At 36.3% G+C, this 67,933-nt stretch overlaps 3 protein-coding genes and 2 long non-coding RNA genes across 7 annotated transcripts; 3 read left to right on the top strand and 2 right to left on the bottom strand.

Annotated features, from left to right (window-relative positions):
• Positions 1-12,536: 12,536 nt before the first annotated feature.
• Positions 12,537-13,483, top strand: LOC109171675 (nudix hydrolase 1-like). The gene is made up of 2 exons (XM_019320748.1): positions 12,537-12,756; positions 12,975-13,483. Exons 1-2 carry the CDS (start codon positions 12,624-12,626, stop codon positions 13,280-13,282), a joined length of 441 nt encoding a protein of 146 aa, XP_019176293.1. The 5' UTR covers positions 12,537-12,623; the 3' UTR covers positions 13,283-13,483.
• Positions 13,484-15,706: 2,223 nt separating this feature from the next.
• Positions 15,707-34,350, bottom strand: LOC109171695. Of its 2 annotated transcripts, XR_002052643.1 has the most exons (6): positions 27,453-27,713; positions 27,151-27,261; positions 26,902-27,007; positions 26,600-26,769; positions 25,784-25,875; positions 15,707-15,721 (listed from the first exon to the last, which is right to left on the bottom strand). It is a non-coding gene; the product is annotated as an uncharacterized LOC109171695 (long non-coding RNA). The 2 variants fall into 2 exon arrangements; XR_002052644.1 differs by lacking the exons at positions 15,707-15,721; positions 27,453-27,713 and adding an exon at positions 34,340-34,350 and having other exon boundaries at positions 27,151-27,282.
• Positions 30,493-31,408, top strand: LOC109171687 (nudix hydrolase 1-like). Its single transcript, XM_019320756.1, has 2 exons — positions 30,493-30,706; positions 30,937-31,408. Exons 1-2 carry the CDS (start codon positions 30,574-30,576, stop codon positions 31,242-31,244), a joined length of 441 nt encoding a protein of 146 aa, XP_019176301.1. The 5' UTR covers positions 30,493-30,573; the 3' UTR covers positions 31,245-31,408.
• An 8,881-nt stretch (positions 34,351-43,231) lies between the features above and the next one.
• LOC109171659 (nudix hydrolase 1-like) lies at positions 43,232-56,023 on the top strand. Of its 2 annotated transcripts, XM_019320734.1 has the most exons (3): positions 43,232-43,364; positions 53,835-53,994; positions 55,544-56,023. In XM_019320734.1, exons 1-3 carry the CDS (start codon positions 43,290-43,292, stop codon positions 55,825-55,827), a joined length of 519 nt encoding a protein of 172 aa, XP_019176279.1. In that variant the 5' UTR covers positions 43,232-43,289; the 3' UTR covers positions 55,828-56,023. The 2 variants fall into 2 exon arrangements, with proteins under 2 accessions (XP_019176279.1, XP_019176282.1); XM_019320737.1 differs by lacking the exons at positions 53,835-53,994; positions 55,544-56,023 and adding an exon at positions 45,110-45,709 and having other exon boundaries at positions 43,244-43,458.
• On the bottom strand, positions 52,325-61,603 carry LOC109171670. Its single transcript, XR_002052634.1, has 3 exons — positions 61,541-61,603; positions 61,370-61,448; positions 52,325-52,366 (listed from the first exon to the last, which is right to left on the bottom strand). It is a non-coding gene; the product is annotated as an uncharacterized LOC109171670 (long non-coding RNA).
• Positions 61,604-67,933: the final 6,330 nt, after the last annotated feature.

Here is a 67,933-nt window from a genome sequence, read left to right as displayed (position 1 = left end):
CAAATGAATGGTTCATATTGTTCAGGTTTTAATTTTTTTCTTTTAAGATTTTCTAATTTATCCTTAATTATATGATTATCCATTTAACTTTTCCGTTAATTCACCGTTTGTCTAATTCTAATATTAAAGTTTAATATAGAATTATAACTACACCATTAATCTAATTCTAATATTAAAGTCTTAATAGAACTTAACCACAAATCCTAATGTCGGAATCTCCTCAAACAATATTAGTATATATTTAATATTTTATGCCCTAATTTTTATTTGTTCACCCTTATGTCCCGTATTTGGTTTCGACTATACCTATACAATCATTTTATTGACAATTATAATCAATCTTGACTATATTATCTTGCATTTGTAAACTTAAAATTACCTATTTAACTCGCACGGGCTTAGCTCAATGGTTTAGTGGGTAGTATTTGGGAGAAGAGACCAAGGTTTGAACCTCGGCGGCGGCAGTGCGGGAATTATGTCCAAAGTGGGCAGATTCCTTGTGCGTATCAGCATTTGGCCCTATCTGCTGAACCATTGAGTCACCGTGATTTACAACTTCCCACAATGCTCTATCGGGTCGGAGTGTGGGGGGCCCTTGGGATTGGGGACTCAACCTTTGGGAGAATAATTACCTATTTAAATATGCAAATTCAACCTTCAATTATCTATGCATGAACAATTTCAATATAATCCTGCCTTAATATACTTTAAAAGTACTTATTTAACAAAAAAGCATTGGGCATTATCCTAATCGCACAATGCGCGTAAAAAACTAGTATATATATATATACATATATATGTGTGTGTGTGTGTGTGTATACACACACACACACACACATATATATATGTGTGTGTATACACACACACACACACACACATATATGTGTATATATACATATGTATATATATATATATATATATATATATATATATATATATATATATATATATATATATATATATATATACATTGATGGGGATATGGGATCCCAGGGGTTCATTTTATTGGAAACTATGAACCCATGTTGGGGTGGTGAAAAAAGAGGTTGGCCCAAGTCTTATTGGGCTAAGGGGACATGGTGGCCCAAAGGAGGAGAGAGAAGGGGTTTCCGGGGCTCTACCGTCGAAGACGGGAGACGGGAGGGCGGTGAGCGAGCCCACGTTATCCACGCTGGGCAACCCCCATTGGGCCCGCTCGTGGTGCCACGTGGTCAGGAGTCACGAAGGGGTGGCGCCCACGACGAACATCTAGATGAAGCCGAGAGCGAAAGCGCATATCGCCCCCCAGGGACGGCGGTCCGGGTCAACCTCCCCACGGAGTGGCTGAATGCGATGAACAACAAGATAGATGAATTGGTGCGGTGGAAGGAGTACGGTGCTAACGCCATGGTACCCAAGATTCCTTTCACCCCGCCTTTCACCACCAATATCATGAACGAACCCCTCCTCCCCAACTTTAAAGCCCCCAACATTAGGAGGTATGACGGGACAAGCGACCCCCAGGAGCACGTCTTGACATACCAAGCGGCCATGATGCTCATAGGGTCGTCGGACGCCCTGATGTGTCGCGCATTTTTCTCCACGCTGTCGGGAGGGGCGCAGCGATGGTTCACAAGCTTGAAGGGAGGCTCGTTAAATTCATTCCAGGACCTGGCCGCTAGGTTTATCAACCATTTCATGAGGGGAAGAAGGTGCAGGAAGCACTTCACGTACATTGCCAGCGTCAAGCAGGGAAGAGATGAAACTCTTACTGAATTCCTTTCGTGGTGGAGGGAGGACGAGGCCGAGGTCGAAGATCTGGACGACGGATCGGCGATGGCCATGTTCGTTGCGGCGCTCCGCGCCGGGGATTTATACAAGAACCTACGACGCAAAACTCCGAGGTCGTACTCGGCATTGATGATGAAAGCAGATCGGTATGCCGAGGCGGAGGAGGATTATCAACTGAAGTATCTAGAGGAGGATGAGGGTGATAAGATGCCACGGCTCGAAGGGCCGCCAAAAACCTAAGAGAGGAGCCAACTGTCCGTCCGGAGGCTTGGATGGAATAATAAGGTAGCTTGCTTAGCTTTACCACTTTACAGTACATCATGCGAATAATAATATCAGTACCCTTTTCCTAAACATGCGCTCATATGTGCTCTACATGCTTGGCCCACGGCCACCTCAACTATGTGCTCCTATATGCTCTTACGTGCTATGCATGCTGGCCCTACGGCCATGGAGGATGGGGCATGTGAGTTATCGCAACCCACATGCGCGGACTAGTCCCCGGCAAGGCGCATGGCATTGGCGGATGGGGCATATGGGTTATCGCAACCCACATGCGCGGACTTGCCCCCGGCAAGCCGCATGGCGTTGGCAAATGGGGCATGTGGGTTATCGCAACCCACATGCGCAGACTTGCCCCCGGCAAGCCGCATAGCGTTGGCGGATGGGGCATGTGGGTTATCGCAACCCACATGCGCGGACTTGCCCCCAGCAAGCCGCATGGCGTTGTCGGATGGGGCATGTGGGTTATCGCAACCCACATGCGCGGACTTGCCCCCGGCAAGCCGCATGGCGTTGGCGGATGGGGCATGTGGGTTATCGCAACCCACATGCACGGACTTGCCCCCGGCAAGCCGCCTGGCGTTGGCGGATGGGGCATGTGGGTTATCGCAACCCACATGCGCGGACTTGCCCCCGGCAAGCCGCCTGCCGTTGGCGGATGGGGCATGTGGGTTATCGCAACCCACATGAGTGGACTTGCCCCCGGCAAGCCGCATGGCGTTGGCGGATGGGGCATGTGGGTTATCGCAACCCACGTGCGCGAACTTGCCCCCGGCAAGCCACATGGTGTTTGGCGGATGGGGCATGCGGGTTATCGCAACCCGCACTGCCCCTACAACCATCAGTTACCTTAGTTGACCAAAAAAAAAAAAAGAAGAAGGGAGCGAAAAAAAAAAAGAAAAAAAAGTGTCCCATACAGGTGCAGCATGGAGAAATTAACAGACTCAGGACAAAGCAGCAGGGGAGAAAAGTGTAAAACAACAAAACATCTAAAAGAAGTCGGGTACTGACTTGCAAGGACGATATCTAATGCAAGAAGTGTGTCCAGAAAACCGGATCCTGAAGGCGAGGAGATGAAGCAAGTAATAAGTCCATCGTCGTCAGGGCCGTGCGCGGTGGTGACACCGAATTCTACTTCCTTTAGGCATCAAGATACCTAAAAGAAGTGGGGGACTTACGGTGATGGGATATCATGAAAGCTTGGGAACTAGACGTTGAGATGGAGAAAGAGAGGAGGTGGTGATATCGAATTCTACTTCCTTTAGGAATCAAGATTCCTAAAAGAACTGGGGGACTTGTGATGGGGATATGGGACCCAGGGGTCTATTTTATTGGAAAGTATGGACCCCTGGGGTTGTGAAGAAAAGAGGTTGACCCAAGTCTTATTGGGCTAAGGGGACATGGTGGCCCAAAGGAGGAGAGAGAAAGGGTTTCCGGGGCTATACCGCCGGCGGTTGACCGGGGTGATGGCCCGGCGAATTTGCGGCAGCGGGGGCAGTGCGCTTACGGTCGTGCCGGCGACGCCCCACCACCGCGGCCAGTGAAGGCCACTGGCCAAGGGTAAAATAATACAACAAGGGAAAGCACTACTGCAAGTGGGATTTGAACCTCTACCCTCCCACATAGTAACGTGAGACCAATACCACCAACCCACTTCACCTCTTGTATACTAAGGCGCAACAACATATATTTGTTCCGATAATCTCGGGGGGGCAGCCTCCACCACCGACCATGGCCGGCGCGTCGGCCATCTCAGGCCGAGGCGCGGCCAACGGGGGCAGTGCGCCCCCGAGCTTGTCAACGGCACCCCCCCTTTCCGAGGGGGTGCTGGGTTGTGAGGGTCGCGGGGTTCGCGTGGTGCGGACGGTAAGGTGTGGCGCTATGGCGAACGTGTCCGCGTGCGTAGCAACTAATGGGGGAGTGGCAAGCAATTACGTAAGGCACGTGGACGGTAAGGTAGGAGAGGGGTATGCTATAAATAGGGGTCCTGGATCCTTAGCAAAGGGCAACTCAAACACGACAGGCACTACAGTCTAGTGGTCTTGATCTATACTCTCAATCCGGTCACCTGGGTTCGATTCTTACTAGTAGCATAGTTAGCTATAGCCCACCCCGTGGGCCTAGTTCTTTGTATTTGGGCCGCCATTCTGGGCCTGTACCTCGGGCTTTGTACGCATTACTTTGGGTCTGGCGCCCTGGGTGATAAAGTCATTATTTTTCTACCCCCGTCCTATGTTCCTATGCCCGGTTTAAGGTGGACCCGGTCCCAATAAAACCATCATTGGCACCGTCTGTGGGGACTGCTACGATTAGCCCGTGTTTGTAGTCTCTACCATCCTAGTAAGTTTCCGAGGTACGTTGAAATGGTCGGCCCATCAGGCGAGCACCCACCCGATCCCCCACGTAGTGGAGGTGGACGAAACACCGGCCGCGGTGTGTCGGAGGCGCCCGCCTCAGTTCGTGCCGAAGACGGGAGACGGGAGGGCGGGGAGCGAGCCCACGTTATCCACGCTGGGCAACCTCCATTGGGCCCGCTCGTGGTGCCACGTGGTCAGGAGTCACGAAGGGGTGGCTCCCGCGACGAACGTCTAAATGAAGCCAAGAGCGAAAGCGCATATCGCCCCCCAGGGACGGCGGTCCGGGTCAACCCCCCGACGGAGTGGCTGAACGCGATGAAAAACAAGATAGATGAATTGGTGCGGTGGAAGGAGTACGGTGCTAACGCCATGGTACCCAAGATTCCTATCACCCCGCCTTTCAACCCCAATATCATGAACGAACCCCTCCCCCCCCCCCAACTTTAAAGCCCCCAACATTAGGAGGTATGACGGGACAGGCGACCCCCAGGAGCACGTCTTGACATACCAGGCGGCCATGATGCTCATAGGGTCGTCGGACGCCCTGATGTGTCGCGCATTTTTCTCCACGCTGTTGGGAGGGGCGCAGCGATGGTTCCCAAGCTTGAAGGGAGGCTCGTTAAATTCATTCCAAGACCTGGCCGCTAGGTTTATCGCCCATTTCATGATGGGAAGAAGGTGCAGGAAGCACTTCACGTACATTTCCAGCGTCAAGCAGGGAAGAGATGAAACTCTTACTGAATTCCTTTCGCGGTGGAGGGAGGAAGAGGCCGAGGTCGAAGATCTGGACGACGGATCGGCGATGGCCATGTTCGTTGCGGCACTCCGCGCCGGGGACTTATACAAGAACCTACGGCGCAAAACTTCGAGGTCGTATTCGGCATTGATGATGAAAGCAGATCGGTACGCCGAGTCGGAGGAGGATTATCACCTGAAGTATCTAGAGGAAGTTGAGGGTGATAAGATGCCACGGCTCGAAGGGCCGCCAAAAACCTAAGAGAGGAGCCAACTGCCCGTCCGGAGGCTTGGATGGAATAATAAGGTAGCTTGCTTAGCTTTACCACTTTACAGTACATCATGCGAATAATAATATCAGTACTCTTTTCCTAAACATGCGCTCATATGTGTTTTGCATGCTTGGCCCACGGCCACCTCAACTATGTGCTCCTATGTGCTCTTACGTGCTATGCATGCTGGCCCTACGGCTATGGCGGATGGGGCATGTGGGTTATCGCAGCCCACATGCGCAGACTTGCCCCCGGCAAGGCGCATGGCATTGGCGGATGGGGCATGTGGTTTATCGCAACCCACATGCGCGGACTTGCCCCCGGCAAGCCGCCTGGCGTTGGCGGATGGGGCATGTGGGTTATCGCAACCCACATGCGCGGACTTTCCCCCGGCAAGCCGCATGGCATTGGCGGATGGGGCATGTGGGTATAGTATATATATATATATATATATATATATATATACTAGTTTTTTACGCGCATTGCGTTATTGGGATAATGCCCAATATTTTTCTTAAATAAGTATTTTAAAGTATATTAAAGCAAGATTATATTAGAATAGTTCATGCATATATAATTGAATGTTGAATTTGCGTATTTAAATTGGTAATTCTAAGTTTACAAATGCAAGATAATATAGTCAAGATTGATTATAATTGTCAATAAAATAATTGTATGGTTGAAACCAAATACACGACATAAGGCAAAGTAAATAAAAATAAAAGCATAAAATATTAAATATATACTAATATTGTTTGAAGAGATTCCGGCAGTAGGATTTGTGGTTAGAGTTCTATTAAGACTTTAATATTAGAATTAGATTAATGTTGTAGTTATAATTCTATATTAGACTTTAATATTATAATTAGACTAACGGTGAATTAATGGTACTTAATGAAAAAGTTACCGGATCGGACAATCATATAATTAAAGATAAATTAGGAAATTTCAAAGAAAAATTAAAATCTGAACTATTCATTTGATTTAATAATTTGACGTTCATTTTTTCTACCCAATGTTTATAATTAAATAAATATTTGAAAGTATATAAATGCAAGATTATATATGAGAAGTTCAACATAAGTAATTTAATGTCTAATTTATTTATTTAAATATGTAATTCATAGTATATGAATACAATGTAATATAGGAGATTCATTATAATTGTTAATTTGTTACTAAACTTTTTTTAAATAGTAACCAAGTATTTTTGTTACAAAGGGTTCTAATATATTTAATGAATGCACATATATACAAGATCAATGAATGAATCAACGGTACCAGTCCTTTAGGTGTTTTGCTCAGTGTTCATTTAGTTCAACCACTATTGTTGAATAAATTATTATGGATAAAGAAATTCCTAATTTAAGAAATTTAGATGTAGTAAAAATTTAAAATTTTTAATTATAATGTAACCCAAAGATATTGGATGATTGGTAAATATGATGTAACCCAAAGATCTAAATACTAAAGAAAGTATTTTGGTTATTCAACAGTTTGAAGCAACGATTTGTTCCAAACCACTGAAAATACAAACTTTACAATTTATAATATTTTCATAACGTTTTTGAGAATGATTTCCCCAAAACGCATCTATATTTAAAAAAAAAATTATTATTAAAATAATAATAATAATAATAATAATTATTATTATTATTATTATTATTAATTTAAATAGCTAATAATTTTTTCAAACATCTTTTTACCAACCGTTGATATAATTCGTTGGTCAAATCCACTAACACTAACCGCTAACTACTGATTGTCAAACAAGGACATTGCGAGATAGTTTCTCACTTCAATTTGTTGTGTGATCTGAATACTCTCTTTGTCAACAAATTCCTCAAGTAGTTAATATAATTGGCTCAAATAATTTAAATTTTTTATATTTTTTCATGGTATTAATAAAATACTTGGAAAAAAAATATATAGCATTATTTTGTATTATAACTTTGATATTTAATTAAAAAATAGTGCACAAAAAATATAATAGACAACGTAGTGAATATAATCAATTGATGAATTTGAATGTAAAGAATTTTACATTGGAGAAAAATAAAGACAATATAACTAATGAAATTATTTCTCTTAATTAATTTATTGATAATGAATAATTTTTTTTAATAAAGACATTGTAGGGACAATGTAGTGAATATAATCAATTGATGAATTTGAATTTTCAATGTAAAGAATTTTTAAATTGGAGAAAAATAAAGACAATATAACTAATGAAATTATTTCTCTTATTTAATTTATTGATAATGAATAATTTTTTTTTGAATAAAGGCATTGTAGACACATAATTCTAAATTAAAGAAATACATATGTATTATTTTTTGTTGTAGCTACTAAATTATTATTTCTATCCACAAATCTAATAAGAGCAAATAATATTAGGCCCTTAACTAGAACAAAAAAATGTCAGTACTAATTGTTTCTTAAAATGAATGGTTCATATTATTTTGATTTTAGTATCTTTTAATGATTTTCCTTATTTGCCCTCTATTATATTATTTTTTCCCTTAAATAATCCTAAATTCCGTTAGTTTAAACTTTTGTAACGGAATATTCCGTTAACTATTTATTATTCTTAACATACTCATAATTTATATAAGGTCTTAGGTTCGAACCTCATCCCAAATATAGTTGGCATAATTGTTAAACATATATTATGAATATGCTAAAATGTATTAAAAATATATATAATATAAAATTTAACATAAACTTTGGTCAAACAATTAGCTTGACTAAATACATAGCATTCAAAGTTGAGCATCAAAGATTATAAATCGGGAATTGCTTTAAAATCATTTTATTTTCTTGAATTTTTTATTTAAAAAAAAACAAATTTAGGTTAATTTTTTTTTTGTTTGTTTAATTAATCTTCTTCTGATTATTTAGAACAAAACTTAATATTTCAATTATGCTTTTGCATTATTGGAATGATTTAGGCCATTATGGTATTAATATTTTTTGTATTTTTTTTATAATGGTACAATTGTACATTACTTAAAAATATTATACTATTATTTTTTTTTATCGGACAAAATTGTTCTTACATCATTGTCAGATCTGCACCCTAAATTCCGTTAGTTTAAACTTTAGTAACGGCATATTCCGTTAACTATTTATTATTTTTAACATACTCATAATTTATATAAGGTCTTTGGTTCGAACCTCATCCCAAGTATAGTTGGCATAATTGTTAAACATATATTATGAATATGTTAAAATGTATTAAAAATATATATATAATATAAAATTTAACATAAACTTTGGTCAAATAATTAGCTCGACTAAATACATAGCATTCAAAGTTGAGCATCAAAGATTATAAATCAGGAATTACTTTAAAATAATTTGATTTTCTTGAATTTTTTTATTAAAAAAAGCAAATTTAGGTTAATTTTTTTTTTGTTTGTTTAATTAATCTTATTCTGATTATTTAGAACAAAACTTAATATTTCAATTATGCTTTTGCATTATTGGAATGATTTAGGCCATTATGGTATTAATATTTTTTATATTTTTTTTAGGAATAAGGGTCAAATAGGTCATCGAACTGCACACGATAATGCAATTAGGCCACTAAACCTAAAAAACCAACAATTGGGTCCCTAAACTAATCAATTTAAAACAATTCTTTCAATTTGTAGGTTTCCAACAGGTCAACAGGTCATCTTCCCAACTTAATTATTTTTTAAAAAATAAAATTTAAAAATTAATTATTTTAATTTAAAAAAAAAATAGAATCCTGCAGGAGATGAAGAAACTTCTTCGTCTCCGGCCGATTTCTTCGTCTCCACGGCCGGAGACGAAGAGTTTCTTCGTCTCCGGCCGTGGAGACGAAGAAACCGGCCTGAAACGAAGAAGGTTTCTTGTCTCCGGGCGGATTCTGTATTTTTTTTTAAAAAAAATTAATAATTAATTTTTAAACTTTATTTTTTAAAAAAAATAATTAATTTGGGAGGATGACCTGTTGGAAACCTTCCAATTTGACCCTTATTCCTTTTTTTTTTTTTATAATGGTACAATTGTACATTACTTTACAAATATTATACTATTATTTTTTTATCGGACAAAATTGTTCTTACATCATTGTCAGATCTGCGCGGCCTAACTACAATGTTGTTGATCATAAATACAATTACACATGGACTCTAAAACGGTAGGATCATTTTCCAAATAATTGACAATGTTAACATCCTACTAGCTCCAATTCAACAAGTTTACACATCAAAATTTTATCAATGCATGAAAACTTCTAAAAAATTTGTAAGTTAATTTTTACTATATCATTATATTAATATCTATTGTAACCATATATTTTGAATTATTTATTATCATCCTCTATTGACAGCAATTGTAGCAATTGTTATGGACAAACTCTCAAAACAATTTGTCTCAACAAGAAATGAAAATTTAAAAAAAAAAAAAATCATTGATTTCATTATTGTTGAAGAAAAGTATGTACGACACTTTATTATTCTTATTAATTAAATAAATTAGTAGCTACAACAAAAAATAATACATATGCATTTAATTAATTTAGAATTAGATGTCTATAATGCTTTATTTAAAAAAATTATTCATTATAAAAAAATTTAAAAGAAATATAATTTCATTAGTTATATTATCTTTATTTCCTACCATTCAAAGATTCCTTACCTTCAAATTTATTAATTTATTAATTTATTATATTCACTACATTGTTGATTGTCTTTTTTTTTTTTTTACATTATCTTGTAATTAAATATCAAAGTTATAATACAAAATATGTTATATATATATATATATATATATATATATATATATATATTTATTTATTTACCAAGTATTTTATACAAATATAATAAATATTAATATTTTGTTCAATACTTTCACATGATAACCTACGACACACATCTCACAACAAATGAAACATGTAGGGAAAAAATTACCACTACTAAATATCAATAGGTATTTGTACGCTAAAGAGTTCATATTACAACTAAAATCTCAGTCATATACAAATCAAGGCAAATCTAAAACTTCCTACACCATAATCTCATTGCATGATGAATCCCTCTATGAGTCTATGCTGCTACCAGTAACCTAATTGCACATGACATACTACCAATAAAAAAAAAAGAAAAAAAAAAAAGAGGACATGTACTGAAGATGAAAACAATAACAATGATACCCAAAAAAGAATTAGAGAAATTTAAACCAAAAGTAGTATTTATTTAGATCGACTATCGCTTTAAGACTAAGTATTTAGACTAGCGTTATTATAAAGTTGCAAATATTTATTTTAGTGACAATTATAATCAATCTCTCATATATTATCTTGCATTTATATACTTTAAATTACCGATTTAAATAAACAAATTCAACATTTATTTACCTATGCATGAACATCTTTGATATAATATTGCATTGATATACTTTGGAATACTTATTTAAAAATAATTATTGAGCATTATCCCATTCGCGCGTAAAAAAATTAGTAATTTAATAAGAGTAAAATAGAGTACTAATTATGCCAACTTTGATTGGGATGTGGTTTGAACCTAAGACCTTTCTTATTGAAATCAATGAGTAAGTTAACGGTGAACTAACAGAAATTAACGGAAAAGATAATATTTAACGGAAAAGTTAACGGATAACCATATTCATTAAGGATAAATTAGGAAATCTCAAAGAAAAATTAAAATCTGATCAATCTGAGCCATTTATTTGATGACTGTCATTTTTTTTTACTCATTATAGGCCTAAGTCTCTTGAGCTCTTATATATATTTATATATATATATATATATATATATATATATATATATATATATATATATATACCTTCATACTTTGAAGGACTTTGTCAAACATCTAGATAGATTCAATAATGCACGGTTTTCATACTAATTAAGACTATAACATCACATCTAGATAAATTCAATGCAAGGTTTTCATACTAATTAAGACTATAACATTGAAACCATCAACTTGTATTATATTCTTCCCAAAAGGTTGAATCCCCAATCTCGGCCTGAGAGAATATAAATCATGGTAACTCAACCACCTTTGCTTAGTGCGCACAAGGAGCCAAGCCTCCCTCACTTTTAGAGAATATAAATCATGGTAACTCAACCACCTTTTCCCTATGACTAGTTGAACTTCTAGTGACTCTATTACATTGTAATATCTCTTCAAACATACTTTTTCAACCTATGAAGCACAAAGAATCAATAACACCTCCATTGAGGCTCGATCTCATGACCTCCCACATGGAAGAGGTCACTACATGCTATCTGAACATAAAATGCTTGACACATTAAGTTATTTATAGTTAATCACAAATTGAGTTAATTAGTATTGCAGTATCATATCATTGGTGGAATTATATCTTATATTTCATCAAAGATGCAAAAAAAAAAAAAAAAAAAAAAAAAAAAAAACAATTTTACAGAAATACCGACAAGAAATTTTCAACCGCAAATCAACTATTGTGTTTTTGTTCGTAGTTATATTAACCTATTCATTAATTACTACACATGGTTAGGAGCAGTATATTCTTATAACCCAACTTTCCTGCCTTTATAGGAATATATACTCTAGACCCTGTGAACATGTCTTGTGGGTCCATGATGAGGTAAATTACTAAATTGTATCAATATAGTTTTAAGACTCAACACTAAATTATACACTTTTATATATAGAATCATATTTGTGTTTGACCATTTCTGGATTTTAATTTGTTAGACGAGTCAGATCTAGTATAATTGTTTGTTACTTAGGATAGAAATCATAATACTTATTACAAAAAATTTAATATCAATTTAAAATAAATAAACTTACTCAAAATAAATATTATAATATTAATATGTAAAATTGTGATACTATTTAGAGTCAAATGATTGTTATTAATAATAAATATTGTAATATTTATAATTGAAATTGTGATACTTTAAATATTGTAATTCATGTGAATTCTAGAAGTACAAAAAGTTGTGTATATGTATATACTATAATTAGTTTTCGGTTGACTCTGTATATAGTTCCAATAAGGTATGCTGATACCAGCAGCCCTTAGAACACTATAAAAGGACCCCCTCCATCATTGGAACTGAAACACACACAAAAAAAAAAAAAAACAATCTTTATACTTAGCTAAAATTCACAACCTTAAACACAGTATTATCATCTACTTGGTTTAGCCAAAACCCTAGAAAATGAACAGTGATAAGGTTCCCAAAGTAGCAGTGGCGGTTTTCATACTGAAAGGGGAGAAGGTGTTGGTCGGAAAGCGTCTCGCCGGTGCTGGCACTTCTTGTTTCTCCGTTCCCAGCGGCCACCTCGAATTTGGTACGTTCCTTAACATATTCATCATGGTTTTGAGTGAGGAGGAAATTAAACCCGCAGTTATTATTCCGGGCTTTTGACCCTAGTGATATAAACCAACTTATACTGGGCTCAAATCAAGAACGCCATGCCAAAAGGCTGTTCCCGCTAGGAGACGAACTAGTGTAGAGAAATATACTACATGCATGCAGTGAAATCTTAACCGCTTCATTTATTTGCAGGGGAGGTTTTTGAAGAATGTGCAGCGAGAGAGGTAATGGAAGAAGCAGGGTTAGAGCTGAAGAACATAGAGACTCTGAAGGTGATAAACCATGTGTTTCACAACGAAGCTAAACCATCCCACTACGTAGTACTCTTGATCCGAGCAGAACTGAGGGATCCTCATCAGATTCCAGAGAACGTTGAACCAGACTGTTGCGAGGGTTGGGATTGGTATGAGTGGAACCATATGCCAAAGCCTCTTACTCCTCCACTTGAAGTCATTCTCAATTCTGGGTTCAATCCCTTCTCTGCCAACGTCCAGAATTAATGTTGAAGATAGCTTAGCTTGCAGTCAACAATGGTGGTGGTCGCCGGCAACGTGACGTCATTTAATTTAATTTAATTTCCGAAATTTAAATATTACTCCGTATATTATTAGCTAGATTGAATGGTTTAAATAAATCGTATTATTATTGCTTTTGTTAAATAAAATGATGGTATGATTTATATAATGTGTTGGGATAGAAATAATATATTATTAGTAAACACATTGCGAAGTCAAAGGGGATATGACTCATATGAGTGGTAAGGTCATTTGTGTAGTATAATGATGATCTATGAGTAATGCCCGCATGGGTAGCTCAACTGGTTATAGAGGTGAAACTTTGGAATAATGATCAGGGATCGAGTCTCACCAGCCACTTTTGTGGGAGCAACCTCTCAAAGTGAGGGGGAGCATCGGTTTAGCCTCTGGTGTTCATTTCAGTTGAGTCACCATAATTTACATCCTCCCAAAATGCTCTGTCGGGCCCTTAAGGTTGGGGTTCAACCTTTTGGAATAATGATCTATGAGTAATTGAAAATTCTTAATTCCACTTATATTAATATATATACAAGGCAGCTGAACATCTCAAATAATATCATATATGATTCCATTCAAAATATACAAAAAATATCATATATGATTCCATTCAAAATATACAAAATTTTAATGTTCAAATTCTCGATACAGTATGTATAGCATCATAGCTCTTATGTTAATTATCCGATCAACTTGGATAGGAGTTAGTATCTATCTAACTTAGAAAATGCTAAATTATGCTTTCTAGTAAGAAAACACATCGATTATTCAACCTTCTTCATTTAGAATAGCAGAGGCAAATAGAGCTTTTGCGCATTTTCGTTAATCCATGAACAGGATCTATCCATCTCGATCGGAAAAGAATCAAGAGAAAAAGAAAGAATCAGAATGGATCGATAGATTTCTCGAAACAAACGAAAGATGAAACATAAATCATGGATCAACTAAGCCCTCTCGGGGACTTTCTTAAAGAGGAACCTCATGTAAATACCATGGAATAAGGTTTGATCCTATTCATGGAGATTCCGTAAATATTCTATTCCAAAAATGGAAAGTTCGACACAATTGGGATTTTTTTTTTTTTTAAATTGGAAGCAGTTACTAATTCATGAGCTGGCATGTACAGAATGAAAACTTCATTCTCGATTCTACGAGAATTTTTATGAAAGCCTTTCATTTGCTTCTCTTCAATGGAAGTTTGATTTTCCCAGAATGTATCCTAATTTTTGGCCTAATTCTTCTTCTGATGATCGATTCAACCTCTGATAAAAAAGATAGACCTTGGTTATATTTCATCTCTTCAACAAGTTTAGTAATGAGCATAACGGCCCTATTGTCGTGGTCTCTTTAACTTAGTAACATTTGTTAGAAATATTAGCAAAATTGTTATTTTGAATGGTTGACATTTTGTAGTATAAATAATTAAATATTTATGGGGTTCACTTTCAATTTGTGTTGGATTCAAGTAAATTCGAGTCATTCTAAATGAGATAAAGAAATTGATATATTGTACTTTTAAAATTGATAACTGAAGAATAAGAAATTAATTCTCAAAATGTACGTATGCAATTGGCAAAATGGAGTTGGGAAGATGGGTAAGAAGCCGTTGTCCCACAGTGAAAAGAGATATGGCGTTTGCACTATATATATATATATATATATATATATATATATATATATATATATATATATATAATTCCATTTTTTAAAGGAGTTTGAATTGTATAGCATAGAGGCTCTTGCGCATAGGATGGTGCAAATCAAATCTCAAAATGAGCATCAAAAGGCTCCACATTACAAGTTGAAGTAATCTTCAGACATTGTGTTCCACCAGAATGGTTCATATTATATATTCCGCTCACTATTTATTATTGTTAACTTATTGATTTTTATAAGGAAGGCCAGGTCTTAGGTTTGAACTACATCCCAATCAAAATTAATTGACATAATTGTTAAACATATACTATGAATATATTAGAGTACAATGTATTGAAAAAATACAAAATAAAATTTAACATGAAATTTGGTCAATTAATTAGAATCACGCATTGAGCATTGATGAAACGGTACACCTAATAATTTACCGTATATATTCAACATAGATGAGAAACTATGTGTATTATCAATGTCTTTTGGGAAATGGGGATTTGGTTCTGTTTTTGAAGATGTACTGCGTCAAGGCACTAAAATTACAGTGAAGCACACAAGTAGACTAGATCAAATAAAAAATTCATTTATGGCGGAAGTGGCAACAAGAGAAAGCATGGATCACACCAATTAATAGAGTTTTGTCTTGCAAAAACTATGCTTGGGTACTATCCAGTGAGTGTGCTTCCCTCTAAAACTGCTATTGCACCAGTTAATTCAACATTTTTGCCATATGCCATAGTTATACAATTTATATACCTGTAAATAAATTGAAGTCAAATAACATTTTAACTACAAACACATAAAATGATAACTACAAACAGAAACAATTAACTACAAGTACAAAATATGTTAACTACAGACACATAATATTTTTAGCAATATATTATGTGTTAGGGATGGGCGTTTTGGTTCGGTCTTAAACCGAAGTACCGATCGGTACTTGGTTTAGAGAAACCGACCGGTTCGGTTCGATTAACGAAAACAGATCAGGTTTTTTTATTGGTTCTATTCGGTTAACGAAAACCGATCAGTTTTTTTTTTTTTTAAATAATAAATATATACATGTTCCGAAACAAATAAATTGAAGTAGATGTCCAAGGTGAGGTTTGACCCCCGACCCTGACCATCAAGTTTGCAAAATAAGCACTTTACCCATTAAACTATAAGCACATTTATGTTAACACTTACATTCAGTACATATTGAACTAAATATTCAATACGAATGAATATATACAAATCCATCTCCTCTTCCTTCATTCAGCTCCATTTTGCATTCATGCATTATTATTATTATTATTATTATTATTATTATTATTATTATTATTATTATTATTATTATTATAACAATACATATATTATATATATATAATATAATAATTAATAACCCCAACTCCTCAAGTCCTCAGACCTCAACTCTAAGTTGTAAGTTCCAAATCAGTCAACTGTCTATGCTCACACAACCGACACTCATGCAGTTCACCACTCCGCCCTCCGCTCAACTCTCTGCCCCTCCATTGCAAAGATTAAAACCAAGGTATGTCTATTTCTTCATCCTTCTTTCCATTTATTAAACCTAATTTAATGTTTATATGTCTTATTCTACGATTATATGAACGTGAAATCCCTAATATGTAGTAATACACACACGCAATAGGTTCTTCTTCGCTTTTATTTTGTTATCTTTGGTGCTGCTATTTGTATTTTTAATTATGGATTTAGGGTTTATTGCTATTATGTTTTTCTTGTGTCTCTAGTAAACTAGAAAACTTGGTGTTTTGATAATTCTTATTTTTCAAATATTAACTCTGCATATGGATGATTCTTCGTCTTGTCATCAACAAAACACTTCATGTGGCACTCCAAGTGAGCCAACTGAATAATCAATCAGACAAAAAATGAAACCTTCAAAGAGTGGACTTCCACCAAAACCAAACCAAATTAAATCCAAACCACTGGGTGCCTGATCAATGGAAAATAGAGGTGTTTTTCTGAAAAACAACTTCTTCTCTCGAACCAAGTCTTCCAGAACATGGTTCGACGTCGTCGCCACGCCCAACGCCACCACCTTGCTGTCAGCCGCCGTCGTACCCCAAACTCGGTCAGGTTGTCGTCGTTGTTGGAATTTTTGGCTAAAAATGGCATTTTGAGTGATTATTTTGTGGTGCAAATATATGTGGGTCCACTTCCGATTTAGGTCGGGTCAAAGTGGATTCGGGTTCTTCGTAGTGAGACGAAGAATTAGATATAATGTACGCTCAAAATGGGTAATAGGTGAATGAGAAATTGTTTCTCAAGGTGAACCTATTTGAGAGAAGTCCAAATGACGAAAGGATAATTAAGCAAGTAGTTAATTAGCATTTTATGCTAATGAATCGTTAAGCACGAGATGTGCTTTTGTTAAGCTTTGAGCTTAAAACACGAAAGCTTAATTCAAGTAATGTGCTGCTAGCACATTACAAAGTGATATGCTTTGAAAAAGCTTATTTTGGAGAATTGGGAGTGGAACTCCTTTCGTGCTACACGAAAGTTGAGTAATTAAGCTTTGATAGCTTAATTTGAACATTGGAGAATTGGAGCTCCTTTCGTGTTCTTTAGTGAGCTCCTTTCGTGCTGCACCATTTCGGTGCGTGTGGACCACTCGAGTGTGGTTTCCGATCCCAATTCGTTAACCTTTCGGGTTTGTACGGATTCTCGGTCACTCAGATATTTTGAAACGGGTCGTTGTGGTCGGTACAAATTAATCGTGTATTAAGTTCGTGACCGTTGGTATTATTATGATAATAAGTACGACCATTTCAAACGTTATTATCCAATTATTAAATCTTGGATTTATGTTGGTTAATGGCCATTATAATGCTACTTAATTCCCCTATCCCTACAAATAGTTTGTTATGTTGGCAGAACGTTTTCACGCCATTTCTGAAAACTCAAAAACTATTGTTTTTCTCTCTAATCCCCTTGATTTCAAAAGAGAAAGATTGTTTGCCAACATAATTCCATAAAACATCGGAGTGCACAACTTGTGTTAAAACCTCAGGTTAGAAACCGGTTCTTGCTTTTATTTTGTTCTTGGTTTCGGACCAAGTGGTGGGATTAATCTCGGAAAGATTAAATCCTTGTACTAGTTTCGTACTAGTTGTGGTGGGATTAATTTCGTGGAAATTAAGTCCCGAGTACTAGTTTCGTACTAGCAGTAGTGGGATTATTTTGATAAAATAAATCCCTAGTTGGTTAATATATATACGCTATATATATTTGTAATTTTGGTTTTGAACCAAAATTGGTTGGAATTAATTTTCTATAAATTAAATTCCATTTTTCGGGACAAATATTATATATATATATATATATATATATATATATATATATATATATATATATCGTGTATCGATTTGTTCACCAATTTCTAACAATCTTAAAATCGATTCGTTTTTTGGTGATTTAAATCGATGGATTCCACGAGTGGTGGAACCGTGAATGCTGCTCGTGTTGCACATTCAAATGGTCGGATCGGCAATGTAGTTGCACATTCCGAAACCCCGGTGAACTTTGGATCGGAGACCGGTGATGGCATCAAAGGGTATATCCCTATGATGAAGGTACATGGGACGGTACCTTGTGGATTGGTCGAAAGACCATGGAAATTCAAGATGTTGAATTTCGAAGGGTTGCAACTTAAAATGTTGTACAACCTAGTGATTCTCGACGTGTCATGGTTTTTGACCGAGATGGTTCCTAGTGAAAAGGAACACGAGTCTAACGCTCAAACTGTTAGCATAGTACGGATTTGGAAATATTTGGTTTTCCTATGCCTAAACTATGTTTTGAATGGTTTGTGTGACTCGTTGTGGGAATCTTTGGACCTGAAGTATAATAGTGATGATGCTAAGGCAAAAATGTTTGTCGTAGCCAATTACTTGAATACAAGATGGTGGATTCCAGGATCGTCCTGAGTCAAGTAGACGAATGAATGATCGTGAGTGAAGCCTTTCAAGTGGAATCTGGTGTCCATTTGTTGCCTTTGGGCAGAAAGGACTTCAAGAAGCAATTCTACGGAAAATGCTTCAATTGTGGCATTATGGGCCACAAGTGGGCTGATTGTAAAGCACTTAAGAGGAAGAATTGTAATTCTGAATCTAACGTGGTGCGGGTCAATCAGAATAAGTCTGAAATCATCCTCTCGGCAATGGTGACCGAGGTAAACCTGGTTGGTTCGAACCAAACGGAATGGTTCATTGATACGGGTGCGATCCGACATATGAGTTCCAATCGTGAGTTGTTTACTACCTTCGAGACGACTAATAGTGGGAAGGTATGGATGGGAAACTCTGCTCAGTCTGTTGTGGTAGGCATGGGCAAAGTAGTTCTCGGAATGACCTCTGGGAAAGAGCTGACTCTGAACAACGTCTTGTACGTACCGGAGCTACGGAAGAACTTAGTTTCTGGTTCATTGTTGAACAAGAATGGCTTCCGGTTAGTATTTGAGTCAGATAAAGTCGTTTTGTCGAAATGGGGAATGTACGTAGGCAAGGGTCATGTGCTAGATGGGCTTTTCAAGCTCGATGCAATAACCGCCAATTAATAAAAGCGTTACTAATTCAGCCTACTTACTTGAGTCTTCGTGTTTGTGGCACGGTAGACTGGGTCATGTTAACTTTAATTCTATACGTAGATTAATTAACTTGGACCATATTCCTGCATTTCAAGTTGATAAGCACAAATGTGAGATTTGTGTTGAGGCAAAACCAACGAAAATTCCTTTTAAATCGATTGAAAGGAAAACAGAACCACTTGAGTTGGTTCACAGCGATGTATGTGATTTTAGATCAATACAATCGCGCGGTGGTAATAAATATTTTATCACGTTTATCGACGATAGCACACGATACTGCTATGTGTTTTTGCTTAAGAGCAAAGATGAAACCGTTGATAAATTCATTCTTTATAAGAATGAAGTGGAAAACCAACTTAATCGGAAGATTAAGAAGGTTAGAAGCGATCGAGGTGGTGAGTATGAAGCACCTATTGGTGACTTCTGTGCAAGTGTAGGTATCATACACGAGCGTACGGCACCTTACGCACCTCAATCGAACGGTGTTGCCGAATGGAAAAATCGCACATTGAAAGAGATGATGAATGCGATGTTGATAAGTTCGGGCCTACCTCAAAGCATGTGGGGTGAGGCGATTTTGACAAGTAACTACCTTTTAAATAAGGTCCCCGCAAGAAGCTCGATAAAACTCCTTATGAGCTGTGGAACGATAGGAAACCTTCCTACCAGTACCTGAAAGTGTGGGGGTGTCTTGCCAAAGTTTTGGTGCCAACACCTAATAAAATAAAGATAGGTCCTAAAACGGTGAACTGTATCTTTATTGGCTATGCACATAACAGTAGTGCGTATCGGTTCTTAATACACAAGTCCCATAATCCGGACGTACATAAGAACACGATTAAATTGAATCAAGGAATGCATCGTTCTTTGAAGATGTATTTCCATGTAGGTCCAGTGAGGGACCTAGTACGTCGAAACAAACATTCGACGAGGCTGTGGATAACGGCAGTGGAGGGTCTGAAATAGAACCCAAGCTCGAAGCTAGACGTAGCAAGCGAGTTAGGATTGAAAAATCCTTTGGTCCAGATTTTCGGACGTACATGTTAAAATTTGATATGCATATTCTAACTTGTTTACTAGAAAATGAACTGGATCTTCTGACATGTTTGTTAGAAAACGAGCCTCAAACGTATGTAGAAGCTGTGACTTCTACGGAAGGACCAATGTGGAAAGAGGCTATAAAGAGTGAAGTGGATTCTATCCTACAGAATCACACTTGGGAACTGGTTGATCTTCCTCCGGGTAGTAAGCCCTTGGAATCCAAGTGGGTCTTTAGACGGAAGTTGAAACCTGATGGTTCCATTGAGAAGTATAAGGCTAGACTTGTAATTAAGGGTTACAGGCAACACGAGGGCCTTGATTGCTTCGACATGTATTCTCCCGTAACGAGAATAAATTCCATAAGGATGATACTTGCCATAGCCGCACTACGGAATTTGGAAGTACATCAAATGGACGTGAAAACAGCTTTCTTGAATGGCGAGTTAGATGAAGAAATCTATATGGAGCAACCTGAGGGTTTTGCGGTTCCGGGCCAAGAAAAGAAAGTCTGTAAATTGGTTAAATCGTTATATGGTTTAAAACAAGCGCCCAAGCAGTGGCACGAGAAGTTTGACCATGCGATGTTAACCAATGGGTTCAATATAAACGAAAGTGACAAGTGTGCCTACGTTAAGGAAACGATAGACAGTTATGTCATTCTTTGTTTATATGTGGATGATATACTCATCGTGGGTAGTAACTATCGAATGATCAAATCTACCAAGGACATGTTAAATTCGAGATTTGACATGAAGGATATGGGTTTGGCAGATTTAATCCTTGGGATTAGAATCGTGAGAAGACCTGATGGTCTCGTGTTAAGCCAATCTCATTATGTTGATAAAATCCTTGCAAAGTTTAACAAGGATGATTATCAAGTGGCTAGGACTCCATTAGATACTAACGTTCATCTGTCCAAAAATCACGGAAAGTGTATCTCTCAAGTAGAATACGCTAGGATTATTGGAAGTTTGATGTATCTAATGAGCAGTACCAGGCCTGATATTGCCTTTGCGGTTAGCAAACTCAATAGATATACGAGCAACCCCAGTGATGCGCACTGGAAGGCAATAGTGAGAGTTATGAGATACTTGAGGTATACTCGTGACTGGGGACTGCACTATACACGATATCCTGCTGTACTCGAAGGGTATAGCGATGCTAACTGGATATCGGATATGAAGGACTCTAAGTCCACGAGTGGCTACGTGTTTACGTTAGCTGGTGCAGCCGTTTCTTGGAAATCCTCGAAACAAACCTTGATAGCTAGATCCACGATGGAATCTGAGCTGATAACCTTAGACAAATGTTGTGAAGAGGCTGAATGGCTATGCCATTTTGTGGAGGATATTCCTTGTTGGGATAGACCTGTACCTCCAATTAGTGTGCATTGTGATAATCAAGCAACAATTGGGAGAGTGCAAAGTCATATGTATAATGGTAAGTCTAGACATATACATCGAAGACATAATACCATTAAACAACTACTCACAACGGGTGTTGTCTCTGTTGACTATGTGAAGTCAAAGGACAATATAGCGGATCCGCTAACCAAAGGGTTGAGCAAAGATGTTGTTGAGAAGTTGGCACGAGGAATAGGTCTGAAGCCCATGGAATAAAAGTTCTATAGTGGACACCCAACCTAGCTGGCACCTAGGTTCAATGGGACAACTAAATTATGGAACGAAGCATGTCACTGTGGGGGTCTCGGACTCCCTACCATTCCTCGTTAGAACAGTGACTCCCGCACGAGGCTAGCATGTTGATGCTTTAATGATTCGAATGCCGGGTGACATGTGTGAGTATGCGGGATACTCGATAAAGAATCACCTATGTTAGAGAGAAGTGGGGTCGCTTCAAAGGAGAATTGATGGGCTCAATTCTTTAGAAACTCTCGCAGAACTAGGAAAGTGACCCATGACCAAAACGGGCACACCCATGAGAACAGAACAAAGGTTGGGAGGTTCCTGTGCGGGATATGTCATCGTCTACACAAACGGCAGTTGGTTCAAAGACATCAAGTACTACCATACAGCCAGTAGAGTAAACATATCTTCACAATGAAAGGTTCAAAGGGTAATACCTACCTATGCTATGCAGGGATCGACCGTTGAGCACGTTCATGTCGTTTTTCCTCGTCCCGAAAATCAATTTTCATTCATGTGGGGGATTGTTGGAATTTTTTTAGCTAAAAATGGCATTTTGAGTGATTATTTTGTGGTGAAAATATATGTGGGTCCACTACTTTCGATTTGGGTCGGGTCAAAGTGGATTCGAGTTCTTCGTAGTGAGACGGAAAATTAGATATAATGTACGCTCAAAATGGGTAATAGGTGAATGAGAAATTGATTCTCAAGGTGAACCTATTTGAGAGAAGTCCAAATGACGAAAGGATAATTAAGCGGTAGTTAATTAGCATTTTATGCTAATGAATCGTTAAGCACGAGATGTGCTTTTGTTAAGCTTTGAGCTTAAAACACGAAAGCTTAATTCAAGTAATGTGCTGCTAGCACATTACAAAGTGATAAGCTTTGAAAAAGCTTATTTTGGAGAATTGGGAGTGGAGCTCCTTTCGTGCTACACGAAAGTTGAGTAATTAAGCTTTGATAGCTTAATTTGAACATTGGAGAATTGGAGCTCCTTTCGTGTTCTTTAGTGAGCTCCTTTCGTGCTGCACCATTTCGGTGTGTGTGGACCACTCGGGTGTGGTTTCCGGTCCCAATTCGTTAACCTTTCGGGTTTGTATGGACTTCTCGGTCACTCAGATATTTTGAAACGGGTCGTTGTGGTCGGTACGAATTAATCGCGTTTTAAGTTCGTGACCGTTGGTATTATTACGATAATAAGTACGACCGTTTCAAACGTTATTATCCAATTATTAAATCTTGGATTTATGTTGGTTAATGGCCATTATAATGCTACTTAATTCCCCTTTCCCTACAAATAGTTTGTTATGTTGGCAGAATGTTTTCACGCCATTTCTGAAAACTCAAAAACTATTGTTTTTCTCTCTAATCTCCTTGATTTCAAAAGAGAAAGATTGTTTGCCAACATAATTCCATAAAACATCGGAGTGCTCAACTTGTGTTCTAGTTCGCCGGGCTTTGGGTTGGAGTGCTCGAACGCCAAAGTCGTAGTCCGTTTTATCCTGGGAGACTGACGCCACAACGATCTTAGCACCCTCAGGAGGTGGCAAATCCGTTTTAAGGAGAGTGTGTGTACACACGACTCGGGCTTCCTCTGCTTCTTCTTGTTTCTTCGCGTTTGGTTAAAACCTCAGGTTAGAAACCCGTTCTTGCTTTTATTTTGTTCTTGGTTTCGGACCAAGTGGTGGGATTAATCTCGGAAAGATTAAATCCTTGTACTAGTTTCGTACTAGTTGTGGTGGGATTAATTTCGTGGAAATTAAGTCCCGGGTACTTGTTTCGTACTAGCTGTAGTGGGATTATTTTGATAAAATAAATCTCTAGTTGGTTAATATATATACGCTGTATATATTTGTAATTTTGGTTTTGAACCAAAATTGGTTGGAATTAATTTTCTATAAATTTAATTCCAATTTTGGGACGAATATATATTATATATATTTCGTGTATCGATTTGTTCACCAATTTCCAACAGTCGTCGCCACGCCCAGCCCCACCACCTTGCTACTAGCCTTCGTCGCACCCCAAACTTGGTCAGGTCGTCATCGTCGCCTCGCCTAGTGCCACCACCTTGCTACCAGCCACCGTCGCACCTCAAACTCAACCAGGACGTTGTCGTCGCCATGCCCAGTACCACCATCTTGCTTCCAGTCTCCGTCACACCCCTCGCCAGGTCGTCGTCGTCGCCACACCCTGCGCCACCATCGATCGTGAAGCCGAGATCCCACCGTCGCAGCCCAACCAGCCGTCAATCTCCACACTGGGCTTCCACCGTCGCTACGCCGCCCTTTTATCCATCTTCTTCGCGAATCGCCATTTCAGATGCGAAAATATTGAGTAATGGTAGGGATTTGGAATACGGTTGTGGGTTTTAATAATAATAATAATAATAATAATAATAATAATAATAATAATAATAAATCATTGTATATTTTAAATATTTAAAATTAAAAATAATTCTACTTATTTTCTAAAAAATGAACTAAAAACACCAAGACAAATTTCTGGAATGCAACCAAACAATGGAAAGGAAAATATTTTTGGAAAAAAAAAGACTCTGATGGGGATTATTCCCTGACACTATGCCCATACGATGGTCGGTAACGGACCCTTGGGGTGGCCTGAGCCCAACTCGACCTAAAGGGCATGCGTACCCGACCTTCTAGGCTCACTGAGCTTAGATAATGCTGTGGAACCGTGTCCACCGTGCTATATATATATAGCTGGTGGTGTGAGAGTTTCCATTGCAGCGGAGTCGATGCAATGGAGTTCTCTGCATGTTATGACTATATAATCATTATAATTATAAATATGGTCTGAATTGTATTCACTGCTGGAAATCTTCGAATTTCCGACCACCGCAAAGTGGTCGAAAATCGACGATTTTCGGTCGAAAACCCCTCTGCCGACCACTATTACGATCACTTTAGGGATTCGGAAAACCCTCCGTCGCAATTCCGACCACCATATGAGGTTGTCGGAAATAGCGTCCACTATTACAATGTGGTCAGAATCTTGGTCGGGGAGAAAGTCCTGAGTTGCGTAATTTCCGACCACTGGTGGAGTGGTCGGAAAATTCCACCATTTTTTTTATAAAAAAAAAAAGTATTTTCCGACCACCAATTGCATTTGAACAATACCTAATAAAATTAAAAAAAAAAAAAAACATTTAATATCCACAGCTGCTTTTCATCAATTGCATTTGAACAGAAAAGAGCTGCATTTGACATCCACAAGTTGCTTCATCTTTGCATTCTTAAGAAAGTAGAGAGAACTTATTAGATTAATTAAATACAATAACATCTTTCTCTCACAATTCATTATAGAAGAAGCCATCACAATCAATATAATGCAAGTCATTAAGACTGAAATAAGACCTTTTTTTCATTTTACTGAATAAAAATATCTTAAAGTTACCACATTTTGTCTGTCTTTTTTCACTTCCGGTATAAATCATAAGACTTGTTAGTCATAAATTCATTGAGAACAAAATAATTAATGATAAACCTAAATTTTAACCTGGTCAAGAACAGAGATAAGCTCCATTGCAGTAGCTTTGGATTGACATGACAAGACAATGAATTCCTGGTCTTGCTCAACTTGCTCCATCTCTGATTAAGGACAGAAAAACACTAGTAACTCACATCTTGATGAAAGTGACAAAAGAGTATTATGAACTAATATTGGTATTATCATTAACATCAGGAGTATAGGATACAAGTAGATAGTAAATATACCCCTAATAAATATGCGCATGTGTAAAATGAAGAAAATAATTGTGTTAGTGCAATCTGTACCCTCCCTTCTATTATTAAGAGTTCATAATCTGTTCTTACACACACACAAAAAGCAAACTTCAATTCATGGTTAATAATATAATTAAAATTGTGCAACGGAAATTTAAGAGTAAAGAAGATATACACATTTAGCTCATGTAATCTATTTTAAGATATCCTAGCACTTCCACTAGTAAATAGGTGACGACTTGGCCAGTAAAACAATCCATGTCTTCTCATTAAACACTGAAGATATAATATTGTGCGTCCTATTCTCCTAATTGTTTCTACTATCTTAAAAGTAAGTAATACCCCACCGGATTTAATTAATCTACATCAATCATTCTTCTATACTCTAGATCACAGCTTGGACTAGTCCATTGAAAATCAGTAAAATCTAACAAGATTTAGTGATTTACTAAACCTGCAAACAAAGTTGCATGTTTAAGAACTGATAACTTAGGATAGCAATGCATCAAATTTCAAACCTAATTGCTGCTGTAGCCACAGAAATAGCCATCACCTACGTATATACATAAGGAAATAGCAGAAGCTTTACCGGCTTTAGTCAACTCAAGAGAAGTAATTCGTGTTGTGTAATAAGTCCCTTTGGTACTTATCTCCTGTACACGGAATCTGCAAAGTCCTTCTAGCACAACTGTGTAAGTCACTCTCCCACTTGGTCTCTCTACTCCTCTTGAGAGATGCAGAGCTCGATCAGCCACTCCCCTGCATTAAAAATTTAAAATCAGACATTGTATAACTTTGACCAATTCAGTTTCTAAATACAAATAACCTGACATTACATTAAATTATAAATCCCCAACACTTCAAACTCAAGGGGATATATGACAGATTTACCACTTATGCTAGTGAACTTGCTGCAGACTTTTTTCATCATGTTTGTTAAAATCTGATATGCTAGCTTGATTTTTCAAGGTACACTCTATAGAATCAGTTCCCATGCCTATAACAATTGCATATAATATTGTAATCAAAGAATGAACTAAAGTAACAAATAAACAAGTGAAACCCATAGGAAATCACTTGGAGACAAAGCAAGAATGAACTAAAGTAACAGATAAACAAGTGAAACTCATAGGAAATCACTTGGAGACAAAGCAGGATCCACAGTACTAGCCTCTGCAGAATCTTGAACAAGGAGAATCCCAATCACTCCATTATCTTCTTTCCCATAACTCTTGCTCCACAAATTTCACACTGCTCAATAATAAAACTATTCTAATCTTACCAATAATAAAATTCCACTTATTTGTGTAATTGAAGCGATTTCTCAAATACTTTTCTACGGAATTCTAGGGTTCAACACTTGTTTTATTTCTCAGATACTTCTCTACCAAACTCACAACAAAATATATAACCTAAACTGTTAATAAACACAACTATCTAACCTGGGATTAATGATCTAGCAGATCTGTTTCTACACCGGCGACGAGCGATGATGGCAGATCTGTTTCTCCACCGGCAACGAGCGATAGTGGCGGATCTGTTTCTCCATCCGTTTTTTGTGGCGTCGGATGACGGTGACAGAGTCCATTTGATGGTGAGACGGTGAAAAGGGTGAAGATGTGAGACGTGAAAATGGGTTTGAGGAAATGAGGATGGATTTGGGTGAGAGAGATGTCAGATGTGGGAGCTGTTCACACTTGATGGGTTTAGCAGATTTGTTCTACTGGAGGAGGGAGGAGGCAAGATGGATAAGAGAGAAATCGCGAAACGTCACTTAGTGAAATTTTGGGGCGAAAATTTGGATATGGCGCCCATTTATTAATTTTATTTTTTTTGTCCAAAGTATAATATAATTGTTTAAATGTATAATTTAATATTTAAAAACATAATAAGTGTAAATGATGATTATACCATTCATTTATGTTCGCTTTTTCGTTACATTTGTTTATTTATTATGCTATAAAAGTTGTACTATACAATATTCTGGACAAACATACCCATACTTTTTTTTTTTTGAAAATGACAAACATACCCATACAGTTATAACTTCCGTTATATTTTCCACTATTGTTACCATGCACATGCATCCACCATATATTTTATTATCTTCTTCAATAATAATAATTTATACACATTATATATTAGAGTGATATGTTAGTTAATTCCTAAATTATAAATATTAAATTTATTAAAATGTTTTAGATTATTATTATTATTTATAATAATTTAAATATCTAAAATCTAAATAAATTTAAAATTTTAATATAAATTACTATACTATTTATGAATGTTTGTATTATGTAATAAAAATAAAACACAGTACAATACACAATGATATATAATACATTATGTAGCAATAGAACTATGATTGTACAATCCTAACAAGAATAAATGTTTTAAAGAGTTGAAGTTAGAAAATAATTTCATGTATCAACATGGAAAGGGCAGCATAGTCTTATTTTTCATAACAAGAATGGTGAGATGGTATCTACTAGTAAACTCTCTGCATCATGGTCGGTTGGAATTGAAAAAAGAAAATGAATAAAATAATCAAGGATAAAAAGATAAAAAATATGCGGTTATCATACCATTGAACCAAAAAAAAAAAAAAAAAAAAAAAAAAAAAAGAGACTTTCCGACCACCTAGTAAAAGGTGGTCGGAAAATAGTTGTAAAATTTAAACTACCGTAAACATTCCGACCACTATTTAAAGGTGGTCGGAATTTCCGACCACTCTTGGAAAGTAGTCGGAAATTTCCGACCACTTTCCGACGACCATAGCACTTGACGGAAAAAAGAAAAAAATTTACTTTTTGCGACCATATTTTGAGGTGGCGGAAAATCGCTGATTTCCAGCCGTGATTTGGGAACTTAATAATAATAATAATAATAATAAAAAGCCAATAGAAATTGCTTCTTATATGATATCATCATTTGGGAACTTTGGGACAGTAAAAATACTTTGCTTCATTACTTTGACTTGTATAATGCTACTTATAATATGAACCTAATATGGCTTATATGAGTTTCTTTGAAGTGGTGACAAGGTGGGTGTGTTAGAGAACCATAGGATGATAAAATCTAATTAAAGTTATAATTTGTATCATGTTGTTATTTAAATAATGTATTTATGTATGTTTTATTTTCTCGTATAACAATTATTAAAATTTATATATATTATCATTGGACTTGACGTTTCGTGCAAAGCACGTGTCTGCAACTAAGTACATATATACTTTGAACTTTGTCAAACGTCTAGATAGATTCAATGGATGTAAAATTGAAACCATCAACTTGTATTGCCAGGTCATTTTCTTCGACAACATTATTGCATCAACTTGTTTGGTCTTTCCAAGCAAAGATGACTAGGTCGGCTAGTGGCCACTGGCCTCTTAGTACATACATTTTCGGAAGGCGTTTGTAAAAGAGTTGATTAAATGATAAAATTATGTACGCTCAAGTGAGAACGGTTGTTCAGAAGAGAAATAAGAACTATTTTTAGTTGTTTATGTATTCAGATCAACGAATAAGATATAATTTTAAAAAAATGACGCCGTGACATTTCTCGTAAATAATTTGAACTTTGGTGTAAGTAAATGTGTTATAAATGCAAGTAGGTGCACCTTTGCAAGTAAAATCACTTACAAGTGCACCTATTTTCACTTACAAGTGGAAGTAATTTTACTTTGTTAATATTCATGCACCTAGGTGCAACTACTTAGAGGTATAGGTGAACCTATGTATAATGTTAGATGCACTTAGTATTGCTGCTCAGTGTAAATTTTAATTGCACCTGTAATACGTTTTACCTGCACTTGTAATACATTTTACTTGCACTGAGGTTGCACTATATGAAACTGCTACTTGCACTTGTAATACATTTTACTTGCACTTGGATGTTCAATTATTTAAGGTCACAGCATTTTTTAAAAAAATCAGTGTTTCTCATCCGTTAGATCTGGACACGTGGACGTATGGTATGCATTCTCATTTCTCTCTCGGACAAGCAGTTCGCACCTGAACGCAGCCATATATATATATATATTATTGTAGGAGTAGTAGTTTTTGATAACTCAAAATTTTCAGCTTTGTCCGGCTATATCCTATACATACCTCATGCATGAATATGTCTCTCAGATTCATTAGAAAGATAAATCGAGTCAATCTAACTTCAAAATTCAATACAAAATTATACATTTTAAATTTGTTCACAAAAGTTCAAAGCAAATTTAAAATCTCAATGTTCGTGCATGACAGTAACCATTGGGAGCAGTACTAACATGTTGTGAACAGGATATCCTAATCATAACGTAATTATTACCTTAGAGTTGTAGAAATACAAACAGTTGTATACGTACTATAATTTGTTTTCTATTGACTCTTTATACAGTTCCAATATGGTATGCTGATACCAGCAGCCCTGATTACACTATAAAAGGAGCCCCTGCATCATTGGAGCTAAAACCAATCGTTATACTTAGCTAAAATCCACAACCAAGTTCAACCTTATACTATACACAGTATTATCATCCACTTGAATTGGTTTATCCAAAACCCTTGAAAATGAGCAGTGATAAGGTTCCCAAAGTTGCAGTGGCAGTGTTCATACTCAAAGGGGAGAAGGTGTTGGTCGGAAAGCGCCTCGCCGGTGCTGGCACTTCTTGTTTCTCCGTTCCCAGTGGCCACCTCGAATTTGGTACCTACCTTAATATATATATTCATGTTTTTGAGTGAAAAGAGAAACCCACAATCTGAGTATATGCTCTAAGTAAATTCTGTACTTGTGATTTAGTCAATCAAAGACTATAGAAAAGTAAATTAGCATAAGTTGTGATCAGCTCAAATCAAGAAGGCCATGCCAATAGGCTAGGAGACAAATTAAACTAGATAGTGTAGTGAAATCTTAACCACTTCATTTATTTGCAGGGGAGGTTTTTGAAGAATGTGCAGCGAGAGAAGTGAAGGAAGAAGCAGGGTTAGAGCTAAAGAACATAGAGACTCTGAAGGTGATAAACCATGTGTTTCACAATGAAGCTAAACCATCCCACTACGTAGTACTCTTGATCCGAGCAGAACTGAGCGATCCTGATCAGATCCCAGAAAACGTTGAACCAGAAAGGTGCGAGGGTTGGGATTGGTATGAGTGGAACCACATGCCAAAGCCTCTTACTCCTCCACTTGAACTCATTCTCAAATCTGGCTTCAATCCCTTCTCCGCCGACGTCCAGAATTAATGTTGAAGATCGCTTGGAGCCAACAATGGCGGTTGCTAGCAGCGTGACGTCATTTAATTTAATTTCCGATATTCAAATACTATTAGCTAGATTGAATAAATCCTATTGTTGTTGTAAACTAAAATGATAATATGATTTGAAAGATGTATTATGTATTTATGTTAGAAATCATATACTATTAGTCCAATTAAATATTGCAAAGTCGTCGTCTACTCGTCTATGGGAAATGATTAGTGTGCTCATTTGAGTATGTAATATCATTGATCTATGACTAATTGAAGTCACAACTTCACCCATTAGCGTGCATGACATCTCAGATCAAAATAAGTCTTTAGCCTTTTGTGATACGCAGTACATTATAATATTTTTTTACATAAAGATTTAGCACTATGATAAGGTTATGTTTGAGACGTCTAGCTGAAAAGCTAGTTGAAAGTTGAAAAGATAATAGTTAATAAGCTAACTATTTGAAATTAAAGTGTTTGGTAAAATTAATTGTTGAATTAGCCGATAAGTGTAGAAAGACAAAATGATAAACTAAGATATTCAGATTTTGATTATATTAATGAATAGATGATATCATTTTTATAAATTAATAAAGATAAAAATGAAAAAAAGTTAAAAATGAAAAAAAGTTAAAAAGTCAAAACCTTATTTTGAAATGCTATTTGGGATAACGTTTCACAATAAGCTATTATTTTAAGTTCTCCATGTTTTATCAAATAGATATTGCTTATATTGATAATAAGGGTAGAAATAATGTGCAAATAAGCGTCACGGGGACGAATATTGTATTAATTGGATGTATAATGCTATTACAGAGGTGCGAGACGTGTAATAACAAGACAACTATAGTGTAAAGGTAGTAGATGTCTAAACAAGACACTGAGGAGTGCTTTTATACTCCATGTGCTGCCAACAACTCCGGGATACGCGGGAGGAGCAGCAATTGTTATCGTGGGACTCACTCCACGCGAGGACCTAGCTCCTTGGACAAGCATGGAGCTTGGCCAAGGAGCCGGCCATGGGCTCGGCCGAGCCCATGGAGGCCGGCTCCACGATGGGCCGGTCTCGTGATGGACAGACCCCAGGGTGATTCGTCGTATGCCGTGGGTAGCTTGTTCGATGATGTTCCTTATCGGTTCGCCTTGGACTCGCCCGGTAATTATTCCATCATCAGTTCCCCACTCTCTAGGCTGCGGGAAGTCGTCAGCGTGAGAGAGTAAGACGGCGATTAATAATTGCGGAGTCCCAAATTACGTTCAAAAAATTACAATCCGTGTTCAGGTAGAATTTTCATCACGATAGGACTCCAAGCCTGCCTAAAATTCGAAATTCAACTGCTCCATATCAGCTTGGGAGTCCCCATCCTACAATAACACTTTATCTTCCCCTATAAATATCCCATCAATCTTCCAAACCCAACCCCACACTCAATAGTCACATCACTCCCCCTTCCCAACACCTTTTTTTAAATTCAAAATGCCTTTTCCTTTTCCCCCCTCTTTCTTCCCCTTCCCTCTCTATATAACCTAGAAATTTCCACTCAATCCCCTCACAAAATCCACCACAAACTCTCCCCCAAATATGAAAATTTTGCTCTCCTCCTCCCCCAAATTCCCGGCCACAACCCGACGCCGACAACCTTCCGTACGCCCTGCCGCCGAGCTCGGAGCTGCCGCCGCCGAGTTCTAAGCTACTGCTGTTGACCTTGCCTCTTGTTATCGTCGAGCTCCTCACCTCCCGCCGTGGAGAAGTCGAGCCCTCCGGCCACTGCCCGCCGACCTGCCGTTTCTGCCGAGTTCGCCGGGTCCGCCGAGTCAACCAAGTCCGTTGAGTCAGCCCGGTCCGTGCTCCTCTCCTCCTTACTTGTGTCGAGTGAGTAACCATCCACCCCCTCTTTAGAGTTTCGTTACGAACTCCATAATTTCCGAGCTTGTTTTTTTGCATTTGGTACATTTCGTTGGGAATGCCCACTCCGTAGCTTTAGCCTTTCCACTTGATTTTAGTACCATATTGGACTCCATTGATTATGTGGACCTCCCATCAAGTGATGACGAGTCCATTGATCTAGACCGGTTTCCATCTCCTCATGTTGATGACTATTATCTTGAGTACCCCTTTATCCCTCCATTAGTTATGCATCCTCCTTATATGTTGAATCATACGCCTCTCCCGGATCCTTTCCCCGTGGGTCGATATACTATGCTTGACTCCGCCATCCCCCGAGGATTCGGGTCCTCCTTGACCGACCATGATGTCGCCGTTGCGCGGGCGTTGGTCGGGTCGACTGTCGAGGTCTGCGTTCCTCCTCCAGGGGTGAGTATATTGGAGCCCCTGGGAGACAACTTCTTTGGCGTCCATATTACATTCCTTTCGATGGGTTTAGCCTTCCCCCTCCACCGGTTTGCTATCGAGGTCCTCAATTACCATCGCGTCTCTGTGGGCCAACTAGTCCCCAACTCCCATCGGCCGTTGGCCGCTTTTATTGTTCGGTGTCTTCACGTGGGCATACGCCCCAACCTCCCCCTTTTCCATGCGTTCTTCCTTGCGAGGAACTCATCCTCTAAGAAGAGTAAGGGCTACATGGCATTTTTTGGTCGCGCGGGGGTGAAGGTTTTGGGGAGCGTATGAGACTTCTGTAACACCCTCGATTTTTACCAACATTTTAAAACTTAAAATTCAAGGATAAGCAAACTAAACATCAATCAACATAAAGCGGAAGCTATTATAAACCGGGAAAGGTGTTATGCCACACCCATAAAACTATGGGTGCACAGGCTAAATATATCACAATCATCAAAGCGTAACATTAGTCTAGGCACACAGGCCACTAGTCTAGGCACACAGGCCAACAAAAGCAAAACATCTAACCACAGGAGCTACACTATCCAGAGTCCTCATCTAGCGCGCACTCCAGACTAAGCAAAACCTGTAAAACACATGGGGATAACACCCGGTCAGCGAATAGAGCTGGTAACCCATCAATACGCGTTAAATAACATAGTATGTAGATAGATATAATCAAAAGCGTTTGAGACTAAGGATACAGTATATAGTCATTTTAAAGCCAGAAAGATATCAACATCAAAGACTCATCACACTCTCAACAAAAACCGAGGATCATCAACCTCAACAAGACACAAAACCACAAACAACAAAGGACAACACAACTCGAGATGCAACCTACCATTCACAAGGTAAAGTTCATCAAAGACATGCATATAAGCAAGGAAAATTCACAGTCGCATAATGACAAATTCACATTCCAACCTTATACCTTAGTACCACCCTTATGGCTACCCCCGACCTTATCACAGTTCCAACCGGCACCTCCGAGTGCCACCTTGTACTTCTGAGTCCAACCTTTTCCCGGTCTGGGATCGTCGTCCCCCACCAATCTACACCACCAATCAAAATACCATCTCAAGTACACGAGGGTAATGTTCAATTCATAGTCACATACCACCGATCTCATGTGAGCAAAGCTCAAGTAACAAACCCACCAATCTCATTCATAGTCACACATAGTCATCATCATCAAGAAGACTAAGGCTCATCAATAGCCCTAATCAGGTATCAAAAAAGGGTTCAACGATTTGTACAAGATCACACCATAAGAATTAATCAAGAGAATTCAACAAGGTCATGAGAGAATACTCAACAACAAGGATTACCATCCAACACCAAATGATTGGCAACACGAGTTGCCAATCCTCAACAAGAAGGAACAAACCATACATAGTAGCATATCAACATCAAACCAGCATGCTCATCAAACGGGTAAACCAAAATGGTTCCAACGAACCTTCAAGACTCATATTAGCCCAACGAATCACAAAGTTGGACCCTTAGCATGATTCAAGACACCAAATCCTAACATGGATTCCTAACTCTTCGTTTTAGACATACGAAACATCAAGAAGACTCACAAAGAGCTCAATAATTCAACAACGAGAGGTCAAAACATCAAATACCAAGAAGAAAGGTTCACGGGGAACAAATCCCCGCAACCCGTTTGATGAGCATGCTTATGATCACGTTGGCCATTCATGCTCTTATAAAAACATGATATGCTTAGAATGTAAATTACTGTACAACATGCTTCAATTCTATATATCATGTGAAATCTCAAGAACACACAATCATGCTTGGTTTGCAACATATCATACTCTGTATACTTTCACAATTATAAGGAACTATAATTTCCATTGAACATAAAACACATTCTAGTCATGCTTCTCTAACAATTCTCATTCACAAAATGTGCATGCTTCTCTATTCAATACACAAATAGCATCAGGAGGATAAAACAAAGCAAATCCCATAGGCAGTGAACTCAAATAACATTACTATGAAGCATTTCATCACAAATTCTACCATAACATGCTCATTTTTAATCCAAATCCAACAAAATCAAAGCCAAAACGTGCATCAAGACGGCCCCCGAGGTACCGAGCTGCAAGGTCCAGTGACACCTGGTCCGAGACGACACATAGCTGAGCCGCAAGGGCCCGGCCACTGCATAGGGAACAACTCACGGACCTTGGGGCGGGGCTCAGCTAGGCCCGCCCCTTGAACCGCCATTTCGCCGGCTCTAGGCAACGACCCTCTCTTAGGGCCATTCCCTAGGCCCGGCTGGCCACGGCTCTAGCCAACGGTCCCCTTGTTGGACCGTTGGCTGGGGCTGGTGAATCTACTAGTGCACACTGCTTGTGCACTATATGATTTCTTCTCATCTGCAAAACATTTTCAGGTAAATCTAGCACATCCAAAACATCAAAAACACATCATACAACATGAACAAGTCATCTAATAGCTCAAACACACATCATTCTAGCATTTCTACTCATTTCTACCTATAAAACAATGGCTTCACAGAGCCAAAACTTAAGATGGGAGTCCATGGGGTTATACCTCAGCTTCTTCTTCCTCTTCTTTGTGTGGTTCTCTTTCCTTCCTCATATGAAACTTCCTAGACTCCTCATACAACCATACAAACCAAGCCTAGAGATAGAACTTCAGAAATTTAAGCAAGGGAAGATGAAACCTTAAAGAAAGATGAATGGAATGAATGGTTGAGGATGAAGGTGGAATACTTACTGTGATTTCTCCCCTCTACCAATCTGATCTCTAAAGCTTTGGAGTGAAGAGGCACAATGGAGAAATCAGGAGAAGAAGGCAATAGAATAGTATCTATTTATATAGGTTCAAAACCCTAGGTTGCAACACAATGATTGGTTGAGGGTAAAAGGGTAAATTGTTAGCTCTTTAAAATGCATCAGACAAAGGCAAAGGCTTGGGGTCCAACAAGCATCATGGACCAATGTCTATAATTGAGATTTTTAAATAGTTTGGGGTCAAAATATATTTTCCCAAAAATACCTTCTAGACAACCACTTAGTTTAGGTTTCTCAGGTTTCTCCCGATTTCACTCAGATTGACTTTTGGATCGAAAACTTGGTACGCAATGTACCCGAAAATTTAGGATTTTAGATTTAAAATAAGTCTCGGTGTTGAATTTATTTAAAAGTGGTTCAAAATAATTTATTCAAACACCAATTTCATCGCAAAAAATTTTATAGAGTGAAGAATGACTATTTTGGAATTTCTTAAAACTGAATTTATAAAATAAAATTTTGGCTTGTCGCACAGGCCGTCTAACTAATACTAAGCTAAATCCACGAGTCCATCTAACGCGCTCCGAAGCTACATGTCAGCACCTGAAAAACATACGCTGTAACAACTGTCAGCGATTAATGCCAGTAACCCACTCCAACGCGTTAAGTACAATATAGGTAGATATAAGAAAATCATTTTGAAACTGGAATATATATATAACCTAAGCAACTCTAGCTTTAAACCAAGATCAAGACTCAAGACACAACAACAAACTTGACACTATATAACAATCATAAGGACTAGCGTGCATCCTAAGAACCCAAGACAAGGCATAATAGACAAGTAAACATGTAAGTGGCAATTAAAGGCAAACAACGGAATCCAATAACAATTAGTTAACAAGTAATCATCAAGTCACACAAACTGTCTTCCAACCTTATACCAAGTTCCAACCTTTTCACTCCACTCCATCCTTATTTCAGTTCCAACCTGTACCTCCAGGCCCACCCTTATATCGCCTCCCTTATCCCTCCGGGCAACTACATGCCCCCACCGACCAACCACCCACAAACCACCTCATATCATGATAGCGCTGCAGTGCCATTCGCATGATCCGTACCTCTAGTACCAATACCAAGGGGTCAGCGCATATAGCCCCAACGTGGCACCACAGCACTTATAACCTGACCCATGCCTAAAGCAATCTAGTCGAAGGTGGGTTTGTGCCTTCAGCACAGTAACCGCTAGGTCTGTACCTTTAGTACAATGACCGACCACTCGTTGTGCCATCTGCCAACAATTCATTTCTACCAATCACAATCTCATCATCATCATCATCATCATCATCATCATCATCATCAATCTCAACCATCGTTGCGCAATGATCACAACACCCTTCATCATTCAATCAATCAACATATAATCATCAATAACAATCAAGATACAATAATAGACGATGCACACTACACATAAATTCCTAGAACGATACTCAAAACATCAAACGAGACTCATACACGTCAAACGGGGTACAACGGGACACAACGGAACACGGGAAAAAACACCCCACCGCACCCCACCATTCCCGCGGGTGGGCGGTGGGTGGTGGACCACCCGCCGGCGGTGGTACTATTCCAGCGGGTGTCCGTCAGGCAGTCGCCTGCCCGCTGGAACTGGGCAGCGTGGGCAGCGGGTAGGTGGTGGGGATTCGTCCCCCACCTACCCCCCCCCCCACCCACTGGTACGAGGGTAGAAAATTCGGTTCGGGGTTCGTTCGTGGAACCCAAAACCATGTCCAAACGCATTCTGACACGCAACAACGATAGCACGGATTCAATTAACGAAGATTAAACCAAGAATCATTCCAAATACGTTCTAACACGATCCCTAAACATGCCAAGACTCAACATCAATCATATAACGGTTCAGGAGCATCCCGAACCTCAAGAACATCAAGAAATCTATATGCAAAGCCCTAAAGACAAGTCCTAGACTAGACTCAACACCTGATCATGCATAACCCACCCAAATATACCAAGAACATGACAATAACAAGATTCACGATATAAACCCTAGGGACAAGCTCCAGACATAATTAAAATCCAAGATTATACATATAATTAATCATAACATCAAGATCATCAAGATTATCAAATAAACACAATATAAGCCCTAGGCAAAGCTCTATCAAGACTCAATCACAGAATCACACATACAATTATCAAAGAAGCCAATAAATAAGATATAGCAAGGAAAATAAGTTTTGTAAGACATGGGTTACCTTCTCCGCTTAGCAATCCAAAAACAACATCAATGGAACCTGTGAATCAAATCGGGCTTTCACTAAATAATCGAGCTAATAAGATAATTAAACCGTAAAGGATCCAAACCCTAGATTCCTCCCAACACTAAATGCATCCTACCCAACTAAGCTAAACACCTCTTTAATAATGTTAAGCATCATTAATTAACAATAACCATCCTTTGTTTAATAAAAGGCTAACAACTTAATCAAAACTAACCTAATCTAGATTCAAACCTTAGCCCATCCTGTACTCACCCTCAAGTCTTACCATCTATCCTAGACAACCTTTTGTTTACCCAAGACAACCTTTTGGTCTCTTTAACTTAGTAATATTAGGAATGGATGTTAGACAGTGAAAAAATAGCTAATTTTAATTAGGATTAGAAGTTATAATAAGGTGTATACATTTGAAAATCAATTTTCATCTTCCAAACAAGGAAAAATCTCCTTTGAGATCATCTTATAGATTATTATTTTTTGAACGGGTTGAGTTTTTCATAAGTATTAACTTTTCCTCATAAATAACTTTTTAAAACCTAAATATTATATTTTGATTTAAAAGTATTACGTTTTCCTCAAAAGTATCACATTTTTCTAATAGGTATTACATTTTCCTTTATCTTAAAACCCATGGTGAGTGCTTTGCCACTATTTGAAGTTCTACCTACTATGAACATAATTAGTCTCGGTGTGTAGGGGCAGACCCAGTGTGGGGGCAGCTGCCCCCACTCCCCCACCCCACCCCTTTATATATATATGTATGAATATGTATACATATATAGCATGAAATATTATATAAAATTTATATTTATGTTAAAAATATTAATGGTTTGAGTAGTTTAGTTAGTTGAACTCTAAATTTTATGTTTTAAAAGGCTTATGTCATGGGTTCAAATCTCATTTGCAACACTTTTAATTATCTTCTCTCTTTCATTTTTTCCCAAGATAAATTAAATATTTTTAGTCACTTTTTATGAATCATTTAATTAACAAATTAACTGCTCTTTTAGTCTAGTTTTTATAAATCATTTAATTAATGTAGTATACAAGTTTATATATAATATACTTTATTATATTCGAATTAATTTAGAAAAATCGATCTAACTAAAAGAATTAATATTTAAAAGTATTTTTTTTATATATATATTGTTATTCAAATTATTTTATCTAATTGATTATGATTCATATTTTCTCATAAATATATTGTACTTTATAATGTATTTTGTATTTTAACCTTATTATGATTGTTTAATTTTTTTTTATTTACATTTCTAACGTCATTTAATATTCGCTCCCACTCAGTTAATTTTCCGAATCTGTCACTGTCGGTGTGTGGATTCTAGTATATTCTAACCGGAGAAACCTGTGATTAGACCCAAAAAAAAAAAAAAAAAAAAAAAAAAAAAAAAAAAAAAACACGATCGCAACTAGCAGTCATGTCATTTGTTTCCATTGTCGGGAAATAAAATATTTTGAATGTTATAAATAAATCATTCTGTTGTTAAATAAAATTATATGATTTGAATAAAGTATTGTGTTATAACCTATAAGTCAAGTCATTTTTTTGATTGTTCATTATTAGACATATTACCTAAAAATAATCTTCAATAAAATAAATATTCATTACATTAAAAATGAACATTTATTCGTGATCTATCATATATTTTGTTGTTGTTAACCAATCGTTATACCATGGACCATAGTTCATATTCCTTTGTAAACTCTGATCCAAAATTTATGTGTCTGCAATTAACACATTATGTACATGTAGTTACTCTTTTCTATACTTGTAAACAAATTGAAGCCACATAACATGGAAATTACTGACATAACTACAAACGCATAAACGGTTAACTATAGGTATAAAGTATGTTAAGTGCATACACATAATATGTTAACCACCATATTCTGTGTTTGCAGTTAACAATTTATGTGTTTGTAGTTATCATGTTATGTATCTACACTTACCATGTTATGTGACTTTAATTTGTTTACAGGTACAAAAATTGTCAACTGCATGTACAGAATAGGTCAACTATAAGTACAGAATTTAAAGATTATTTTTGGACTATGATTCACAATGCAAGATATATAGACCATGGCCATGATATAATTTATCATTGTTGACCAGTCGTTATATCGTGGACCGCGATGCACGTGCACCGTAGTCAAAACGACGTCGTTTCTTCAAGTAAAGAAACGACGCGCCGTTAGTTTTAACGGAGCGCGCATTTTTTTGTATGTTACCAACTGATACTACAGTATATCTAAACCGACACTGCCTCACGTATTATTTTTATATTAACAAATGAAACTGCAGTTATATCAAAATGATACTGTAGTTGTGGTGAAATGAAACTGCAGTATATATAAAATGAAACTGAATAACATTTCACATATTTGAGTGTATATTGTACAATGAAGCTGTAATTATATCAAAATGATCATGTAGTTGTGTTTAATAAAAGTATATTGTATATAAAATAAAACTAAATAACATTTTCACATATTTGAGTCTATAAATATCGAATGAAACTGTAGTTATATTGAAATGAAACTGTAGTTTTGTTGAACTGAAACTGCAGTGTATACAAAATGAAACTGAATAACAGAGTTACATTTTGCGGAAGGATGCGGAACGACGGGAAATGGATGCAGTTTCTTTTCATTAAACAAAACGGTGTCATTTTGATGCGCGGTGCATAATCGATTATGAACCGCGGTGCACGATATAATTTGCCATTGTTGACCAATAGTTATGCTGTGGAACCGTGTTCACCATGCGCATGGTGAACACGGAATAGATCCATAATTTCTAAACTGTAAATTCATAATTTTGATACTATAAATTCATAACATCTATATTGTAGATTCATAATTTCTATACTGTAGATTCATAATTTTTGTATTGTAGATTCATAATATCTGCATTGCGAAGACGAAATAATGCGATTGCGAAGAGAGAAACGTTGTTAACAACAAATGAAAAATAAAATATAAATTTACAGCATAGAAATTACGAATCTACCCATGTGTTCACCATGCGCATGGTGAACATGTTTCCACAACATAATTTGCGATTGTTGACCAATCCTTATGCTATGGACCCGTGTCCAGCATGCATGCTGGACACGGTAACGGTGCCGTTAGTGGCACCGTTCTCTTCTACCACTTTGTTATAGGAGTATATGTTCATAATTTTATCACTATGTGTTCATAATTGTAAGTTCATAATGTCAGGGCTCTATGTTCATAATTGCATAACTGTACATTCATAATTGCATAACTGTACATTCATAATTCCGTAACTGTACATTCATAATTCAATAACTTTAAATTCATAATTTTCGAAACTCTATGTTCACAATTTTAGAGCTCTATGTTCATAATTTTATCACTATATGTTCATAATTGTAAGTTCATAATGTCAGAGCGCAGCTCTGTGTTCATAATTTCATAACTTACATTTATAATTCCATAAGTGTACATTCATAATTCCATAACTGTACATTCATAATTCTATAACTGTACATTCATAATGCCACAAACGAATAACGCCGTTAACGACGAGACAAAATCAAATTTTTTTTTAACTGAAAAACCGCATTTTCCCTTAATTTGCCACAGCAATACATTTTGGACACGAGTCCACAACATAATTTGCCATTATTGACCAATCATTATTGTATAGACCATAGTCCACACAAGTTGTGTGGACCATGTTTTATCTATTGTAAAATAATGTACATTTAGTACAAAAATAATGTACATTCAATACAAAAATAATGTACATTATATTCAGAAGATATACATTATTTTTGTTCTGAGTGTATATTATATTATATAATATACATTCAATACAAAAATAATGTATATTTTATTATGGTCCACATAACATTATGTGGACCATGGTCCATACAATAATTTGTCATGGTTGACGCAGTTGGCCTTTTGTCTTTGCTTGTGCCCCAAGAAAAACATTTGGAATAATTGAAAAGCCCCATTTTTCCAAAACGACCGCGGGAAAACGACAACAATATGGCTCCAAGCCTCCAATCCCATAAGGGGGTGTTTGGTTGGATGGAAAACATTAGAAAATGTTTTTTTAAAAGTGAAGGAAAATGATGTTTTATGTTGTTTGGTGGGATGGAAAATATTTTCTATTGAAAAAAGTTTTTCTTGAAAATGAGGAAAACAAATTCTTTACTCATCATAAGTATTTTGTTTTCCATGGAAAATGTTTTCCATGAAAAATTAATATGATAATTTTATCCTCACCATTCTTTATTAATTACTTTTATTATTATTATATTATTATTGTTATGTAGGGTTATATTTGTCATTATACACATTATTCCTTACCATTTCAAACCTAACCAAACAATGAAATTCATATTCTCAGTAATTTCTTTTCCACCAACCAAACAATGAAATCTATTTTCTTGAAATTTATTTTCTATAGAATTTCAATTCCATTTCCTTTCAAATATTTTCCAACGAACCAAACAAGCTGTAAACGACACGAATAATAAGGGCCTGTAAGGCTATAAAATCTTGCCCGAAACAGAGCAAAACCCGTTTCAGTTCTCTCCGTTGCTTTTATCGATTTTGGACAGTCAACAATGACCTGCAAAATGGAAAATGGCGACGCATCGCCGCCGTCGCCACCGCCGGTGCCTAAGGTAGGGGTGGCGGTGTTTTTATTAAATGGAAATAAGGTGCTGTTAGGCCGTCGCCTCTCTTCCATCGGCTACAACACCTTCGCCCTCCCCGGCGGACACCTAGAGTTCGGTCAGTTAATCCATTTTGCCTCTTCGCTTGCAAATTCGATCAGTCAATTATTTCTTTTACTTTACTAACTAATTATCAAAGTGATTGCTCCAATTTCAAATCTCATGTTGTGTTGATGATGCCTGAGTGATGCGTCAGCCAGATTTACATATTTGTTATTATATAATTACTTTGAGTCTTTGATTGTGCATTTTGCTTGAATTCTTGGTAAATGACTAAACTGATTCTTAGTAAGAAAATTGATTTTGGCTGGAAGGTTAGCCCTTAGCTGTTTGTATAATATGGTAGTTCTTCCATAATTTTGTTTTTCTGTTTCTCTTATAATGTTATGTTCTTGCTTGTCTGGAAATAAACACTAGAAAAAAGTCAAATTTATTAACAAAAAATCCGTAATTAAATTAATGAAATCTTTGGATTTCTGTACTTAAAGCAATTAAATTTGTAGGTATTTAAGTTTTAGCTATTTCATTTGTTTCTAAACCTGTTTGTAATTTTCTGTTCTATTTTAGTTCTAGAGAATTTTTCAGTTTTGGTTCTACGACTATTGAACCACATCCATATTATTAATTTTCTACATTAGTTTCAAGACTTTTAAAATCTTGACATATTTGGTCCTCCAGCCTAATTTTCGGCCATTGACCTTCAAAATAAGTAACTTACGTAACACATGATTTAATTCGATTAGAACTTAGAAATTAGGTTGGAGGGACCAAATATGATAATATTTTATAAGTCTATTGCCAAATGTTTAAAAATTAATAGTCAAGACCAAATATGAAAATGGTTGAATAGTTGTGGACCTAAAGTGGAAAATTCTCTAAATTCTAGCTATTTAGTCTGTTGCTAAACCTGCTTGTATTTTGCTGATTTATTGTAGTGAAATACTATTGACACTTCGTTTTTCTTTAACTTGCCGTATTCCTATCTTGCTTTTGTTATTTTTCTTTAAAGTGAAATGAAAATTCTCAAATGCGATTAACAATTTGGGTTGAAGGAAGCAGGTGATTTTGACTAACTCACTTATAGATACTAGTTTTTTCAAGACAATAACTTGGCACATGTTCTAGTGTTCAATGGTACCTTTTGTATAGTGAGAGCTAAGCAAGAATAACTTTGTTAGCTAGTAGTATTTTCTTGCTTTTCAGTTGGTTGCAAGCTACTTGTTAAGTTATCTAGTCTAATACAGTTTGGTTGAGAGCTCGAGATTATTTGCTAGATGAGAAATGCTATTAGTTCCGCACCATAAGGAATAGCTTGTGTGCAGGGCTTGTTATAGTTTTTGAGTGCTCTAGTAAAAGGTTGTGATGTACTGAATTTGTCTATGTCTTCATCCTCAAGAATCTTAAAGGTAAAAGATCGCAAGGAGGTAAACCAGCTTAGGTTGCACATGGTTAGTCGGCTCAAACCAATTAGGCCAATAGGTTGTTTTGGCTGGGAGTCGAACTTGTAACTTTGTGGTTACCAAGTCAACAACCTGACCAACTTGGCTGGATGGGGTTGCCCTCGAGATCACTTTTACTCTTTGTGCAACATACCATATAACTCACTCTGATCTGTGACTAGTTACTAGGTTTTGAAGGATTTGTGTAATATCTGGTTTTTATGTAATGATTCATCAGTGTCCAAACTTTCTACACTCTGTTCACTTCAGGAGAAAGTTTTGAAGAATGTGCAGCCAGGGAGGTGAAGGAGGAGACCGGATTGGATATTGATAAAACCGAGCTCTTAACAGTTGTCAACAATGTGATCACAGAGAAAGTGCACGTTGTTTGCGTCCTATTACGAGCAATCCTGGTTGATCCTGCTCAGGTTCCGCAAAATCTTGAGCCTGAGAAGTGTGGTGGTTGGGAATGGTATGATTGGAACGAGCTCCCAAAGCCACTCTTTGGACCTTTGGAGGATGTGGTTCAGGCTGGGTTTAATCCATTCCCTACAAACTAAAACCATTTCCTTAGATTATCGCAGATTTTCAGACGGATCAAACCTCCATTTGCTGCTGCAAATGAAAATGGAAAATCACATATCAATGTTCGGGTGTAAAACTAAAAAGCACGATCCATTTATTATCATGTTCGTAGTCTCCAATCTATTCGGGAAAAAATTTATGAAAACTAATATTATGTACACTCTGATTTAATTTGTAGCCTATCTAGTTTAGTATTTAGGTGGATCCACTTTGCTGGTTGCTACAAGTATTTTGCTGTGGGTATAGTTTATGTTTCTGTGTATATGTTTGAATTGTTCACTACAAGATTCATGTATTGATGAGTTATTATTGGATAATATAACATATATTCATTACTAGATACCATTTCACTGGTGCTTGGAATATATTATTAGTCATTTGTACAAGGGCATATGTAAAATGTTGAAGTGTATTTGTTAAATTTTGTGGTGAGAGAAGAAATCAAGCTCAATGGTATATTATTTCTCACACAAGAACTAAATACAAAGCTAACTATAAATAGGAGCTTGTCAACAAGAAAACGCTATTTACCAGCTATACAAACTGAACTAATTTATTTAACAAAAATAATAAGTTGAACTATCTGCTCTTACTCTAATGCATGTATGGCTTCTTGTGGCTGTAGATTTTAACGCTCCTCGCAACCATAAAGTAGGAGCATGTGGCTTCGTAAAGAAATATGCTAATTGATTGGCACTAGAAAAATACATAATATTTAAAATTCCCTTTTAATACGTTCTCAGACAAAATGACAATCAATTTCTATGTGTTTTGTCTGCTCATGAAACATTGGATTCGCGGCAATGGCAAGTGCAGATTGACTATAAGAAAATAATAATGCCGGAAAAAGTATCGTAATTCCCAGATCATCAAGTAAGAATAACAACCATTGGATCTCACAGCTAGTAGTTGCCAAGGCTCTATATTCTGTCTCGGAAGAAGGGGAAATTGTTTCTTGTTTCTCCGATTTCCAAGAAACCAATGAAATACCAAGGAATACACAATATCCACTAATAGAACATCTCGTCTTTGGACAAGCTGCCCAATCAGAATATGAAAATCCTTTCACTTGAAAATTTTGAACATGTTAAAAAGAAAACACCTTTTTCAGGGAAATTCTTTATGTATCTTAAGACTCTATGCACTGCTATAAGATGTAGCTCTGTAGGAGCATCAACAAACTGCGACAACTGTTGTGTAGCAAAAATTAAATCCAGATGGGCGACAGTTAAATATAATAACTTACCAACCATCCTCCTATAATCAGTAACATCACTGAGTGCAGGACTGTCAGCATGTAGTTCCTTTGAAGAGATAACCATAGGACTTCCTACTAGTTTACACTCCCAAAATTTTTTCTCCACCAACAATTTCAAAGCATACTTTCGTTGGCACAAATTAATTCCATCTTTATTCCGACAATCGTTATACCCTGCACCACGGTGCATATAGCACTGTGCGCCCCGCACCTCTCAAAACGACGTCGTTTTGATAAGTTGTATAGGAGTCAACGCAACAGAGTGTATGTGTATAATGTTATATAATTATGTACATTATGTTATACAATTATGTACATTCTGGTATACAATTATGTACATTATTTTATACAATTATGTACATTTTTTTATACAATTATGTACATTTGAACACACAATTTTTTTTAACAGTTAAAAGTTTATGTACATTCTCATATACTATTATGTACATTTTAGTATACAATTATGTACATTTTCAAAACATGAATTTTTTTTAACAAGTTAACAGCAAACATGGAAAAACGAAATTTTCAAAAAAAAAAAAAAAAAAAAAAAGTGCAAAACGACGTCGTTTTGCACCAGGGTGCACAATTCAATGTGCGCCCTGGTGCACGATATATATAAAGTGCATTATTCCGAGCAACCTCTAAACCTAAGAAATATTTTAAAGGGTCCAAATCCTTAATATGTGATTTAATAGATTTAATTTGTTCAAGATCACCGTTTTCTACCACGATATATCATCAACATAACTAAAAGAGCAATAAATGAATTACCATTTTCTCTAGTAAATAAAGAATGATCAGATACAACTTGCACAAAATCTTGACTAATTAATTCAGTAGTCAACTTTATATTTCACTACCTACTAGTATGCTTCAGCCCATACAATGATTTAACCAATTTGCATACCTGTCCTGGTTTGTTGGAAATTGGAATCCACACTTGGTGGCAATGACATAAAAACTTCCTCATTTAAGTCACATGTCACCATACAGGATCGAACCCCGGTGGTGGGGTCTTAACTCTTTAGGCTGCAATATGTTAGGAATATAGCGGAATAATGCGGAAGCGAAGAATCGAAAATTGAGAATTATAGAAGTTGAATAATAGGGAAAATATATAAATGACAAAAAAAAATTAATAAAGTGGGAAAATATAAATATATATATATATATTAATCTCTTATAAAGAGAATACAAAGAAAATGAATATATATATATATATATATATATATATATATATATATATATATATATATATATATATATACTCTACGTGAGAAGAATAGAGAAATAGATAGAAAGGAGAATTCAATATTGATGTAAGAGGTGTATTACAAATGTAAATATCTACACTATTTATACAATTCAAATGAAGAGAAAAAAGGGGCATGCAGACGTGTGAAGCGGAGATCTTTGCGCTACATGCAAGAGAAGATGCCAGTGCATGCGATGTGGACAACAATTTGGTGGAAGACTAATTCTTCATGGATTTGAGGCATCAAATGTATTATTATTTTCTAACAATCTCCACCTTGGATCAAATCCATTGTGGAAATCAACAACTGGAACAGTCAACTAAACTCAAGCACTGCTTGAACTTAGCAATAGGAAAAACTTCAGAATAGCAGGATGGATCACCATCAACTTCCTGTGTGACTGAAAGTGCATAAGCAACCATGTTGATTTTATCATCACTAGCATACCTAGCAGGTTTTTTAATTGTCCTTCTAGGACGATCCATAGCAATGGAATACTCTCGTTGTGGCTGGACGAGAGGTGCGGTGCTAGTAGATGCATCATCTTTAGTATTACCATCAGCAGTAGTAACACTATCAATAGGCCTGAACTCAAACTCCACCTTCTCACCAGTACTTTGCGTCTCATCTGTACTGGGAACTTTTCCAGAAGAACGTAGTGCATTTTCATCAAAAGTGATATCTCGACTCAGAATGATTTTCCGAGAATCAGGAGACCATAGACGATACCCTTTTGACTCAGAGGCATAACCAAGGAAAATGCATTTGACAGCTCTCGGGTTCAATTTACCCGTACTGGAATGAGCATAAGCAGGACATCCAAAAACTCTTAAGATAGAGTAGTCAACAGGATTACCTGACCAAACTTCCTCTGAAATTTTGAAATCAAGGGATGAATGTGGAGATCTATTTACCAAATAGCAAGCAGTAGAAACGACCTCGGCCCAAAAATCACGCCGTTTCCATAACCCAGCATTAGAGAGCATACAACGAGCTCTTTCCAATAGAGTCCTGTTCAAACGTTCGGCAACACCATTCTGCTGGGGTTTACCAGGCAAAGTCTTGTGCCTAGCGATTCCATTTGCCGCACAAAAGTCATTGAAATCTGACTCACAGAATTCCAAGCCATTGTCTGTCCTGAACTTCTTGACTTTTTTACTTGTCTGAGTCTCAACAAGTATTTTCCACTTCTTGAAAATAGAAAATGCCTGATTTTTATGTTTCAGGAAATAGACCCAGACTTTACGAGAAAAGTCATCAATAATAGACATAAAATATCTAAAGCCTCCCATAGACTGGAATTTAGTTGGTCCCCATAAATCGGAATGTATATATTCCAAAACATCTTTGGTACGGTGTGTAGCAGTAGAGAAACTAACCCTCTTTTGTTTCCCAAAAACACAATGCTCACAAAATTTTAATTTACCCGTACCTGAACCAACAATGAGGCCTTTCTTGCTCAGGAAATGCATGCCTTTCTCACTCATATGCCCCAGACGCATATGCCATAATTGAGTGAGATCCGCATCAGACATCGATGAGGATACCGCTACTGAACCTATCACAGTACTGCCATGCAAGACGTACAAGCTTCCGAAACGGGAAGCTTTCATGAGAACAACAGAGCCTTTTATGACCTTCAAAACTCCACCTTCAGCTATGTACTTGCACCCCAGAGATTCCAAGGTACCCAACGATATCAGATTGCGTTTCAAATCAGGAATATACCGAACATTGGTAAGAGTCCTGATAACGTTATCATGAGTTTTAATCTGAACACTTCCAATCCACTAACCTTGCATTGGGTATCATTACCCAGCAAGACAACATCACCATCAACCGGTTCCAGAGAGACGAACCAGTCTTTATGAGGACACATGTGGAATGTACAACCAGAGTCCAGAATCCACTCGGTTTCGCTCCGTTTTCAACCGGAGGTAACAGATAACATAACATCGCCTTCTGAATCACTTTCAACAACACTAGCTTCAGCGGACTTATTTTCTCTTTCTTGCTTGTTTTTCAACTTGAAGCATTCAGTCACATCATGACCATGCTTCTTGCAGTACTTACAGGATTTGTTGGACTTGGATCTAGATTTTTTATTGCTACTCTATGTTTCAAGTGAATGACCCCTTACAGTCAAGCCTTCACCTTTGTCCTCAGACTTAATTTCAAAGTCAAACTTTTCTTTGGACAATAGGTTTGACTTAACATTGTCGAAAGTAAGGGTATCACTACTATTACCATACAGCATAATTTCTTTGAAATGCTTGTATGATTTAGGGAGAGAAACAAGCAATAAAACAGCACGATCCTCATCGTCAATTATGACATCAATATTTTCCAAGTCCAATAAAATAGAATTGAATTCATCTAAGTGAGACTTAATAGAAGTACCTTCCGTCATACGGATTGTGTACAGACGCTCCTTCAGGCGAAGCGTGTTCAAGAGTTTTGGCCATGTAAAGCGTATCCAGCTTGGACCACAAATCTGACGCAGTCGTCTCACTTACTACCTCACGTAGAACTTCTTTAGACAGGCACAAAAGAATGGTTGAACGTGCCTTGTCATCCAAATCTTCCCAAGTTTCATCTGTCATTGCAGCCGGTTTCTTCTTCTTCCCAGCTAGTGCTTTCTTCAAACCGTTCTGGGTTAGAACGGCTTCCATCTGAACCTTCCAGATAGAGAAGCTAATTTTCCCGTCGAACTTCTCGATATCGAACTTAGTGACAGTCGACATCTTTGAAAATAATTCTCAAATAAACTTGGCTCTGATACCACTTGTTAGGAATATAGCGAAATAATGCGGAAGCGAAAAATCGAAAATTGAGAATTACAGAAGTTGAATAATAGGGAAAATATATAAATGACAAAAAAAAATTAATAAAGTGGGAAAATATAAATATATATATATTAATCTCTTATAAAGAGAATACAAAGAAAATGAATATATATATATATATATATATATATATATATATATATATATATATATATATATACTCTATGTGAGAAGAATAGAGAAATAGATAGAAAGGAGAATTCAATATTGATGTAAGAGGTGTATTACAAATGTAAATATCTACACTATTTATACAATTCAAATGAAGAGAAAAAAGGGGCATGCAGACGTGTGAAGCGGAGATCTTTGCGCTACATGCAAGAGAAGATGCCAGTGCATGCGATGTGGACAACAATTTGGTGGAAGACTAATTCTTCATGGATTTGAGGCATCAAATGTATTATTATTTACTAACACAATAGATTGAGAAAGTATAGAACATATACTACCTTGTAATAGAGTCAATGACACTCCAAAAAAAAATAAAAAATCACCATGCAAGAAGGCGTTATTTACATCTAGTTGATGCAAATGCCAACGCTTCATAACTGTGGTAGTCAGTAATACTCGTATGGTAGTAACTTTTGCCAATGAACTGAAAGTGTTTAAATAATCCAAACCAAAAGTTTGGGTATATCCTTTAGTCACCAACCATGCTTTGTATTCTCAATAGAGCCATCTTAATTAAGCTTAGTCTTGTAAACCCATTTACACCCAATAGGCTTTTTACCATGTGGTTAATCGGTTAAACTCCACGGATTATTTTTTTGGTCAAACGACGAGGTGTGCTGAGCATGCCCTAACTGTAGGAGGCACCTTTAAGCCCGTACCATACTCAAACTAATCCCCGCTCGCACCGGTATGACCCAATTAAGGGCAAAGTGTTGACCAAATTGGTTTTTCCATACGAGAGGAGGTTCGAACTCCCGACCTCTCTTAAGGGACAAGAGTGCACGGCCACTCACGCCACAGAATTAGGATCATTTTTCAAAAGTGCACAATGGTAATCTTTGAGGTAGTTCAGAGGTGTTCCGCTTCGATTAGAGCTTCGCAAGGCAGGTTGTGGATTATCACCAACTTCTCGCTGACATTGAGAGCTTGACTTACACTAGAATTACGCAGGGTAGGTTGTGCATTTTCACTAACTCGTTGATGACTTTCACTGTTTGAAATATCATGTTGTGTAACACCTCCAATTTTTAAAAATCGAAATATTTAAAAATAAACGACATTTCTTATTTAAAAGATGGAATTCAAATGCAAAAGCGAATTAAAATTTAAACACAAGGGGTGCCACGTCGCGCTTGGACTACCAACTAGACCCAAACGCATAGGCTACAATATTTCTATCTATCAAAATCCACAATACAGGTTAACTACAATTCTGTACTCCAAATTCTAAAGTCACTGATCTTTACCAAATTCAATATTAATTTTTTGATTGTTCATTAGTAGACATATTACCTAAAAATAAATTTTCATTATATTAAAAATGAACATATACCCGTGATCTACTATATAATTTACCGTCGTTGACCAATTGTTATACCATTGACCAGGATTTATAATGCATTGTGAACTTTGATCCAAAATTTATGTGTCTTCATTTAACACATTATGTACCCGTAATTAATCGTTTTTATACTTGTAAACAAATTGAAGCCACATAACATGGTAATTTCAAACATAACTACATGCATAAACGGTAACTAGAGACACAAAGTATATATGTTAACTGCAGACACATAACATATTAGGCAACAATTTATGTGTTTGCAGTTAACAATTTATGTGTTTGTAATTATCATGTTTTGTGTATATACTTACCATGCTATGTGACTTCAAATTTTTTACAAATACAAAAATTATCAATTACAGGTATAAAATATGTCAATTGCAAGTACAAAATCTAAAGATTATTTTTGAACCATAATTCACAATTCAATATAGACCATGGTTTAAAGTGTAATTTGCCATTGTTGAAGGTGTGGGCCTTTTGTCTATGATTCTGGCCCAAGAAAACATTTGGAATAATTGAAAAGCCCCATTTTTTCCAAAACGGCCACGGGAAAACGACAACACGCCTATACCAAAAACGACGGAGTGTTATGCTGTGCATCCGTGTGTACACCATGCATGGTGCATACGGATGCAAAAACGACGTCGTTTTGACGTCGACTTTTAAAAAAAAAAATCAATAACTTCATAATTATACATTCAGAATTGCATAAGATATACATACATAACTTCATAACTATAAATCCAGAATTGCATAACTACACCATGCATAATTACACATCTATAACTATAAATTCAGAATTGTATAATTACACATCAAAAATTGCATAATTACACATCCATAATTTCATAACTAAAAATCTAAAATGAATGAACAACATAATGGTCTTGCTGGGAATCAAAACTGAATTTCTTTTTTTTTTTTTAAGTGGGACGCGTGTTTTTAATCCAAACCACGTTACACACGAATGCAGAGCATTTGTCAAAAACGACACGCATAAGGGCATACCAATCGTTATGCTGTGCATCCGTATGCACCATGCATGGTGCATACGGATGTCAAAACGACGTCGTTTTATTAAAAAACGCGTGTCTCCCCTTTAAAAAAAATTCAGGTTCGATTCTCAACAACAACATTATATTGTTCATTCATTCTGGAATTTTAGTTCATAGATTATGGAATTATAGTTCATTGATTATGGAATTATAGTTCATCGATTATGGAATTGTAGTTCATCGATTCTGAAATTTTAGTTTATAGATTATGGAATTTTAGTTCATTCATTCTGAAATTTTTAGTTCATAGATTAGATTATGGAATTATAGTTCATCGATTATAAATTTTAGTTCTTATGTTGTTGCTGGGAATCAAACCTGATTTTTTTTTAAAGAGGAGACGCACGTTTTATTAAAACGACGTCGTTTTGGCATAATTTGCCGGGGCATACAAAATCCTGCCCGAAACCGATCAAAACCCGCTTCAGTTCTCTCCGTTGCTTATCGATTTTGGACAGTCAACAGTGACCTGCAAAATGGAAAATGGCGCCGAATCGCCGTCGTCGCCACCGCCGGTGCAAAAGATAGCGGTGGCGGTGTTTTTATTAAATGGAAATAAGGTGCTGTTACGCCGTCGCATCTCTTCCTCCGGCAACAACTCCTTCGCCCTCCCCGGCGGAGAACTAGAGTTCGGTCAGTTAATCCATTTTGTCTCTTCTCTTGCAAATTCGATTAGTCAATTATTTGGATTTCTTTTACTTTACTAACCAATTATCAAAGTGATTGCTCCAATTTCAAATGTCATGTTGTGTTGATGATGCCTGATTGATGCGTCAACCAGCGTATTTACATATTTGGTATTATATAATTACTTTGAGTACAGTCTTATATTGTGCATTTTTTTCTTGCATTCTTGGTAAATGACTAAACTTAGTAAGAAAATTGATTTTGGGTGGAAGGTTAGCCCTTCGCTGTTTGTATAATATTCTTGCTTGTATTCCTATCTGGCTTTTCTTATCTCTCTTTAAAGTGAAATGAAAATTCTCAATTGCGATTAACAATTTGGGAGGAAAGATGCTGGTGATTTGACTAACTCACTTATAGACATGGTTACAGTAGTCACTGGGCATTATATATATATATATATATATATATATATATATAGAGAGAGAGAGAGAGAGAGAGAGAGAGAGAGAGAGAATCGAGTTCAGGTGCGGCCGCGCCTTCATACACCATCCATGTTAGGAAATGCACAACAAAAAAACATGCACAAATTAGGTACGCATCACCAAAAATGCACCATTAGGTATGAATAAAAGCACCACACAGTGTTCGAAAATACACCATTAGGCGTAGGGAGTTATATGGTGCATTTTTTTGGGGTGTGTTGTGTGTTTTTTGGTGTATTTGTGCATATTATTGTTGTGTTTTTTCCTAACACTATTGGTGCCTTTTGTTAACACCGTTGGTGTATTTTGTCAATGGTGCTTAGCGCCTAGGCGGGTAAGGCGACTGCCTAGGTCAATTTTTACAACAGTACTTATAGATACTAGTTTTTTCAAGGCAATAACTTGGTACATGTTCTAGTAATCTAGTGTTCAATGGTACCTTTTGTATAGTGAGAGCTAAGCAATAATAACTTTGTTAGCTAGTAGTATATTCTTGTTTTTCAGTTGGTTGCAAGCTACTTGTTAAGTTATCTAGGCTAATACATTTAGGTTGAGAGCTCAAGATTGAGATTATTTGCTAGATCAGAACTACGAGTTATGCACCATAAGCAATAGCTTGTGTGCAGGGCTTGTTATAGTTGTTGAGTGGTCTAGTAAAAGGTTGTGATGTACTGATTTTGTCTATGTCTTCAGCCTCAGGAATCTGAAAGTTTTGTGCTCTAAGCCCAGCTAATAATGTCCCATGATGTTGTGTATGACCCTAACCGGTAAACGATCACAAGGAGGTAAACCGGCTTAGGTTGCACATAGCTAGTCGGCTCAAACCAATTAGGGTGCTCCCGTTTGGAGTCTAACTTGTAACTATATGGACTTGTGGTTACTAAGTCAACAACCTGACCAACTTGGTTGGGTAGGATTGCCCTCGAGATCACTTTTACTCTTTGTGCAACATGCCATATGACTCACTCCTCTGATCTGTTACTAGTTACTAGGTTTTGAAGGATTTGTGTTATACCTGTTTTTTCTGTAATGATTCATCAGTGTCCAAACTTTCTACACTCCATTAACTTCAGGCGAAAGTTTTGAAGAGTGTGCAGTGAGGGAGGTGAAGGAGGAGACCGGATTGGACATTGAGACAACTGAGATCTACACAGTTGTCAACAATGTGATCGCAGAGAATGTGCAGGTTGTTTGCATCCTATTACGAGCAATCCTGGTTGATCCTGCTCAGGTTCTGCAAAATCTTGAGCCTGAGGAGTCTGGTGGTTGGGAATGGTATGATTGGAACGAGCTCCCGAAGCCACTCTTTGGACCGTTTGAGGAAGTGCTTCCCTACAGACTAAAACCATTTTCTTAGATTATTGCAGATTTTTAATGAAAATGGAAAATCACAGATCGATGTTCGGGTGTAGAACTAAAAAGCACGATCTGTTTATTACCATATTTGTAGTCTCCAATCTATTCGGGGAAATTTTTATGAGAACTAATATTATGTACTCTGTATTGTGCTATGGGTATATTTTATGTCTCTATGTACATGTTTGAATTATTCACTTCAAGATTCATATATTGATGGGTTTTACCGTTTTAGTATGAATTTGAGGTGAAGGTGATTTGTGGAGTTCACTTGTAACACATAAACTGAAGGGGAATCCACATCCTTTAAGAGGAACTTGTATATACAATTCAACCACCATTTAAGAATAACTTGTATATATACTAATGTAAATACACACATCTAATGGTTTTGTCGGAACCCGATCTACCATAAATTGGGATGGAACCATATCTACCATAAATTGGGAATGAAAGTACAGGATGAGGTACGGAAATAGTAGTTTTATTACCTGGGGAGCTAGGTTCAAAATATTAATGCCCGAGGCACTGATACAAAATAAGGTTCAAAATAGTAATGCTCGAGACACTGATCCAAAATAATAAATAAATAATACAAGTTATAGCCTAAGGAATGGATTAAGAATAATATTGTAACTACTAGGAATCGAGCCTAAGGAATAGACTAAGAATAACTAGGAATCGAGTCCTAGGTATAGGGGTTGAAGGTTGGGATCACAAACTATTAAGCGAGTTAGGATTTAGTGAGCCCAGGAATGATTCTTAAGGGGAGTAAAGTGTGTCTATTTATAGTGTAGACTAGTTTTTTTACGCGCATTGCGCGATTGGGATAATGCCCAATGTTTTTTATTTTAAATAAATACTTTAAAGTATATCAACACAAGATTATATTCGAATTGTTCATATATGCATAGATAATTGAATGTTGAATTTGCGTATTTAAATAGATAATTCTAAGTTTACAAATGCAAGATAATATAGTCAAGATTGATTATAATTGTCAATAAAATAATTGTATAAGTATGGTTGAAACCAAATACGGGACATAAGGGAGAGCAAATAAAAATTAGGGCATAAAATATTAAATATATACTAATAATATTGAAGAGCTAACTGCTGATTGTCAAACAAGGACATTGCGAGGTAGTTTCCCACTTCAAGTTGTGTGATTTGAATACTCTTTTTGTCAACAAAGCCCCCAAGTAGGTAATATGATTGGCTTAATTATATATATATATATATATATATATATTAAAACTATTATTATTATTATTATTATTATTATTATTATTATTATTATTATTATTATTATTATTATTATTAAATATATGTATACCCTTAGGTCATTTTACATGTTAATTTAAACAGCTAATTTTTTCAAATATCTTTTTACCAATCGTTGATATAATTCGCTGGTCAAATTCGCTAATATAATCCGCTAACTGCTGATTATCAAACAAGGACATTGCGAGATAGTTCTCACTTCAATTTGTTTTGTGATTTGAATACTCTCTTTGTCAACAAATCCTTAAGTAGTTAATATGATTGACTTTATTAATTATATTTTTTAAATTTTTTCATGGTATTAATAGAATACTTGGTAAATAAATATATAGCATTATTTTGTATTACAATTTTGATATTTAATTTAAAAAAATAGTGCACAAAAAAAAGATAATAGACAATGTAGTGAATATAATCAATTGATGAATTTGAATATAAAGAACTTTTACATTGGAGAAAAATAAAGACAACATAACTAATAAAATTATTTCTCTTAATTAATTTATTGATAATGAATGATTTTTTTTAATAAAGAGATTGTTGGGACAATGTAGCGAATATAATCAATTGATGAATTTGAATGTAAAGAATTTTTATATTGGAGAAAAATAAAGAAAATATAACTAATAAAATTATTTCTCTTATTTAATTTATTAATAATGAATAATTTTTTTTTAATAAAGACATTGTAGACACATAATTCTAAATTAAAGAAATGCATATGTATTATTTTTTGTTGTACCTACTAAATTATTATTTAATTTAGGGAAAAGGGTCAAATAGGCCCTCAAACTTTTGCTAAAGAGTCAATTAGACCCTCCAACTTTTTAAAGGTGCAATTACACCCTTGAACAATGCATTTTAAGGCAACGAAGCCCAAATACAGGTAAATGACCTGCTATCAAAGGTCACGGAAGATCCGGCATACTTCTGGCGTATTTTCCGGTAAAAAGTGACCGGCGACGGTCACCGGTCGCCGGTCAAGAACCTTCTCCGGCAATGGTGGAGAAGGCAACCCAGATTTGGGTTGCCTTCTCGCTGGAGAAGGCAACCCAAATCTGGGTTGCCTTCTCCGGTTGAGAAGGCCACCACAGTGGCCTTCTCGTCCAGAGAAGGCAACCCAGATTGGGTTGCCTTCTCCACCGTTGCCGGAGAAGGTTCTTGACCGGCGACCGGTGACCGTCGCCGGTCACTTTTTGCCGAAAATACGTTGGATTTTTTGTGACCTTTGATAGCAGGTTATTTACCTGTATTTGGGCTTCATTGCTTCAAAATGCATTGTTTAGGGGTGTAATTGCACCTTTAAAAAGTTGGAGGGTCTAATTGACTCTTTAGCAAAAGTTTGAGGGTCTATTTGACCCTTTTCCCTTTAATTTAATAAAAGTAAAATAGCGTACTAGTTATGCCAAGTTTGATTGGGATGTGGTTCGAACCTAAGACATTTCTTATTGAAATCAATAAGTAAGTTAACGGTGAACTAACTGAAATTAACGGAAAAGATAATATTTAACGGAAAAGTTAACGGATAATCATATTCATTAAGGATATATTAGGAAATCTTAAGGAAAAATTAAAATCGGATCAATCTGAGCCATTCATTTGATTAAAAAATTTGACCGCCATTTTTTCTACCCATTATAGGCCTAACTCTCTTGAGCTCTTATTAGTATAGTAGATGTCCCCCCATATGGTTGACAAATGTACGGCATCGGCTTGCTTTCAATCTTGGTTGTACACGTAACTAGAGCATATTGCTTTCTAATACATAAGATAAGATGTGTGATAGCTTGGTGGTTTAGAACACGTGTTAACGTGTTATAATGCTTGAGGTTGTGGGACTTCCCCAATAAAATGGGTAAGTCTTTTCAACTTCATTTTTCAACTTAAATGAATCTATTTGAGATTCAATTTTTCATTCATTCATTATCCAATTTGAGCGTGTAATATATTGATTTTTTCGTCTCACTACAAAGAATTTGAACTCATTTTGATCTAAACCAAATTAGAAACTCTGTGATCTCAAGTCTAACCTGGCTCTGATACCAGATGGATGTTTAACAAAGAGAATTTCTGTGTGTTATTAGACTTGAGATCACAGAGTTTATATACACAGTGAAGTAGCTAGTACTTAGGAAACTAACCACAAATAAAGGAAACTAAAACTATTAGCTCTAACAGAACTAACTCCTTAACAGACTCCATATATATTTGTATCACAAAATAACAACTTAAAATTATCATTTTAGCTAAAATTTCCAACAAAACAACTTCATTGGTGGAGTTTTTGGCAAGTTTTTTTGAGTCTATATATATATTTTTTTAATATGATTTTTTTTTTTTTAAAAAAAAAAAAGGAGAAAAGAATTTGAGTGATCACTAGACTAGCAACTACTCTAATTGCCCATTGGGTGTGTGATTGTGTGAAGAGCATGTTCCAGTTGGACATTTTACGTGTTTTTTATTGTGCTTGTTTCTTTTCTTTTGAAAAATTAGATTTTTGTAGGAAAATCTTTCTCTTTCTTTCATAAAAAAAAAAAAACAAAAAAACAAAAAAAAAAAAACAAAAAACAAAAAACAAAAAAACAAAAACAAAAAAAAAACAAAATAAAACAAACAAACAAAAAATTCAAAACAAAAAAACCTACCACCGAACATACTCTAACAGCAACCGCAATAGGAATTCTTTAGTGATTTTTGGAATAGAAGAAACTGATATACTGATTTTTGACTAATGCAGAGGCTGATTTTTTGGTGTATTTTCTTCCTGCAAAAACAAGACTTTTACAAGTTAAAAAAAAAAAAAAAAAAAAAAAAAAAAAAAGTCGTGAGATGTACAATTGTGCCTCACGGCGCGACTCCACGGCACTTGGGCGATGGTGGCCACTCTCAATCTTTGTTTGTTTGTTTGTTGTTTTTTAAAAAAAAAAAAAAAAAATCTTGTCTGTTCTGTTTTTTCATGCGACAGTGCTCTTTTTTTTTTTTTTACATTTATTTTTTGTTGTTGTTTTATTATTTTTGTTTTAAAATTTTTTACAAAATTCAAAATGTAATATATTTTTTAAATTAAATTTTGAATGATTTAATTACAATTAAAATTTAAAATGATTAAAATAAATAGAGCAACAACAAAAATTAATTTAAATGTTTATAATTATCATTTATTAAATGTAGGTATGTTTATTTTAAATGTAGGTATCATTACAATTATAAGTTTATAATTAAAATAAATAAAGAAATAATTAAAATATGGTATAGTAAAAAAGTGCGTCTACGAAAAATAAGAAATGACAAAAACTTGTGTGAGAATATCTCATATATCCTTGTCCGGGAGACAGCAAATTATGTTGTGGAACTGTGTCTACTTTGCAAGGTGGACACGATTTCAAAATTGTTCATAATTGTGAATATAGAGTTTAAAAATTATGAACATAGAGTTCTAGAGTTATGAACATAGAGTTCTGTAATTGTGAATATAGAATTCAATAATTGTGAATATGAAGTTCAAAAATTATAAACATAGAGTTTTATAATTATGAACATAGAGTTCTGTAATTGTGAAAATATAGAATTCAATAATTGTGAATATGAAGTTCAAAAATTATGAACATAAAGTTTTATAAATATGAACATAGAGTTCAGTAATTATGAACATAGAACCGTGTCCACCTTGCAAGGTGGACATGGTTTCACGGTAAAACAATTGTTGTGAGACGGGTCGGGTCAAGATAAAATGTAGTACTTATACTAACAAATGTAATACTAAATCAAAATAAAATGTGTATTACTTATATGGGAAACTGTAATACTTTTGAAAAAAAATATAATACTTTTACATTTTGATGTAAAAGTATTAAATTTTCCTTTATAAGTGCAACATTACTTATAAGGGAAAATATAATACTTTTGATGAATAAAGTAATACTTTTACATCAAAATATAAAAGTATTACATTTGTCTTTATAAGTAACAAATATTTTATTTATGATTTAGTATTATATTTGCTAGTATAAGCATTACAATTGCATATTGAATCATCCCGACCCGACTCGTCTCACGGATAAGGATCGTGAGATGGTCTCACACAAGTCTGACCCCTAAGAAAAAATTTAAAAGTTAAAACAAATAGGGAGAATGGTTTTTGTGATTGGGTGAGATAGTGGATGATGAGGTGGATGCGGGACCCACAAAAAAAAAAAAAAAAAACAATCAATGAGCAATTGTTATACCATGGGGGGCCTGAATCATATTGCATTGTGAACCCTGATACAAAAATTCCGTACATTCAGTTAATACATTTTGTACCTACAGTTAATAGTTTCTGTACGTGTAAACAAATAACTTGATAATTGCTGATACATAAAAATATGATAGCTACATGTACAGAAACTATCAACTGCAGGTACAGAATGTGTCAACTATAGATACAGAACCTGACTTGATTATTGCTGACACATAATATGATAGCTACATGTACAGAAATTATCAACTGCAGGTACAAAATATATCAACTATAATCTATAGATACAGAGTCTAATTAAAGATTATTTTAAGATCATAATCTACAATGTAAGGTAGATTCTGGTCCAATTGGGTATTCATAAATAAATAAATAAATAAATAAATAAATAAATAAATATATATATATATATATATATATATATATATATATATATATATATTTTGAATCCGGTGCATCCCCCCTTGCCAGGTGACCTCGTGAGCCCTTTTTCTAGCCATTGATTTTTTTAATTCAATGGTTCAGATTGAGTTGTTGTTATGCCCATGTGCGCTTGATTTGATTGAATATAGGGGCTATTTTGTACTTTGCCATTGGGTTTAATTATGTTATGTATTTAATGTCGCCGGTTTTTGTGCTTTGGTATTTTTGGTCTCATCATCTTTCCTCTCTGTCGCTTCGTAGAATAGGCAGTCTCCCGCTTCCTTCCATCCTTTGCCTTTTCATCGTCCATTGCACTCTCCTGCTTCCTTCTTAGAGGATGTTGCTTGCGTTCATCACGGCTGGGTAGAGCGTCCGGCGGTTAAGGAGACTTCAGAGCAACTCGTTGGGTTCCATGGCAGGTATTCGTCTTCGCCCCCTTTTTTTTTTAGGTATGTTTGTTTCCCTTTTTTTTATCGGTTTTGTTCTAGATTGAAGGGGTTGGGGTTGATAATTCTCGGGTGTGTATTGTTCGTGCTTATTTTATGGGGTTTCTGTGTTTTTTTTTCTGTGGGGTTTTTGCCGGGATGTGGGGATTTTGACGGTGGCCGGATTCTAGTAGGTTCATGAGCGGAAGCGTGTGTAGCTACTGGTTAGGGTTTGGGTTCTGATTTATTTTTATTTTTATTTTTATTTAAATATTGGGGGTTTTGGTATTTGAGGTTTCTGTAGTACTGTACTTAGGTTAGGAGGTTTGGGGTTGTTGCATGTGTGTGGGGGGGGGGGGGGTGTTGTCCCATTTCCCATATAGGATTAATTAGTATATTTGATTGTAGTATGCATAATTAGTATTTGGGTGGTTCCGGTCTGTTGTTGATTTGGGTGGATTTGGCTGGATGTATGTGCGTAGAATTAATTCGGTTGGTGCGTTTGGCTGGCTGTTAGTCTGTATTAACTGGTTTGTGTATTCAGAGGCTTTAGTTTGTGCATATTGCGTATTCAGTCTGGTTTGCGCATTGTTGGTGGATTCCTGGTTTGTGCATTCTTTAGGGTGTGTTTATTTTTATGTATTTGTTAGGATTTTCTTGGTGTACCGTGTGTAGGTATGTTTTTTTATTATTTTGTTAGTAATGTCCACGGCTCGTTGGTTTGTTTTTTTAAAAAAATTTCATTCCATGTGTGTTATTGTTGTAGTAGATTGGTGGGCTACTGGTTTTGGGTGGGGTGGTTGTTGCGTCATAGTTGTGACCCTGTGCAAGTTAGGGTAAATTGTAGATGCTAATTGGCACTAGTTTTTTTTGGGTGGTTTGTGCATATATGTTTGCAGGTTTGTGCAAGTTAGGGATAATTGTGGAAGGTTTGTGCGTAGTACTACGTCACCTTGTGCAAGTTAGGGTGAATTGTAGATGCTAATTGGCACTAGTTTTTTTTTGGGTGGTTTGTGCGTATATGTTTGCAGGTTTGTGTAAGTTAGGGATAAAGTGTTGTTGGAAATTGCTTCTGCTTATTTTTTGTTTCCTTTTTGGTTGGTGCGCACTGTTAGTGTGTTGGTGCGCCACTATTATTGTGTTGATGCTAATGGGTACTACCGGTTTTTGGATTGCTTGTGTTGTTTTCGTTCCTTAGTTTTATGTATTATAATGTTTTTTTTTTTTTTTTTTTTTTTTTTTTTTTTTTTTGTAAAAAGTCAGCCATATCCACAGTATGGGGATGCAGTTTTGGGTTTGAGTATGTGTTTTTTTTTTTTGTTTTTTTTTATTACTCTAAATACTTCTTGTCATTCCCAGTTGATGTTCGGTTTGAGCCGGTTGTTGTTGTAGCAGTTGAGCCAGTGGGTGCTGACAATGTTGTTGAACCTATGCCACAGGCTGATGCTGCCGAAGTTGGACGGAGATGTAGGGGGACCCCGAGATTTTGAATGCCGTTGATGCATGCATTGTTGCTGCACAGCAGAAAAACGTTGGTGAAGTTATTCCTCCGTCCAGCTCAGTTCAGGATCAGCAGCAGTCCACTCTAGGAAGGGTAGATGCGGGAGTTGAGACGGGACATGCTGATGGGGTGGCTGCGGATGCACCGCAGGATGAGTAGACTGTTGTGGATAGCCCCGTTGCAGTAAGTAAGGTTGTATGCCGGCGCAGAAAAGACAGGCGTATTTAGGTTTTTTGTGGTGTTTATCTATGTACTTTTTTTTGTGATGTCTTTTGCCACTAACCCATTTTTATAATTTTTGGTCGATGTGTTGTTATGGCATGCACGGGCGTGGTTGAATATTTACCTAGTTGGTAAATCTGTATATTTTTGGTATGTATATTTTGTATGCACAGTCGTTGAAGCAGGTGAAGGATGGCAATGATTAGTATTTCCCAGTTTCCACATGCTTAAAAGCCCCCCATGCATTCACCATTACGTCCTTACTACAACCATTCAGAGTACCAGCAATTGCTAAAAAATAATGAAACATGCCTACTGGATTTGTAAAATTAAACTATTAATTTAAACTAATTAATTGAAAACTAAACAAAATAGGCACCCAGAATGCACAGACTGTTGTTAGTATACGCATACGTGAACGCACAAACTAATGTCTTTCTGTGCACCAACCACATGAGGTCACATGTAACGTTGACGGATTAGTATTCCCCAGTTTGCACATGCTAACAACCCCCATGCATTCACCATTACGTCCTTACTACAACCATTGAGACTACCAGCGTCTACATATTTTCTTTTCGTTTTCGTTTCACACTTTTATCAAACCATACTCTACGCACACACATCCCTTAACTTTGAGTTTGTCCAATTAAAAATATCCTATACGTAAAAATCCAAATGCCCCAAAAAAATCAATGTGATTACCATTGCTGCTTCACGATACGCACATACTACAGTTCGTCTGTGCACCTACCACAGTAGCTCACCGTTATCGTTGCCAGATTAATATTCAAAGTTTGCACAAGCTTAACTGCCCCACGCACCCACCCCTACCACCTTTCTACCACCACTCAGACTACCCTCTACCACGCTTTTTCTAGTACACGAAAAACCCACAACCAACAAAAAAATACACATTCATCTACGAAGGCACAGGCCGAAACCGGTAATGCAAATACCTGTGCTGCTAGTACCCATATTCTTCTGCGCTCGTTGGTTGTTTCTGCCGGCGCAACCTTTTGCTTTCATTGTAGATATTCCTATCGCAATATTGGTATTACGCACATGCGAACACACGACTATGCAACGACATAGTGCCTAATCATCTATAATGCACTAACTATTGTTACTCCACGCAGCCGGCCCCTCAAAGCACATCAACTCAGCTATATGCACATACCAATTACCAGTCGCGCGACAACCACGTCAAACGCGCAAAGGTAAAGCACTGTTTCTACAAAACACAACACGAAATGCACAAACAACTATCGTGGTCACTGGTGTTTTTCCCCATTGCGCACAGACAGTGCCATATGCAACCTTCACGCGTACAAACCAGTTTTTTCTTCAAGATCGCACCATGAGTGTTCTTTTTGTCTGAACTTCGTCGCACATCAAAGCCACTCATAGAGGCGCAGTTGTTGTAGAAGCAAACACCTTCTTCCAAAGTCGAAAACAAGTGCCCTATCACCGGTTTCATGGATTGGTCGCATTCCGGTAACCAAAACTGTGTCCCATTCGGTGACGAACCCATAACACAATGATCTGCATCAACTGCTTGTTCCATACCTAGCGCACCTGCCACACATGCCATAGTTAATAATGTTATACGCTAGAACCAGCCATACAAAGAAAAAAAAAAAAAAAAAAAAGACATATATGTATAATGCGAAATGTTGTCGGCTTACACGCACTAGCTCTTATTCGTTTACGCACCAACCTTAAGATGCTAAATTTGTTTATATGTTCAACATTCATTTCCCCAATCATTCTGAGTGGTGAACTTAACGCACTTACCGGACAGTACATTCTGCCCCCATCGTCAACAATCAATCTACCTTATATGCACATACAATAACTCAGACGAGCGATAAACATCACACAAATTATACTACGCCCAACTAACGACAACACCCCACCACGCCGTCCACCATACACCACCACACTTTGCGGGTTACCAATATCTAATTTGCCCGTGGACAATTAGTAAGCAATATATGCACAAGCAAGAGATCAGGGACGCACATACCTAAGGTGGGGGTCGCCGGAGATTGTTGGTGTTCACTCTGCACTTACAGCCCTGAGTTCTTCTCGTCAAAGCTTGTTCACGCCAGGGTAAGTGCATCAGCCTTTGTAAAGATGAGAACCTATTAATTTCCATTGAAGATACCAATGCGTAGAATGCTTCACATTCCAATCATAAAATAGACATTAAATACGATTAATCAATCAATTACCATTATCTCCCTGTGTTTGGGGAATAACCTTAATTCCCACATAAATTAACTACAATCTCAGCCATCCATATTAATAAGATCAATGAATATTAGGAGGGCTCATGGGCTCATCTAATATAGGAGGTGCACCGGATTCGAAGCCTATATATATATATATATATATATATATATATATATATATATATATATATATATATATATAATGATCATAACAAACAACTCCCAATCAAACTTTCACTTGAAATCTCTAGATATATACAACAAAGTATCTAGAGAGTAGAGACTTTTTAAAATTTATCTCCCTGTGTGCGCCACATATATTGTGAATCAACATGAAGCTAGAATTATGAATGAAAACAAAACGTGATTACTCATCATCCTCGCTCTATTGGGTATAGGTTTTGATTGATTTTGACTTTGTCCCACACATTAAATTAAGCTGCCCATTTTTCAACTGCAGTTGTTGGTTGTAGATGAAGATTAGTTGATCTCCCATCCATTTCATTTTCATTGCACAATATATACAATGCTCATTTCTTAATTAGTCATAAAATGCACTGACAAATTTCCACAGGCATTGACCTAAGTAGTGGTCTACACATGTGGTGCATATCAAAGTCGGTGGAAAAACAAACACAAATATTAATTAAGTCCTGTGTTTTTTTGACTTCTGGATCCATTAATCTCCCTTCAAATAAAGAAACAGAAATCTGGATTTAGGATGAGTTCCTTGTGCGGATAATAAGAATATGCAGTTTAGTGTTGAGTCATATAGTTAGATTGTTTCGATTTACCTTCTAAATCTGATATGAGATAGGTTTTTTCTGCGCAGAAATGTATAGTTTGGTATTAATTAAGTCATAAAATTAGATTTGGTCCAAGATATAACTCAGCGAAGCTGGAAAATTGAGTTATCAAAAAAAAAAAAAAAAATCATCTTCAAAAGGACACTCTAGTAGTTGAGCATAATTCACGTACCAAAAGATCATGAGTTTGATTACTATCAGTACCTTTTTGATTGAGCATGTTGTACAAATTTGTTATAGTTTGTAAGTTATTATATAAATGTGAAATTTATTTAATACACATTTTCAAATAGTAGTAATAAATTTCACTTGTCATTAAAAAAAAAAAATTTTGTGAGATCACACTTTCAATAAAAGTTAAACAAAAATCACACTTTTTATTAGCCCAATGTTTTATACGTCGTGATAATGATTATTAATTAGTTCAAACTTTAATTTTGACGTTTTCTGCTCTCATTATTTTTTGAAATTGTTCACATTCTAGCTCTTTCTTGTAAACTTTTGAGATAAAATCAATAATAAGAATTTTTTACTTTTCTTGGGGTCCCTTAAGTCTTGGGCATGTCTTATATTTGGTCATTAATTATCAACTTGTGTATTTGGTTTATAACTATCAAGTTCTTTTTATATTTAGCCATTTTAATCAATTTTCCGATCAATTCTCTCATATAAAAGTCATATAATTTATTTGAATTTAATCAGCATGTAAATGACACAATAGAACATAATGCTCTGGGGGTTAGCGTTGATCAAAATCAAACAATATTGACAATAAAATTTATTGGATTAACCAAATGTGACAAAAATTTGATAATTATGCACAAAATGTGAAAAAAAAGAATAGTTAAAGCCTATATGTGGGAGATTTACAATATCCAAGGGGTTAAAAGTGAAAAAAATTCAATTAATAAAAAGTTTCTTTAATTTACATCTTTACATGCCAATGATTTCTTTCTTTCTTTCTTTCTTTCT

This window comes from Ipomoea nil, unplaced genomic scaffold (assembly GCF_001879475.1).
Source record: "Ipomoea nil cultivar Tokyo-kokei standard unplaced genomic scaffold, Asagao_1.1 scaffold0143, whole genome shotgun sequence".
Taxonomy (NCBI): Eukaryota; Viridiplantae; Streptophyta; class Magnoliopsida; order Solanales; family Convolvulaceae; genus Ipomoea; species Ipomoea nil.
Note: the sequence above shows the minus strand (reverse complement) of the source record. Positions and strands in the feature narration are given on the sequence as shown.

Coding starts and splice junctions, on each gene's coding strand:
- LOC109171687 (XM_019320756.1), top strand. CDS start 30,574: ATGAGCAGTGATAAGGTTCCCAAAGTTGCAGTGGCAGTGTTCATACTC. Junction 30,707..30,936: donor CAGTGGCCACCTCGAATTTG/GTACCTACCTTA, acceptor ATTTATTTGCAG/GGGAGGTTTTTGAAGAATGT.
- LOC109171675 (XM_019320748.1), top strand. CDS start 12,624: ATGAACAGTGATAAGGTTCCCAAAGTAGCAGTGGCGGTTTTCATACTG. Junction 12,757..12,974: donor CAGCGGCCACCTCGAATTTG/GTACGTTCCTTA, acceptor ATTTATTTGCAG/GGGAGGTTTTTGAAGAATGT.
- LOC109171659 (XM_019320734.1), top strand. CDS start 43,290: ATGACCTGCAAAATGGAAAATGGCGACGCATCGCCGCCGTCGCCACCG. Junction 43,365..53,834: donor CTAAGGTAGGGGTGGCGGTG/TTTTTATTAAAT, acceptor ACAGTGACCTGC/AAAATGGAAAATGGCGCCGA. Junction 53,995..55,543: donor CGGCGGAGAACTAGAGTTCG/GTCAGTTAATCC, acceptor CATTAACTTCAG/GCGAAAGTTTTGAAGAGTGT.